The 71,068-nt window shown below is 38.1% G+C and overlaps 5 protein-coding genes across 6 annotated transcripts; 2 read left to right on the top strand and 3 right to left on the bottom strand.

Moving 5' to 3' along the window:
• Positions 1-1,801: 1,801 nt before the first annotated feature.
• Positions 1,802-8,913, bottom strand: LOC120109028 (probable uridine nucleosidase 2). The gene is made up of 9 exons (XM_039122764.1): positions 8,753-8,913; positions 8,517-8,632; positions 6,827-6,886; positions 5,973-6,158; positions 5,771-5,875; positions 4,835-4,931; positions 3,761-3,868; positions 3,540-3,675; positions 1,802-2,148 (listed from the first exon to the last, which is right to left on the bottom strand). Exons 1-9 carry the CDS (start codon positions 8,802-8,804, stop codon positions 2,040-2,042), a joined length of 969 nt encoding a protein of 322 aa, XP_038978692.1. The 5' UTR covers positions 8,805-8,913; the 3' UTR covers positions 1,802-2,039.
• Positions 8,914-18,804: 9,891 nt separating this feature from the next.
• LOC103701706 (diacylglycerol kinase 2) lies at positions 18,805-26,047 on the top strand. Its single transcript, XM_039122763.1, has 8 exons — positions 18,805-19,134; positions 20,044-21,281; positions 21,767-22,142; positions 22,232-22,308; positions 24,065-24,184; positions 24,335-24,499; positions 24,864-25,001; positions 25,502-26,047. Exons 2-8 carry the CDS (start codon positions 20,142-20,144, stop codon positions 25,652-25,654), a joined length of 2,169 nt encoding a protein of 722 aa, XP_038978691.1. The 5' UTR covers positions 18,805-19,134; positions 20,044-20,141; the 3' UTR covers positions 25,655-26,047.
• Positions 26,048-40,537: 14,490 nt separating this feature from the next.
• On the bottom strand, positions 40,538-41,897 carry LOC103701595 (cytochrome B5-like). Its single transcript, XM_008783718.4, has 3 exons — positions 41,690-41,897; positions 41,477-41,543; positions 40,538-41,046 (listed from the first exon to the last, which is right to left on the bottom strand). Exons 1-3 carry the CDS (start codon positions 41,771-41,773, stop codon positions 40,766-40,768), a joined length of 432 nt encoding a protein of 143 aa, XP_008781940.1. The 5' UTR covers positions 41,774-41,897; the 3' UTR covers positions 40,538-40,765.
• Positions 41,898-46,482: 4,585 nt separating this feature from the next.
• On the bottom strand, positions 46,483-58,443 carry LOC103701596 (2-dehydro-3-deoxyphosphooctonate aldolase). Of its 2 annotated transcripts, XR_003384591.2 has the most exons (15): positions 58,277-58,443; positions 57,689-57,746; positions 56,545-56,642; positions 56,349-56,445; positions 55,203-55,268; positions 52,555-52,614; positions 52,355-52,429; positions 51,163-51,247; positions 50,208-50,266; positions 49,412-49,456; positions 48,186-48,284; positions 47,197-47,244; positions 47,069-47,116; positions 46,755-46,968; positions 46,483-46,670 (listed from the first exon to the last, which is right to left on the bottom strand). XR_003384591.2 is itself a non-coding variant. In XM_008783720.3 (14 exons), exons 2-14 carry the CDS (start codon positions 57,722-57,724, stop codon positions 46,912-46,914), a joined length of 873 nt encoding a protein of 290 aa, XP_008781942.1. In that variant the 5' UTR covers positions 57,725-57,746; positions 58,277-58,443; the 3' UTR covers positions 46,516-46,911. The 2 variants fall into 2 exon arrangements, 1 of the variants encoding a protein (XP_008781942.1); XM_008783720.3 differs by having other exon boundaries at positions 46,516-46,968.
• Positions 58,444-63,174: 4,731 nt separating this feature from the next.
• Positions 63,175-70,932, top strand: LOC103701598 (transducin beta-like protein 3). Its single transcript, XM_039122765.1, has 6 exons — positions 63,175-63,641; positions 64,419-64,601; positions 65,474-65,623; positions 69,731-69,948; positions 70,060-70,345; positions 70,617-70,932. Exons 1-6 carry the CDS (start codon positions 63,336-63,338, stop codon positions 70,821-70,823), a joined length of 1,350 nt encoding a protein of 449 aa, XP_038978693.1. The 5' UTR covers positions 63,175-63,335; the 3' UTR covers positions 70,824-70,932.
• Positions 70,933-71,068: the final 136 nt, after the last annotated feature.

The following is a 71,068-nucleotide window of genomic DNA, read 5'->3' as shown; positions in this document are numbered from 1 at the left end:
TAATTGGTTCTTGGTGCCAGTAAATCACTCTGATCCTTTTAGTCGCATATATCGTTTCTTGACACGTGGCTTGTAAGTGAGCGTGTTAACGGTTCCGGCAATGAAATTGGTTAGGATACCATCCCGAACATCGGGTAGGACTGTTCTGTCACAGTCTTAACATTCTGATTAGCACATTTTGAGACATTCCTTATCCTAAATATCGGGACCACGGCTTGTTCTATTCTATAGAAAAATTGGAACAGTCTCATCCTACAAAATATAAAATTTTATTTCACATAGTATACTAAGAAGTAGATAATGAGCAATTTCTTTAATCCTTAAGGTCCCTCTTGATGCTTTACTTCTAATGATGCTCGATATATCCACCATCCAACAAAGTAAAAATATTTTTCAAATTGTTCGATGCTCCTTACTAGCCCTTCTGATGTCTTACCGGCATTGTTGAAACTAGTACAATGGCGGTAGAAGTACAAAATCAAGGTTAAAAAAAATGCTCCTATTTTATGGAGGCTGGGTTGAATGTTGGGTTTAAGGGCAAGTGGAAAGGAAAAAAGAAAAAGATTCGATGCCCGACGCATGCCAAGATTAAGATGCAACTGTTATTACAGAACTTGGCATATCATATGGTATAGAGATGGGTGAAATTTTTTGTTGAATTAGATCCCATCGTTGAGCTAGTGGATCAGTCTAACCGTGAACCAACACACACAAATAAGCTTATATTGCGCCCTTTGGCTTCCGTCTCTTTTTTGTCTACCTTCGTGCATATTGTTTTATGATTGGACTGGTCTATGGCTGAGCTGGTAGATCTGACCCAACTAATAATTTCGCATAGAGATGGTTAGTGTGCAGCGAACCTAGCAGGACTTGCAGGGGAGAGATGCTACCTACGTGGTAAGATTGTGGTAGCTCAGGAGGTGGATGACATGATGCCACCATCCAAAAGAAGCCTACCCAACCATTCCTAGTCCTAGAAGCAAGGCCAGCGGGAGTCATGCGATAGTTAATAACGGGGGTAATCGCTTTCAATAATTAACTAGTATACTCTTATTAGCTATTAACTAGTATACTCTTATGAACTAGTCCACTTCTATTAAGAACACCTGCTGGTTCCTTGTTTGCATCAAAGCCTTGCTTGCATGGGTTCAGATTACTCAAAGAGATGGCAGTCATAGGGTACCTGAAGACCATCTAGAGGTTTGAAGGCAATAAATTAATTTTGGAAATAAGTTTTTTTTTTGGGTGCAAATCCAGTATGTTACTAACAGATCTTTGCAGTTTTCGAACAAATTGATATGCTTGGATTTTTCTTTTACTGCATCACAATTTAATTTGCATGTGTCGTGCATGTAAAACCATGGGCTCTTAAATTTCCAATATTATTGAGTGGATTCTTCAATTATTCATGTTCCCAATTAATCAGATAGCCCTCTATCTTGGTGTTGACTGAAAGATTTTGTTGCTATTGTTGGATTACGTAAAGCTGCAGCATATGTTCATTCCATAGGCTTAAGTTCCTAAAGCAGGATTGCTTGGGAGATCTCTCTTCCCCGTTCAAACTATTGTACTCTTACATGGCAGTAGGAGTGAGATGAATCAAGAATCTACCCTCCATGGGGAAATCTGCCTTCTAGTGTGGCCTGTGCTCATTAAACTTTCCAAAACCCTGTGAAATTTGGATCTTTGCTTTCTTCAAGTAAGTGCTCCATCAATGGACTTACAACCCACCAAACTACAAGGACTTTAGGGCACTATAGTTCCTGAACTGCATATAAGAATCTCATTGCACTAAGAAATCTGTACCAAAAGAGCCTGGTGAGCATTTATAAAAATTCCAAGATGTTCCTCAATATTTGATTGTATGCCATAATTTTAGAGTACAGGGGAGAAATCATATTGGTCCCTTCTTTTGTCACGGAATATGAAGTAAAAGGAAACTGGTACAAATGCAACAACTAATTGATCACTGATGACCAGGCTCTGGCCACTTCTTGTTTCCCTAGCTGCGATATCTTCCAGGCTATGGATCACTGATGCTAAGAGTTCATGAGCCTTTCCATGACCAGCTCAACGATGGCAGGAGCATCGACTGTGACAGCAACTTTCACAGTTGGCTTATCGGACCACTCTGTGATTTCGCCATACCTGGAATGTTTTGGCAGAAAATCATACTGAGTCAGAAGATCTACAATTTAGTAGTACAAGCCTCTTGTATATCCAAAATTTCTTTACAGGACATGAAAACCCTTCTGTTTTTATCAATTTATACGAAGAAAACCATTGTCAACACAATTATCTTTAATTAGAAGTAGCAATGGACGAATTTATCATGACCATACGAACATAAATGCAAGATGCGACTCTCTCTCTCCCCCCTGTGTATGCATTTTATGCCTGCGTGTGTGCGTGTCACACACACATATGCATTAGATGTATGAATCATGACAATATGAGCAAGAATGTAGGACAGAATCTTTGATGCAATGGAAATTATCTGCCTTCCATGGGTGCACAATCTCATGTAGCATTGATTGTATTGATAGGAATTGAACAACCATCATAATGATCAACAAGCCTTGTCCTCTCTTCAGGTCTGTTTTATGAATCTATCTTCAGTATTCTTATGCAAATACACTCATTGGTCTTATTCCATTTATGAAACAAATTTATCTCCATAGAACATGCAGTTTTATGCAAAATTACAGGTGGTTAGACACTCCTTCGAATCTTCAGTTATCTATTTAAGGTGTGCAAATGATTAATGAGTGCTGATGCATTTTAAAGCACCAATGAGTGCCATGGCATGACTAATATTGTTGGATTCTTTTTTTAATGTCCAAGAACAAAACCAATTATAATAGTATTAAGCAATATAAGATTTCTATTTTGCATTAAAATCATTTATACAGTAAAAAAAAACAGATCCTTTCTATAAAGGTGATGTCCAAATTCATATTAAAGTGCAAGGAAGTTCTAAAGTTTTGTATGAAGTGATAATGTGTACTAGGATTTAATCATGTGATATGACACTTATATTGGTACTGTTTATAACTACCTTTTCTGCAGTAGATGGCCAGAATCTCATCATGATCTTTGCAGGGAAATGGACTGTAAATTTTTATTTTGAAAGTCCTTTGCTGTTAATTTTGTAAGTCGCCCTAGCATTATGTGATTATCTGTCTCATCATTACCATTTATCATCTGACATCCAAATGAACAATATAATAATAAAATTTGGAATTTCATACTTGCTTCTGTAGCTTGACCATGAGAAGAACTTAAGAGAATGTCCACTGATCTGGTATATATTGCACTAGTGTTACCTACAGCACAACTATGATCTTTGACATCCAAGTAAACTCCAATAACCATGAGAGTAGTTTTAGGAGAATGGTGATAAATGCATATCAGCATGTGACTGGAAAATACAAATGGATTATACTACAATAAGCTCATCTCTGTTTAAATTTCTTGTTCACCGTCTATTATTGTTAAACATGCATGCGATTAATCTCTAAATAGCAAAATCTGCTGACCTTTTCTTGGTATTATCAAATATTGTAAGGCCTCTTGTGATGCCACTTGTCTGAACCCGTACCACACCTTCAGTATAAGTCAACAGTGATGGATTGACTGCTGCAAGAAGTGCTGTTGGGTCATGAAGGTAGACAGCTGCATCCAAAAGACATCCATAAAAACATTACAATTTGTGCTACCTTTGCATCATTTCTCAATAATTTCTCCTTCCGCAACGAACCTTGTGTTGAATAGGCTTCATGATGATACGAAAAGTAAATCCCTAAGATTTTGCACAGGTATTGAGCATATTTGCCTTTTGATAGTGCAAGCTTGTTTTGATCAGCTTCTGCAATGATGTCAAAATGTTACTTGCTCAATGAGAAAATAGATAATGCAGCACCATCAACTTTACATGTCATTATTATTGCATGAATTTTAATAAAAGGGCCTGTCTTGACTAACTGTTTCTTTAATTGTCGATAATCAATTCATAATGAGTTAACATCAGGAATGACTTTCATGATCCCTAATTACAATCTACAGGGACTAAACAGGTTATGTAAATGATTATGGAACAAGGAGAAGAAATAAGGAAAAACAGCAGGCTATATGAAGGCATGTGCCCTGCGTGCTAGCAAAACAGATTATGACAGTTATTGTCATGTTTAATCAATGCTCTGTGAAAGTAAGAACTCCGAATAAAGGCTTAAGGCCAGACCATCTGCAGCTAACATTATTTTTCTGTGAATCATACTTCAATGAATTTAATTTTGAATATATTTGATCAAAGAATAACTAATGATAAGTAGAATCTTCAAGATGTCAGAGGAAGTAACTTCTCAAATTTGGTTATCATATCCATCAAAGCAATTGAAAGATATAGGATGATCCTTTCTTGCTAGATAGGCCATTTACATATAGTACGCAAATGAGGACAGACCAAATGAGTGAGCAACAGAGATGTGTTAAGAAGCTTATGTAAGTAGATACACATGTTTGTTATTACAGAGGAGCATTGTATGGTGAAACAAAATGAATTCATGATCAGGTCGCCGAAGAGATTTGAAATTACAAGTAAAATAACAAATATTCTTTTGGACACTTTACATTTTATAAAGAGTTATCCTATGATCTTATGGTAAAAATCTACATCCGTGAATAAATTTAATTTTTAAAGTTTTTAACAATTGTTCTCCCGAGAAAAAACAGCAGAATATTTTCCTGACAGGTGAAACAAAATGTTTTTAAGTTTGACAGCTTAAAGACTACGCTATGGATAATAAACAACCAGTTATTTGATTTGAAAGTTTACCTGTCAGAACAATTTGGTGCGTTACATTTATTCCCACAGCCAAAATATCAGCTCCACTAGTGAACACAATATCAGCAGCATCTGGATCACCAAAGATCTGCTTATCCATTCGCAGAGAAAAAGATGAGGGTCTGTCTTTGTTAAAAAAAAAGTCAACTTTTGGTAAAAAAGTAAGAATAGTCAATAGTCATATTTTACTCATAGAACACATGTCCTCGAGATACAGCTCACACTGAGCAGACACTGGTTGGAACAAACAAAACATAAAAGTCCATTTGTTTAAACAAGTTATTTTGACATATACTGCTTCAGTTAAACAAGCAGATAACTCATATAACATAACTTTCTTAGAAGATAATAACAGGATGTTAGCTTATCTTCATAATGATAGAAATGTGCTGTATTGTATATAAAGCAATCATCCTCTTGATTGTATATTGAAAGAAAAATCTGCACTTTAATGGCATTAAAATTGAATTTACAGGCTCAAAACAAATTTCTATGAAAATTTTTGTACAATCACAAAAGCAACTCTAAGGTGGACTAGCGTACTCAGCAAATATATGACTTGGCATGTTGCCTTAGCTTTAAGCTGTCGAAGTTTCAGTCTTCAGTCTCTTCTCTACTAGATCTTATAGTCTAATTTCTTGAAGAAAGCAAAAAGGAAAACTGACAATTTAGTATCTTCCTATGTGCAACTTAGAAAGGATGCCTTGAAATATCCAGAGTGCACGCTAAAATTTCAATGGTATTTTTGAGTTTACTAGAAAAAAGTTGAATAAACTACTATTCTGATCTGCAAATATTATGCAACAAGATGATAATGAAGTGAGGCAATCACATTAAATTATGGAAAATCCAAAGTTACACCAATCATAGATGCATGCATCATATGAATAAATGTACTAAAGCTTCCAGGACAAAGATTAGGCATACATTGGCCTCTGCTGCTGGATTGACATTCCCATTCACTGAAAATGCACCACCGAGAAGAACAATTTGCCCTATCTTTTTAGGAAATGCAGGATCAAGTTGAATGGCCTGATTCAATGCCGAGAAGAGCTAGAAAAAGTTAACTAAAGATAGCATATTCAGAGTAATATGTTCAGAATACAAGTTAACTGAACAACAAACTGACCAAGGCAACATTTGTAAGTGGGCCAAGTGCAACCACAGTAACTTTTCCAGGATAAAGATTCGCCTGTTCAACCAGAAAAGCGGCAGCTGACTGATCAATGGGCTTTCCTTTAGGTGGAGGAAAGTTCTGGTTTCCAAGTCCGTCCGCACCATGTACGAAGTCAGCAATTCTAAGCTTTGTACCTTTCTTTACACATTTTTAGAAAGCAAAGTAAGTAATGCTGTTCAAATATTTAATCGATATCTTGATCAATAATTTTGGAAAAAAAAAGTATCAGTGTGGAAGAAAGGATCTACTGCATGCTCACATGAGTAGGTGCACAGGAAACTAAATACTATTTACGCTGATACATTCACTTTAGGAGACATACCTAGCCTACTGTTTATACTCATTTGCATGCATCAATAAAACCAAAATCCAGCTTGTTCATGAAAATGCAGGTGGAAAAAATAAGTGTCAATAAAGTCTAAATATGCAGCTGAAAAAGCATGCAGGTAACTTCATGCACCCTGAGAAGTCCAAGAACTGCCCCTCGAACTAGTAAAATTAAGAGATTTTGACCAGAACTCAAGAGATATTGACAAACTTTTGCTGCAAGGAGCCCCGCAGAACCTTTTATGTTCAAGAATCTTCAATATAGATAGATTTGAATCTACATAACAACTTGGCATGTAAACATCCTAGTCTGGATGTACAACTGTAAACATTGCTACAGTCAATACTAGTTTCAGCTGTTTTAATAAACATCACTATTTACATACAACAAATTGATCTAGGTCAAGAAAGAAGCAAAAGATCAACAAGTGGTCTTCCAGCAATAGCCACAAAGTAATGATATATTGGTCACTACATACCGTGATTGTCACATGAGATCCCTCAGCCACTGGAATATCTGTCCGCTCTGCGATCTCCAACTAAACCAGTTGCAAAAAAAATGAAGAGAAGCAGACGAAATTTAATTATTACTTTCAAACACACCAATCTAAATGTCCCAAAAAAATACACCAAATAACCAAGAAGAAATGGTTATCCTTAAAATTGACAGATAACACTTCTGAAACAGAATAAATGATCTATATTTAATGTTTATACAAAAACAAAGTAAAATGGTGTAATGATATAGTAGATAGCGCTCCTCTCAAAAGATATACTAGACAGTGGGTTATAATCTCATGTATATAAATATCCAGTGCATAGAATCTTTAATTGCACTAACAGGGCATCAGTCTCTTCAGCAGTACTCTCCATATTGCTAGAGTGATATCTCTTATTTCTCAAGTTTGTAAGTTTGCTACAATCCTTCTTTATGACTATGTCGAGGGTAGATGTGCAATAAGCAATAATTTATATGGTTATGCATATAAATAGTTAATTTGTAAGGGTATATATATAATTTCAATTACTGAAAGCAGAATACATGCAAAAGACCTAATAAAAGGATGAATTTTAGGTAACTACCAACTATATAGTGGAAGCTGAATTTCTATTATAGAGCCTAGTGAAATAAGTAAAGGACTCCGATACTCATGCACCATCCCATGGTCTACAGTAACTATTACTATAGTGCTGTCATAGCAGAACTTCTTATGGTTATCCTATGTTGCTAATTATACAGTACTTATGCAATACACAATCATAGGCACTTGTTACCAAGTGCCCAGGGTTTATACTTGGTTTGATTTGTTCATGAAGACTAGAAAAACAAAGAAGAAATATAGTAATGGGCAATTAATTGCCAAAAACCAACACAGATCATGGGATGGTTTACCAGCTTAAGTACCTATCATCAAGCTAGATCCCCCAGCCCCTACATCACTACATTAGAGATCTTGTAAATCTCAAACTTTCAATTTACAGTACTCATGCAATACGCAATCATAGGCACTTGTTACCAAGTGCCCAGGGTTTATACATGGTTTGATTTGGTTTGGTTTGTTCATGAAGACTAGAAAAACAAAGAAGAAATATAGTAATGGGTAATTAATTGCCAAAAGCCAACACAGATCATGGGATGGTTTACCAGCTTAAGTACCTATCATCAAGCTACATCCCCCAGCCCCTACATCACTACATTAGAGATCTTGTAAATCTCAAACTTTCAATTTATTGTATCAAAATGGAAACCATCTCCATCAGGATTAGAAAAGCTCATATCCAAAATGGCTGAGAAGCTCAGCCCAATAACTATACCATATGGTAGAGCAGTGTTTCTCGAGTGATCATCAGGGATGATGCTTCGGTGGTGATATTTTGGCAGCTTTCACTGCATTTTGAATCAATTACTACATCAACTTCCTCTTTCAAGCTGGCAATTTAGATATTTTTATGAAATTGAATCTGTTTCCATATATAACAGAAGATATTCATACACACTTCTACATTGGTCAACACCCTTTCAGAAGATCGATTCAAAAAGAAGAAGATGATGATGAAGAAGACGAAGAAGAAGAATCTCCACTAACCAGAAGAGCAGTTCATCAATTTTCCAGACCAGATCCAAAAGATCTACAAGAAAAAAGATGATTCATGGGAGCGGTGAATTACCAAATGCAATGCATTTCTTGTGGCCAGCGTCGTATAGACATTCCCATATATTGTTGTCAGCCCAATCACCTCTATCTCCGGCGAGTTCAGAGCCACGAATATCGCCATCGCGTCATCTGAACACAAACTCACATTAAAAACACAAATTTTACCACATAAAACCCCAAAACAATAGATTGGAAGCTAGAAATTATGGTTTTTTTAATCATTTTTGGAGATCAGGGTTAGGGTTTTACCAATTCCGGGATCGGTGTCGATGACGATCTTCTTCCTCCCGGCTTCACCCATGGCTGTGGGCAGAGTACACGAGCAGATAATAATGAAGGTTTTTTCCAGCTGCTTTCTTCTCCTTTCTCCCGTCGTTTATTTAACGACCGAACAACTCCGCACGGCGCTAGGAGAGCGCAATGCATCTTCGCCGTCCATTTCGTGTCCCACCAATCGGTCGGCCGTCCAAAATGGATCAGATCTCCAAATGGACGGCCCAGATCACTGGGATCCACCTTTACCGAACTGGAGAAAAGGGAATGGGGCAACTTCATCGAATCTCGAAGGGCCCCCTCTTTCACCTCAGTTCAGTGGGAAATTTTAAAAGCTTCTTTTTCCTCTCTTCGACGTATTTATCTTTTGATTGGCGGGGAAAGTAGAGAAAATATGGTCAACAGAAAAGTATTGAAATATTTTTTGATTAAATTTTTTTTAAAAATAAAAAAATTATATTTTTATAAAAATATAATTTTTATAGAAATATGATTCATGAAAAAAATTTATTAGGAATATAAAAAGTTACATTTTCATGAACCAAAAATTATTTTATTTTTATTTTTTTAAAAAAATTATTATTAAAAAGATATTAAAAATCTAATTTTTATTAAAAGTATAATAAAAATTATACATAATTATTTTTAAAAAATGAATTATCCATACTCTGAGAATTTATTACTTTTTTATAATTAATTAAATATTTTTAAAAATATTTTGTTAGATATTTTATTTTAGAAATATATTTTTTAGAAATTATATTTTTAGCAGGAAAAAACCTTTTCGGAGAGTAGAGCAAAGGTTAAGATTTGGGAGAGGGAAAAGAGACGCCAGGACCGAGCTTCGAAGTTCGGGAGGAGGAGCTCGGAAGAAACCCTAGCGAAGAAGTCTGAGGTGAAGAAGAAGCCGAGTCCGAGGGATCCATTGAAGGACGTTTCGTCCTTCTTCTGGCTCCGCAGAGGCATCTAGAGGAGCTGCTTCAGCTTTCTTCTGCCAAACTCCTCTTCTTGCTTTCAAGAACTCCCAGAGCGGCCCCTCCGGTCTCTAGAACGCTGGCCTCCAAGAATTCCGTGAAGGCATTCCCGGGCTCTCGGAAGAATGCTTCGAAACCTAGCTTGGAAGCGTCCAAACAGCTTAAATCGAAGTAGCGCCCAGAACCGCTCATCTACTCCAGAGGTGGAATACGCGGAAGCCAAGCTCCGAAGGGTAGGGTTGGAGCTCCGGCGATGCGTCGGATTGTACGAATCCTTGCGCTGAGGTCGGTTTTGAGGGAAAGGTTGAGACTTTGAATCCGTTCAGATCCGGAGATTGTCCGGTTTCCACCCCGGAGAAAACTCTTCCTGCTTTTGCTCTTAAGGTGGTCTGGGACGTGAAGGAAGGAGAGCAGATGCTTTCAAATACACAAACGTCAGCCACGACGCCTTCAATTCGGGCCTCCATATCCCCGGAGGTCCCCGCCGGGTCCTCTGTCACTCCCACGCCTGCCTGCTTTACCACCAGCCAGGTGATCGCTGGAGTCCACGACCGGATGAAATGTAGGCCGAGAGGCATACTCACTGTCGGTGGAGGTGGAATGGAGGTCACCATGAATTCAGAAATTTGGGATTCTTTGATACCAGCTCCCATCGCTGGTGCTTCCATCATCCATTGGCTGTCTTCACCTTCAGAGAATGTGAATTCCGGCATCGGCAGTAGTTTCAGTTCTATTTCTAGAGTTCAGCTGTCGCATTGCAATGCTGAAGCTTCTGTGAACTGGCTTCTATCTCCTTGTGAGGAAGGAGAAGAGGATGTGCTGAAAAATGGCTTGGTGTCCACGAAGGTGTCTACTTTGGGTCTGAGTGTTTACCTGATCTTGGGATTTGGAGGTTTTCTCCTGCTAATTCTAAGCCTATGGAATCGCCTGAGCTTGAAGAGCAGTTGGGTCTCGACTTGCCTGTCCTCAAAACAACGCCATTATCTGGTTATGGCTTTCAAAATACTCCTTCTACCAGGACGGGCATTAGTCCTTTCTCTATGATTTTAGAAAGGGCTGCAACATCTTCCAAATGTAAGTTTCCTAAGCCTTACAAACAAAGAGGAGGATGCCGCTATGGTTCTGCCTTAGACTTCACCCTTTTCTGGGGAAACCTTTTCTAGGTCAAGAAACAAGGTGGTTTGCCTGCATTTCGATGGATTTAATGGTGCCAATTCTTGGGACCAAAAACTTGTCGCCATAGCCGAAAACTGATGAGGTAAATGATCCTATGCCATCACCAGGGCATAGTTTCCAGTTTGGATGCACAGCCGCATCTTCAAACTCTGTAGATTTAATTCATTTTCAGAAGCCCTCGTGCAATAGGACCTCTGCAAAAGAAGCTTGTTTTCAAGAAGGGGTTTGCCATGGGAAGAGATAAGGATATCATGGAGAGAAGGACAAATCCGTACGATTTTTGAGATGGGTGACTTGATTGCTGTCAGTGACTTTCTGATGATGAGGATAATTTCAATGGTCATAGAGAAGATAAAGTGGAGCCAGTGTTTGGTCTTAGAGTTGAGCCAAATATTGGAAGCTCTATATCAAAAGATGGAAATGACTGGCACTTAGCCAGTGGGTTTGGGCCTATTGAATTTGCTTGTGATGAAACTGCAATTCAAAAGAGCATGGCAGAGGCTCCTTCTGGACCAAGTTCATGCACAGAATCCCTTAGTGCAGATTGCATTGAGTTGGTCTCTTCTGGTGATTCTGATTGGAATCTTTTATACAAAAACGATTTGTTCAAATTATGATATTTTGTTTAGTCTTGTATACTTTGACTTGGATTGTACACTAGAATTTTATGTAGAATTTACAGCGTGCAAATCCAGCTGAAAATTTGTATATCTAAAGATCCAAGGGATGATTCTATCTTCTTCTTTTTTGTTCTTATTGTTGGTCCTCTTTACTTTTGTAAGTTCAGCATACTTACAGGTGAATCTGCCTCGACTAAATTTTAGCAACCACAATAGGCTTCACAGATGATCCTAGATCTGTTCCTTATCTTCCATTGAAAACTGTCAGCCAATCTTACTGTTTTGGGATGATAAGCATATGCAAATCATGTTATGTGGATTATTTTGATTAACACAAGTAGCAGCTAGAATTGTTCTGTTTTTATCGACTAACTGGAGGTTCAATATCAGACTGTTTCACAATTTTTAATGTGAGAACTATTGTAAGTTTGTAACTCTTTGGAGTTGATATGAGAGTGTCTGATGCAACATTCCAACTGTTGAAACAAAGCCTTCTTAGAGTGCTTGAAAGAACTTGCTATTGGTGCTTACACAAGATTAAAGTGACAGTTTTGACAATACTACTCTCATATGATAAAGATATCTTATCTTGTTCTAATCTGCTTTGAAAAATTAGTATTGTTTATGTCGAGTCATGGCAACACCTCAGAGATGTATATGGTATTGAGATTATGTAAAATGCATCATGACAAGAAATTTAATTGAAGGCACTGTTGTCACATGCATATGAGTGATTCCATCAAATGCATGCCCACCAATTCACTTTGATAGACATGCAAGCATGCACATCCAAAGCTTGATATGCTGCGCAAATATCATCCCATTTTTCTTTTAACTAGTTCCATTTTACCCCCAACAGCCCCACCCCAGTATCAAACATACACAAATATGTCTACCCATGTTATGTTCTTTATCATGAAATTGATGGCTGCATCACATTTTAGATGCAAAATTGTGCATTAGTTGTTAAAATTCCCTCTAGACTATCTTATCCCAATTGTAATGATTAACATATATGGGTGATGTGGAATATTTTTGTACTTGGCAAAACTAAAAAAGCATGGCTGGAACTCATTATTTTTTCTGTGTAATATCCTTACAGCTAGGCTAGATTCCTTCTAGTGAGTAGTGTATTTCCTGTGTCATGCAAATTTATTTTGTCTGGTCTATCTTTTTTGTTTTTCAATCCTGAAAAATCATTTTTAGGATAATGATCTCATAATTTATTTATAAGGTTGCTTTTATGTCTTCTTTTTATCTTTCAATGAGTACACATTCTAGTTCTCTACATGATTGACAGTTGGAAACTTATGATATACCAATATTTATTTGCATCTAGTTCAGAAATATTTTCATATCAAGTATTTCCTAGTTGCTTTGTCTCCAAGAAACAACATTTGCTTCTTCAAGAGATGCATATAGCTTTATTTTCTCTATCTTTTAAAACATTAGATGGGCACATACAAATACATTTGTTAAAATAGCTTCTCTGTCAATTACACTAGGTGATTTGTTGCTTTGTGAAACTTCTTGCTATTTTGTGTCTACGTTGCATGGATACTGGTGTTTGGTACATATTATTGAGTTCTCTATCTTGAAAAATTCTGAAAGGATAGGACTCAGAATTTTGAATGCATAGGTTGTTATATTATAATTTTGGCTCTATTCTTCTGATCTTGTGCTTATATTATAATATTCCCGAAGGAAGGGAAATAATGTAGAGAACAAGCTCCATTAGTAGATAAGGCCACTGAATGGGAGGAGGAAAATACAAGAGAAGCAAAAAAGGTAAAGAACTGCTACCACGTCCCTAGCTAAGCCATCTGCTATACTATGTTGGCTCCTGTTGTGCATGATCATTGACAATATTCATGTTGCTTAACGGCTTAAATCACCAGTGTCAAAATTGTATACAAATCACCACAGCCAGCATGTGCTCTTATCCAAGATAGTTTTCTTTGTTGTTCAGTCCTATTCAACTAGTATCAAAGAGTTAAACGAGAGCAATTTTAAGTAAAGCATGTCATATGTGCCCTCAAATCCTTTTTCTTCTGAAGTATGGAGAATCTAAATCCCCATTCACTAGCATTCCCAGCAATGGCCACTTAATTGATGTCCAGCTGATATTGATGCCTGTCTTAATTGAAGTATGGAGAATCTTAATTGATGTCTGTCTAGTCGCAATGTTATTGTTTTTGTTTATTGAAGACTACTCTTCTTCTAATTTCCATGACTTTAATTGCAATCTGACTTTCATTCCTAGTTTCTAGTTCAAATTTAGGTTTTTTCATATTTTTTGTTGCAGAATATAAAGCTTTTGTTGGAGGGTGTGCTAAATAAAAAGGAACTCCAGGTATGATGCTAAATTTTCAGAATAAGGTATGATCTTACACAAGATCCTTCTTTTATTCTTCTTCTTTTTTTAACGAAAAGAAGGTTGTGCTATATTTCTTGCTTGGGGTTTTTTCTTCACCTTGTGTCAATATGCCTTTCTATAATAGTTTAAATCATGTGACGAGCATGTGGCATTTGGAATGTACATGATGAATTAGTTGGGCGTTGAATGATCAATAAATACTTTCCTTTTAGATAGTTGTACTCCCCTTTCAGTGTTGTCTCATACCAAAACATTGTTCTATAGAAAGACCTTGAAAGCAGCACCACAAGCACTCTCATTGTAGACAGACTTGAATATATGCAGAAAAGCTAGCAAATCAGAATTCTGTAACACTTGTGTTCTTCATTGTGGATTTGTGAGCCTACGATGCATACTCTATTACTATTGGCAATCTTTCACATGTGATAACCTTCCACATGATCATGATATAATGGTATGGAAATGGTGCAAGGGAATATTTACTTGCCATTACTTTTTCAACTATGTATTTTATACGATATCTGTGTTAATAACCAATAAAGCCAGGCTTCAGCATACCAGAAAATTACAATTACAGTTATTTTAAATGAGTTTCAGAAAGAAAGTTGTAAACTCATAAAATTTCGATAGTTGATATATTAGAATAAATCCCAAATTCATGATATTGGAAACTCAGATTTAAATTTTTAAAACCTTCTCGTCCTCTTTCTATATTCCTTGAGACCAAAGAACTTCCAGGAGACAAATTTGAGAATTCTGACATTTCTTTAACCACAGAAAAGCAATAAAGATGAATTTGGAAGTAAAAACGTAAGCCATTATTATTGAATTTGGACTTTTTTTTTCCTTTTTGATCTGGGGTTGGCATGATATTGGTGGTCATTATTATATCTTTATCCTTAAATTACAGCCTGCAGTGACCATTTCAAGTGAAAATCATCTCGCGAAAAAGGCAAGGCCTTTTTCCTTGCCTTTTTCTGTAGTCTATTGCTTAAGGCATGGCCACTAAAAGGTAAAGGGGATAAGGAATTCAACAATCTAAACGAACTAGTGGTTGTAAAGAAAAAATAAGGTTTGAAGTTGTGCAAGTGTGAAACCTAGTGTAACAACCAAAGAAATGTGATATATACTTGTTGGACCTGCTAATCTGAACTTTGAAAATGAGATCAGTTCTTCCAGTCAAGTTTGATATACAGCATACTGTGCTCCTTGAATTTAAATGGCTATAAGATATATGTATAGTTTCTTGGATTCAAGAAGCTTGTTCTTGATGCTCATAGAAAGATTCAGTAACGGAAGGGAGGTTCTTATCGATAGCTAATAATTATAATTAGGTTGATATACTACTGACCTGACATCAATGATGAAGGTAAACATTTCGTTGTGAGCACATTATTGCAAAAAGAAAAATCTGATTGGAATTTATTTATACCAAGACTGGGAATCCAGCAACTATTGCATTTGGATCTGAATTTTAAATGTAAAGCAGCATCCAATGTTCATATTGGGTAGAACTTCTGTTACAAGACATGGTTGTTTTATCAATAATTGGATTGTGCTTTCTCACTATGATCCTTGAAATTTATGAACAGGATCCAATTTAGCCTCTTCCCAATTCCAATTGCTTGTTTCTGAGGCTTCTTGTTCTGGATTCGAAACAAAAATGTCTGCGGCATACTGCCTTTTACTCTGTCAAAGCTTAGGTTTGTCTAAGACCAATAAATTATGGTAGTTTTCGGTCATTCTCGCGGACTTGCCCATCCCCTGCACCACCTTGAAGAGCAATTAATGCCTCCAACTGAAGTCATCCCAGGCCGAGAATCTGGACCATTTTCAAATAATCTTTTACTTCCCAGTTCTTGATATGCAATACGCAGCCCAATTAATAAAAAACTGAATTTAGTCCTCTTGACCGGTTCGGATATAAAAGTTGGAGTAGAAAATGAAAAAAAAAAAGGATAAAATCTTATTCGACTTGGAATAGAAAATGAAAAAAAAAATAGAGCTCTTTTGACTTAGAGTAAAAGATAGAATTTTATTTAATTTGGAGTAGAAAATAGAACCATATTCGACTTGAAGTAGGAGATGGACTCCTCATCTATCTCGATTTTTTATGAAAGCTAGAAAACCTAGCCTCCAAGAACTATTTAAGAATACTATATCATCTTGTACTGCTCATCAAGATTTCAGTTGAATGCTCACTGAAGTCTGAGATTTTAAGAGAAATTCTCGAAATTGATTGGATCTTTAGTTTGCTTTCGCTGACAAATTATAAAATTATTATATTAATAAATTTGAATTATACTATTCATAATGCATGAATTTGACGTATGGTATTTTATTACTAAATATATTTTATTTTTAAATATTATAATAATGTATGGCTGAAAATATTGAACTCATTCAATTAATTTCGACATATATGAGTTGATATATTTTTTTAAATTAATTATACATATATTAAAAAATATATATTTCTTATTATAAATATAATTTAGTATTTTTGGTATATAAATAAATATACTAATTATTTATAAATATTTTGTTAGGTTCATTGATAATTAAGAAATATTTGTTATTAATAATTAATGCTTATTAATGAATATATATTATATTAATATAATATATATTTGTATAATTAATATTAATTATATGATATAGTTAATATATTATTAATATAATATAAGTAAAAGTATTTTTTTAAGAAATAATATTTTCATATTACCTCCACTCAGTAATCCAATATGAAAAACAAATATCATCCTTCTCGTGATATTTATTATCTTCTCCATCTTTTATTTTATTATTTTTTATCTATTTTTTATACTAAATATGATAATCTAATATTAGATTTATTTTCTCCCAATCAAACCGAACAAAAAGACTTGCAATTCGGCTGCCAAGAACTGATGAATCCCTTGTCTGGTGGGGTAGGCAAGAGTCGAGCTAATGAGCAAGTGTTGTGTGTCTAGTCATTTAAAGCCTCTCTGGGCAATCCAAATATATATTTTTAATTTCTAATTTCATATGCAATTCCAAGAAGTTTCAGTTCGGTCGTATCATTTCCTTTCTACTTGCCTATGTGAACATGACTTTGCTTCACCTTATAGAGAAACCACTGTGTACTCTCTTTATAAAAGCGGTGGAAGGAGATGCGAAGTAGCCTTGTGCCACTTCTTTGGCATGATGTTGTTTCAGACATTTCGAGTACTCTATCTGAAGAAATTTTTTAAAAAAATAAAGTAATAATCTGAGGTTAAGGCAGGAGTGCCACTACTACTATGTAAGTTGAGAATAAGGGCTCGTTTGGTTCGTGGAAAGTATTTTTCCTCCTAGGAATATGATTCCTGGGAATCAGATTCCTAGGAAGAGGATACCTAGGAAAGTACTTTTGGCATGTTTGGTTAACAATGGGAAAGTGACAAATTTTCAAAGTGCTTATGTTTGGTTGACCATCCACTTTCCTAGGAAAGTTATGTATAATTCCTATTATGCCCTTAATAAAAATTAGGTCTTTAATGCTGAAGGGTCTTTTTGGGAAAAAATAAAAAAGAAGTGATTCCCACCTCATGGGAAAGTAACTTTTCCATGTTTCTCATGGGAAAGACTTTTCCATGAAATGTGGGAATCATATTCTCATGGAAATACAACTTTCTCATCTCTCTCCTTTGAAAACTCCAACCAAACAAGAGACATTTCATTACTTTCCCGTTGACCACACTTTCCCCCCTCCTTTTCCTGCGAACCAAACGAGCCCTAATAGGTTTGTGTGTGTAAATAGGCTCAATTAAAGTGGACCTTGAATGTTTCAACTAGAGTAGGTATGGTCAATAAATCTTTATGCATTTGTCAAGTGCGTCACGTCCAAGTCCAACGTATGAGACCAATCTAGCTCAATGTATGCTCCAACTAGCTAAAACTATATTAGCTTTTACCAAAATTCATTAAGTCAACTATTTGTTGAATAGTTAATTAAATCCATTATGAGCAATTAAAAATAGGATTAAATTTGGTCTTCAATTAGTACAGAGTTGTTTTTGTAGAAGAGTGGATTTATGATTTTTGCATGATGCAAAATTAAATTAATACTTAGCTTTAACGGCATACGCTTGCTACCTTGGTTGGTAGAATTTTTAAAATAATAAAAATATCTAAAAAAAAAAGCAGCCTAAATTAGCCAACTTTTGAGCTTCATTTTTGCAGCCTACTCATCCTTCAAGTAGAGCTTTTAGAACCATTTATTTTCATGATCATTGGAAAAAAAAAATCAAAAACTATAAATTTTTCATTATAGAATAATGTGTTCATTTATCTACTATATATAACTCAAAAAAACTATATCAATAGTCGACAAGCATCCTTAGGGCTCGTTTGGTTCGCAGACAAAAAAGGAAAAGTGTGATCAACAAGAAAATAAAGAAATACCTCTTGTTTGATTGGTGGAAAGAAAAATTCATGAAAGACATGAAAATTAAAGTTTTTTTTTTAAAAAATATTCTTAAGCCATCAAAATCTATATAGGTAAGATCTTTCTCTTTATTAAGTATATAATATATATTTTATATAATTTTTTTTAAAAAAGTAGATATTCAACTAAACATACTTACTTCGGACCATTTTTTCATGATCAATCAAATATGCTAAAATTATTTTTAAATACCTCATATTTTTAATATATATATATTGGTTTCACGAATCAAACGAGTAGTTAGAAAAAGCTACCAAGATTTAACCAAGCGTTCTCGGTCACTTTCTTTCCTTTTCGGTAATACCAGGAATCCCTCCTCGTGGGAGCTCCCCTAAAGTCCAAACAGCGTGACGGAGAAGTTAATAAAAAGAGTTCGAACTCCTTCCTTTCCTTTTTATTCTTTTCTTTATTTGAGAAAGACAGGAAAAAAAGCGGAGGGCGAGGAGAGGGGCGGAAAGAAAGAAACGAAAACCACAAAAGAAAAAAAAAAATCGCTGCTTTCGTTCACGGAGTCCCGCCCCCTCCGCCTTTAAACCGGCAACTCCGACGACGACTACGACGACGTTTTCCGCCCCGCCCCTTAAACAAGGTCCCACGATTCCGCGCTTCCTTTCCCTTCAAGATTCCAAGCGAGAGATCGATAAAGGGTGACGAATCTAGAGAGATTTAGGTTTTCGGGCGGTTTCGAATCTCTTGCGCTCTCGCTCTCTCTCTTTGTTTGGCGTTTGGTTTCGATTTCGGAGGTACGTTTTGCTTCGTTTCCGGGATGAATTCTGGTTTTGGGAATGTGGATCGGGGGATGGTTTTGGTTTTTTGGTTGAGGTTTAACTTGGATAGATCTGGTGCCGATCTTTTCTGGGTTTGATTGGATGGTGGGGCGATTGCTTGTAGTTGTTGTTCTTGGCTGTTTTTTTTTGGGTTTATGCAATGTTTTGATTTTTTTTAATTGGATTCTGGATCGATATAACCTTGAATGCGTGCGTGTCATCTGTAAACTCGTATTTCCTTTTCTTCTTCTTTTTTTTTTTGAAATTTCTCTGTGTTTTCTTGTAATGAATTTGATATAAGGTCGGTCTCCTAGTTCTTAATTGCTAATAATGTTTAAATACTGTGGATATGTTTCAATTCTGCGGGAAGAACGGTAATTGATGGTGGGAAGGCAGAGATTTATCTGTGAAGATTTAGATAAAGATTGGGTGGCATGATGTTTGGTATTGATTGGAAAGGGGGGCTGGTTGAAACTTGATTAATGGATTGGACTTCTTATATGTATTGGACTTAAAAGAAGATTGTACTTTCTCTTTTATTGCTGTCCTAAAATCACAATTTTTTTGCGTACCTATTTATGTTGGTATGATGAATTTAGAAGGCTGTGATATGAAATTGTACTTGGGTCAAACCATTTTCTGTTCTAAGAATGCATCTCAGAGCCAAGTTTCTGTTTGATTTCTTTGTTTCTGTTTTGCAAGGTTTGAGCTACAGCTATCATACCATCGGTTGTCATATTAATTTATTTTTTTTCCTTATCGGATGTTTACCATCTAGCTTTTTCAATTTGCATGATTTTTCATGATGTCATTGTTTGCTGCAAACCTAGTGCCATCCAGTGCTGTTTAATTAGAAACTAGATGTTGGTTGCACCTTGGTTCCAGGTTTGCTTCGGAGTCTCTTTGCTGCTAGGGCTTGTGGCGAGTGTTGAGTTCAATAAGAAGCAATAGATATTGGGAAGGTGCAAGTCTGGTCAATAGTGATGGACTTGGGTTCTGCACTCTTGAAACTAGCTGCTGAATCCGATGTGTCTGGTCCGAATATTTTCGGGTGGCTTGTCACCGCTGGATCATTTGGACTGTTGGCCCTCATTTATGCATTCCTTAAGCTGCAGAGACAGGCATCCCTAAACTGGGTGAAAGCTGCTGCTAGGGAAAAGAAGAAGGCACGGAAGACATTAAAATGTCCAACTTCACGCCATACATGGATGGAAGATTATTGTCATAGTGAGCAGCCTTCAACATGTTGTGTCTGTTTATCTTCATTGGTCTCTACACAAACTGTTGGTGCAAAGGGTGCTTGTAACGTTCCTCTTCACCGTTGCTCCATATGTGGTGTTGCAGCTCATTTTCACTGTTCCCACTCTGCCACAAAGGATTGCAAGTGTGTAGCACAAGGTGGTGCATCCCACTTGCTGCACCATTGGTCAGAAAGATGGGTTGAAATGGATGACAATTCTGATACATCTTCCTTTTGCTATTACTGTGATGAACCATGTGGTATACCTTTCCTTGGTGCTTCACCTATATGGCGTTGCTTGTGGTGTCAGCGCCTGATACATGTTGACTGTCATGCCAAGTTATTAAAAGAGACGGGTAATGTCTGTGATTTGGGTCCCTTTAGAAGGCTTGTTCTGTCTCCGCTTTGTGTGAAAGAATTAAACACAGGGCAAGCAACTGGTGGCATGTTAAATTCTATCAAGGAAGAGATTATAGCATCATCAGTTAGGGTTCGGATTAGAAGGCGACGTAACCGGAGCAAGCATGGGTACAATTATGCTTCTTTTTATGGAGATCCTAATGGCAAATTGCAGAACAGTTCAGAAAAAGGATCAGTACTTGAATCCATGCTTAGAGGGGTTGTTGCATTGGTCAGCACGAATGAAAAGAAGAATGGATACTCTATGAAGCAGGATGGCGGGTTAGCAAGTCTTGAATTCACTGAAAATGGCTGCATCCAGAAGAATGGAGGCACCATGATCACAACTGATAAAAAGGAGCACAAATTGGTTGATTTGCCACAGGATGCCAGGCCTCTTCTTGTTTTCATCAATGCCAAGAGTGGAGCTCAATATGGACCTTCTCTTAGAAGGAGACTGAACATGTTGTTGAATCCTCTACAGGTCCGTTTTCCTTAGGTTGCTTTAGCTATGACATTATCTTATTAATACTTTTCCTCATTTCTAGTGTAAGATGTTACATGCATGGAGAAAAATGATTGCAGATGTCTGACTTGATCTGATCTGTGATATATTGAACCCTGGAATGATGGATTTGTGCCTGTTTCCATTTGTCCTTGATAATTGTTTGGCATATTCTGCCTTCGATTGATCTGTTGTGGAAGAGGGGTCCTTCTGTTTCTCTTGAATATGTTGCAGCATTTTTTATGAATTGGCTCAAATTAATGATTAGAAAGTAGAACCCTGATAGCTTTGCATTTTTAAAGTTCTAAAATTTGTACTTCTTAAATGAATGTTTTCAAACCATTTCAGTGTCCTCGGTATTCAGTTGTCATGCAATACCATTTGGAGTGTCATCAGTATTCAGTTCTTGTGCAATATTTATCAGTATTTGGTGATATTACTGATTCTAAGGATTATAATTTCAGGTTTTTGAGCTTAGTGCTTCACAGGGACCAGAGGTAGGACTGGCATTGTTCCGTAACGTGCAATATTTTAGAGTTCTTGTATGTGGTGGAGATGGTACTGTAGCCTGGGTTCTCGATGCCATTGAAAAGGAAAAGTTCGAATCTCCTCCACCTGTTGCTATACTACCTCTTGGAACAGGAAATGACTTGTCCAGGGTTTTGCGATGGGGAGGAGGTTTGTCTTCTGTTGAAGGACAAGGTGGTTTGGGTGCCCTGCTGCATGACATTGACCATGCTGCAATCACAATGCTCGACCGTTGGAATGTTGCTATCCAAGAATATGATAGGGAGCAAAGCTGCAGTACAAAGAAACTTAAGTTTATGACAAATTATCTAGGTGTGCTGGCTTATATTGCTGCCCACTTTGGTCGGTGTGAATTTTCTTAAGTACTTATCCTTTTCCTCCCTTCAACCTATATCGTGTAGGTGTTGGATGTGATGCAAAGGTTGCATACGACTTTCACATGATGCGCGAAGAAAGACCTGATAAGTTCTATAGCCAGGTTACTCCTGCACTCCCTTTTCACTGGAATTTTTTTATCTTGGGTAGTTATATTGCTTTACATATTTCTCATTTAACATGCTGTTTAAATTTCAGTGAACTGCTTTCATAAGTTTTGTTAAATGTTCATTATGAAGTTTCTCAAAAAAAAAGGTTCAATATGAAGCCTTTTCTAAAGACTTAAAGTAATGCTTTATTTCTTTAGGTTTCATGATATCCAACTTTTGTTTTAATTTACATTAATTTTTGTTCCGTGATAGAACCATGGAGGCATGGACTCATTGTACTCATTCATTGTAATATCATAAGGGTTCTTTCAGGACAATGAACTAATCTGACTGGTTTTTAAGGGAAGGAGAAGAAATCTTATTAATGTGTCAATAATATGGATCAGGGAAGCAAATTTATTTGAGGTCTTGATCTTAGACTTGCAATATTTATTCATGGAGTCCTATTTAGCTTCACATCTAGAAGAATTTGGAATGTAGAAATTGTCTTTATGTTCAAAGCCTATCTCATGTTATGATATAATTCCAAGAATTACATAAACATTTTTGATATGGTATGGATCCTGGATATCATGTAACATTAGGTGGGTGATGTAAGAAGGGAAGCAATAGTAAATAGCAGAAGGAAATCAAAGGATCTATTGTTGTGGAACCAATTTTTCCTTGATCAAATAAATCTTCTCATTTATATAGTAGTGGATTTATAAACTAAGGTGGAGCAATCAACATTGGAGTGACCTGCTCTTAATCTGATGGGATTTTTTTGAGTTGTTGCGGACTTCCTCGTGAAACTTCGGACAAGAGTGGGGCATGCAATAAAACCTACAACAACTTTGCAGGTATAGAAACTGATTTCTTTGATCTAGCACTTAAACTCGTATAATTAGAGATCAGCCCTCCTAGGTTCATTATATTTGGAAAGAGCCTAGATATAGGAGCAAGAAAAATGTGTGATATAGGGAATTGCATTATTCATTTTGAGACATTTATTATAGGAGCAGAGAAATAGGAGTCAAGTGTCTGGTCACAAATTAAGTGTCTATTCAACTGTCTAACTAATTCTGACAGAATAATCTATGGTTTTTCTTGACAGAGACATTATCATAAAAGATCTTAAATAGTAGTTTGGATTTGATTTGGTGCAAATTATGAAGTAACATACATCCCTTTTTCCTATGAGCTTTTTCTAACCAGGTCATTGTCAATTCTTAGCCATTGTCAAATGAAAAATAACGAACAATTGTTAACAAATTGAGGGAGATGTTGGTGCTAGTTTAAGTTTAGGTTCTCCAGAGGAAGAATCTTCAAAGTGGACAAGTCAAGAGTCATTTTTGGTTTATTGCAAGGTTATGTATTTGTTGAATAGATGCATTTCTTCAGTTATCATTGTCTTGAGCAATCTGTGCTTCGAAGAAAGCATGAGGTGGTGTTGTATAGGCAGACACCCAGTTTTGTACATGATTCATGCCAAAATGAAATTCGGCCAAGAGTTTATTTGACCGTCATTATTAGTTTAATTTCTTGATTGTAGATGAAACAAGATTCCTATTGTGCAAGAACTACTTAGGCAACTATGAAAATTCAAAGCAACTCATTTTTGTGGAGAACATAATTTTTCAACCGTATTTTATCGAAAAGAATCTTGGTATGCCTTCATGTTTTTTAACAAGATGAGGACAAAAAGGTAATATAAGTTTTTCTACACTATACCTGTGAAACTTTGTGTTTGACTGATGTTGTTATCTACAGTTTGTGAACAAATTGCGATATGCCAAAGAAGGTGCCAAGGATATGGTGGACAGAGCTTGCGCTGATTTACCATGGCAAGTGAGCCTTGAAGTTGATGGTGATGAGATCGAAATCCCAGAGGTGAAATTGTACTCTTTCTCTCTGCTTCTCTCTCTCTCTCTCTCTCTCTCTCTCTCTCTCTCTGGCATGCATGCACTTGATCGATCTGCTGGCTGCTGCTTGCTCTCTTGCATCCCTTGTGCTTCTCTCATTTCACTTTCCTGTTATCAGGATGCTGAAGGTGTGCTTGTGCTAAATATTGGTAGCTATATGGGAGGGGTGGATCTTTGGCAAAATGACTATGAGCATGATGATGATTTTGGTCTCCAATCAATGCATGATAAAACACTTGAAGTTGTGTGCATATCTGGAACATGGCACCTCGGGAAACTTCAGGTTTGATTATTTTCTTTCAAGTTCTACTAGAAATTCAAATTTACCTTGCTGATACTATGACGGGAATAAAAATTTATTGCTATCAGTTAACTTTATTAACACACCGGATTTAGAATGATTGGTTTCAAGCCCTTTTTCTGCATGGTTGTGCGTAATTATGTACATGTCGAGAATGATCAGATACATCAAAACATACAATTTAGAAATACAAGTTTTTGGAGGAAAAGTTAGAAGTACTAGTTATAGACCGAGATGATTGCCAGCAAACATTTTTGAGATCATGAGCTGGAAAAGTATAATCCAAATAACACAGAACTAAACAATATGTTCCTCTCTAATAAGTGGTATGTTCAATGTTTGACAGGTAGGACTTTCGCAAGCCAGAAGGCTGGCCCAAGGAAAAGTGATAAGATTGCACATCCACAGTCCATTTCCTGTCCAGGTCGATGGGGAACCATGGATTCAGCAGCCCGGTTGCCTGGAAATAACTCATCATGGGCAGGTAGTCTGTCTTTTCCTCCGTGCATCATTTGCTTCTAGCTTAGCCTAGTTTTTTGTCTAGAGAAGTTAGATTCATGCATTTTAAAGGACAGAATAGAAGCATATAACTTGGTTGAGTCAATCACCTTCCTTTTTTTTCTGGTTAAAAACAAGTACTCTTGAGATAAGAAGAAAATAAGAAGCCACATGCATCGATGATGCCAGGCCATTTTTGTTTATGTTCTGATGCATGAGGGTTCAGGCCTTTACCTGGATATCTTAAGGCTGCATGTGAAAAACTGTGATGCATACATCTTTTCAATTTGTATTAAAGTGTTGTCTAACTTTCTTTTAATCTTTTATAATTGTTAACCATGTCAGTGATTTTAGTGAAAGCCTTAAACCAGAACTAGATATACCAGATAAATTCAGCTAAAAACGCAGCGGAGTGTTTAATTATTTGTACAGAGAGCATTTTTTTTATGGAAGCAATGTATACAGAGTGATTTGATGTTGGTGCAGGTGTTTATGCTGAGGAGGGCATCTGAGGAGCCCACTGGGCATGCTGCAGCCATCATGACAGAGGTCCTTGTTAATGCAGAGTGCAATGGTGTCATCAATGCTGCTCAAAAGAGACTGCTTCTCCAGCAGATGGCACTCCGGCTTTCTGCCTGACTCCGCATGCAGTCCACCCGCCATCTTTTACCCTTTACAGCTTGCTGTTGCTGATGGTAATTAGAAAGAACTGGTCTTCTTTCAGTGTCAATAGGCAACATCTTTTGCTTCAGGTAGCTCTACACAGTGAAGGAAAGAGGTGAAAACTTCCTTCCCTTTTTAACCCCTTGGGTTTTGCAGCCCTAGTAGATCATGAGTTTTTTTCCGAGAAGGGAAGAGGTTAACTTCCTTTATCTGAAATTTCTTTCATGTCTGGTGTGAATTCATATAGTTACTCAGAGTGGAGAGAAGTGAGGGCGGAACAAGCTCAGTTTTGTAACATCGATACGTATATTGTTGCTACCTACAGAATATAAAGATGGATAATCAATCATACTTGTGGTGTTTCTGGAATTTTTGGTTTGCTTATTTATGAGGGTTGTTGATGCTGTTAGAAAGAACATTGGGAAACCGGTCTTCGAGTGTTACTGATATTTCAATTACTTTGTTCACCGGCAAACTTCACAAATTATATTCTTAATACGTAGATATGTTTCGAATCTTTTGGAACTGGATCATTAGAAGTCCGCAGAACTGGTCATAACTGCATCCAACCATCCATGGCCTCTAAGGCAGGCTTCTAGGTAGGTGGCATTATGTACTTGAAGGTCCTTGATTTCTAGGTACTTTGTCCATAATGGCTTCAACTAGCTCAGATATTCTTTTTTGGGGAATAACTACGGGAGTATCACCAAGTAGCACTATATGGGTCAAGCATCGAGAAAGCTATTGCACCATGATTTAAACTTAGAACCTCCTCTCACATAAAAAAAGTGAAGCAACAACTACTCTACAAGACAGTTTTCAAAGAGTTGAGATATTTATGGGGCTCCTGTAGCAATAAGCAATCATAGGTTTTAGCGACTTAAAAAAAAATTGATTCAAGGAAATGCAACTAATTCAGTTTTCTGATTATATTCTTTTCGAACTGAATATTTTAAAGTTAGGCTAAATATGAATGCATAAGAAAGGTGCTGCATGCACTTTTTAGAAATGTTACAAACAGTAACTTTGGTGAAGTAAAAAGAGGGGGATCGTAATACTAGGTTCTTCCATCGGACTACGGTTATACGGAGACGGAGGAGCATGATTCACTCTCTGCGAGATGGGTCCGGACATCGAGTGGAGAGCGAGCCTGCCATCCGTCAGGTCTTACTCGACTTTTTCTGTACTAGATGGATGGAGGATGAGGAGGCCAGTGATGGGGACCGCCCTCTGAGGGTGGATGTGGGTATTCGTGACGCTGAGAGTGTATCCTTGATCCGGCCGGTGTCGGCGCTGGAGGTACAGGAGGCAGTCTGGGCCTTGACTCCGGACAAGGCCCCTGGACCTGATGGTTTTCCCCCTTTCTTCTTTCGGCAGTACTGGAGTATTATCCGACAAGCGGTGGTGGAGGCTATTCAGTGCTTCTTTACCCAGGCAGCCATGCCTGTGGGTTGGAAGGCTACCTTCATCACGCTTATTCCTAAGCGTCAGAATGCGACCGAGCCCTGTCACTTTCGTCCTATCAGCTTGTGCACAACCTTATACAAGGTTGTGGCAAGAATTATGGTGGGCAGGATGAAGCCCCTCTTACCTGACATCATTAGTCAGGAGCAGGGGGCTTTTGTGGCTGGCAGAAATATTTCTCACAATGTTATGTTGGCCCAGGAAATGATGTGGGATCTTCGGCGAGCTTCGAAGCGGCACAGCCTAATGGCAGTCAAGTTGGATATGGAGCGGGCTTATGATAGGATCAGGCGGAGGTTTCTTCAGCGGGCATTGGAGGCTTACGGTTTTCCGAGGCAGTGGACTGATTGGGTGATGGGGTGTGTCCGTGGGCCAAAATTTTCTATCTTGGTCAACGGCACACCGTCATCCTTCTTTGAGTCCACCTTAGAATTACGACAGGGATGTCCCTTATCCCCTTACTTGTTTATTATCTGTGCTGACATCTTGTCTCGGTCTTTGGAGAGGGTGTGCGCTAGCCGGGAGCTGGAGGCCTATATCCCAGCCCCGGGGGCTCGACCTATCTCCCATTTACTTTTTGCTGATGACTGTCTTCTTTTGACCAGGGCACGGACTTCAGACGCTCGGGTTCTCCGCAGGGTGGTGGCAGACTATTGCGCGGCGTCCGGCCAAAGAGTGAATTTGCTTAAGTCTACCATTTCTTTCAGCCCCAGCACGGAGAGCAGAGTCAGACAGGAGATCAGAGGGATACTGCAGATACCAGAGCAGGAGGGGGCGCTCACCTACCTAGGTGTTCCTATTACTGGCCGGAGGCTACGGGTGGCGGAGTGCTCGGGTTTGGTGCAGCGAGTCCAGAGCAGGTTAGAGGGATGGAGGGCGTCCTCCCTATCCATGATGGGGAGAGTGACACTGGTTAGAGCGGTGCTGGGATCCATACCGGTGTATCTTATGGCCAACACAGTGGTTCCGAAGACGATTCTGTTGAGAATCGAGCGCCTTCTTCAGAGCTTCTTGTGGGGGTCATACGGTGGAGGTCACAGAGTGCACCTGGTGGCATGGGAGCAGGTGTGCCTTCCTACCGACGAGGGTGGCTTGGGGGTGCAGTCCCTCATAGTGAGGCGCGAGGCGTTCCTTGCTCGGCACGCGGCTCGGTTCTTGTTAGAGCCACATGGCCTCTGGAGTCAGGTGATGGCAGCTAGATATGGTCGGGGGGTTTCAGTGGCGGCGGCGGGGGGGGGGGGCGTCGAGTCTCCTTCATGTGGCGCGAGATCAGGAGGTACATGCCATCTGTATTGGCGCATACCAGGTGTTTGATTGGAGACGGCCGGAGTATTGATGTGACCGGCGATTCATGGGTGGACTCCCTTCCCCTGAGTTGCTGGCCGACTATGGTTGACACCGAGGCAGTGGAAGGGCTACGGGTGTGTGACCTCCTAGTCCCAGGAGGGGCAGAGTGGGATGAGGCCAGACTCAGGTTGGTGTTTGGGGCACACCTAGTTGCAAGGATTCGGTCCCTTCCGTTACCCGGATGTGGGGGGCCGGACGTCAAGGTGTGGGGCACCTCGAGCCGGGCCAGTGTCAGATTAGGAGATCTCTCCCGCATTATTCAGGCGGAGCACGAGCCGGGGCCGGACTGCACCTGGTCTTGGAGGTCGGGTCTTCACCCGAGGGTAGCTCTCTTCCTATGGAAGATATGCTGGGACCGCCTTCCGACGAGAGCAGAGCTGAGCAGGCGTGGCTGGGGGGTCCCGGTAGAGTGTGAGACGTGTGGAGCTGAGGAGTCAGTGGACCATGTGCTCTTCCAGTGTACATGGGCGAGGGCGACATGGCAGTGGACTGGGATCCCGCAGGGAGCGCGGAGTGCGCGACTACAGTTTCTCAGGGTGATACGACAGTGGTTAGCCAGTTCACAGACTCGCGAGGAGGGTATCAGAGCGACTTGCACAGCATATCAGATTTGGTTGGCTAGGAACGCTCGTACTCTTGGCGAGCGCAGGATGTCACCGAGGTTTGTGGCAGAGCTTGCTCGGGCACAGGCCACAGAGAGATCAGGCATACCCTACCTATAGACAGATCTTTGACAGCTTGGGACACCTGGGGTTCCCCTCTTGCTTCGGCAGCTCCTCGGATGGTGTTTTTCACCTGAGAGCCCCCACCCCCGAGCTTCCTCAAGGTCAACTTCGATGGGTCGGTTTTGGATAGCGGCACGCGTGGCGGTGCAGGTTTTGTCATACGGAACTCGCACGCTAGGGCGGTAGCCGCAGGTGGCTGCCAGTTGTTTGATACATCGGTCTCCGGAGCAGAGCTGTGGGCAGCCTGGGCAGGCCTTCGTCATGCACGGACTGTGTTGCGGGCCAGCTCGATTATGTTGGAGGGTGACTCGGCCACTGTCATCGGGTGGATTTAGAGGGGGTTGAGGGGTGAGGGCACTGACCACCCCTTGATCCGCGATATCGTGGTGATGATGAGAGATGGGATGGCCATCCAGGCCAAACATGTATTCAGGGAGGCCAACGGGGCAGCCGATTGGGTAGCTGCTTACGTGGCCCACCATTCGGGGTATGCCCTTTGGTCGGGGGAGGGGGAGTTGCCTTTGGCACTTCGTGAGTTACTGTATTTTGATCTTATTGGGTGTATTCACAAACGTACTGTATGATGCACCTATTTTAAGCGAAAAAAAAGAGGGGTTTGTTTACACGTAACGTGGAGGTCATAGGTTCAAAATATGGAGAGAGTTTTTTTTTTGTTTGTTTGTTTTTCTCTTCTCGTGAGGGTAAGGATGTAATGTAACCCTTCCTAGATCATGCAATTACAGAAACTTTGTGCACCGGGCTTTCCCCCTTTTTTTTAACTTGGATGTTCAGGTAAGTAAACACTATTAGAACAATTTAATCCACTGAGCTTCCCTGTCTTCGGATTTGTTTTCCTATCAATTTACCCGATAAACATTCTCAATTCAATTAACGTTAATGCAGGAATCCACTGGGCCCTAAACTGCTCATATGACCATGTCAAGGACTCCAACAGTACTTTGGCTGCAACAATTCTGAAAATCCTAAGACACTGCGATAACATCTGAAGCCATGGACTTGTTTTGAAGCCACAACAATCTCCAGTCAGGGAAGTACCAACAGATTGTCCCTAATCCTCGATTGTTCTACAGCTTTTTTCCCTGATTATTCTTTTGATAGCTTTAAGTTCTACAATTATTAATTTTGGTTTTAGAATGATAGTTAGACTTGTTTTTCTAGTATCAGACTACATTTCACGGCTGAGATAAGTATATCTTGGTTCAACCATTTGTGAGCTTGATAGCATATATATTATGTAACATGGTATATATATTTGTACACCGTCTTCAATGCAACATTGGATCAGGTAATGATGCCAGATACTGGTTGCGCCTTAAATCTAGCATTGAAATATGGATTAATCAAGAAGCTTTGAGTGTTATATAGTTGTGATTAGACATAGGATTTCTCAGATTAACGAAATATTCTTTGCTGATTTGTACCACTTAATAGAGTATGTCCTGCTGGCTTACTGTGCCAGTACATTGGGCTGGGCTAAGGGAGGGTTGTCTCTTGCAATCCGAGGCCACGGCCGGGCTGGACTTATCCAATGTTGCTATGGCACAGTTGGGCCGCAGCCCCTCATAGAGTCCAAGCCCAATTGAGGACTTTCCTAATCCTAGGCCAAGTCTAAGTATCCAAGTAAATTAAACAAGGACTTTCTGAACTAGTGCAACCCATAGTTCTCATTATCTTATGATTCTTATCCTACACAAGGATAGTATATTTTCAGCATATGATCACCAAAGGGGTAAGTAGAAGAGCGAGGAAAACGAGTTGAAAGTATCGACCTAAATTGAACTGTCCCTAGTGAAAAGTTTTTGGTTACATAAAAAGCACCACACAGTCCTATTATCTTATACAAGGATAGAATATTCAGAGAATATGGTCATAAAGTGGGGACAGAGAGGACACCATTCCCACGGCCCTTGTTAATCTGGATGTCATATGTCAAACATTCAAAGCTTCAAGGGTGTTTGGATATAGACGCTGCTAGGATATCCATTTCCTGTTCTGCATAGGCAACAGGCCGGATACATATACCCTGGACAATATGGTTGAGATGCAAGAAACTACTCCAAGCAAAATGATTTTATGCAGAGATGATATTGGTGAGATGTACCTCCAGATATAATTGTTCTAGTATTTGATTAGAATCATCCACAAGAGACTTGAAGAAGAAGGAATCTTCTAATTTATGCCTCCGTAAAGGCCATAAAACTGATGGATATCACAGGCTTATAAATAGACTAGGTTAGGAACTCTTATCAGATAACCAAGACCTTGTTAGTTTTCTTCCATCAAATAAATTATCCTAGGCATTCCTACATTTAGTGGGTAGTTAGCTACCACCCAAAGTCATCCAACAACTAAACCAAGTGGACCTGTGAACCAATCTGGTAGACACATTATTTGATTTAAACTGAGATAGACACATTATTTGATTTAATTTGATTGCGGTTTGTGTGAACCAATCTGGCTTGGGTTTAACAGGAACCATAAGGATCAATGTAACAAATAAAGAAGACAGGGACCTGTGAATAATTTCTGGGGATCTGTTTATAAAGTTTAGTTTACAGTTAAGGATAGTAGGGACCTACATGTAACAGCATGTGTGTTTTGAATGCTACATGATTAATTTGTTTACTTTATTTTATCAACATTTGGATAAGTTGATAATTTATTTAATATAACATTTTGAGACATCATAGGCTTAGGAGTAGCACAACATCTTAAGTCATTATGATGTATAGTGAATTTTAGTCACATACGGACAAGTGATTATTTAATAGCATGGTTACCCGACTCTACAGGAAGGTAGCCATTTTAGTGCATTAATTGGAATAAGATAGTAAACTAGATATCAAAATAGAAATTTTTCTAGGCCTACAGGTATGGAATATTTCGTTTTGATGTTTATGTTTGCTAATCTTATTAATGAAGAATTATGTAAATTCTATGCATGTTTGCAACCACTACCTACAGGAAAGTTTAGAATTTAATATTGATTTTAACAATTGGTTAATTTAAATTAAGTTTATTTTTTATAGCATTAATGTATATTTGTCTTTGGTTATTGCAATTATTTCTACTACTGTTTTCCTTAATGATTCTTCTCGTATTCCAATGTTATTGGATGATAATTATTCTAACCGGAAGAATAAAATATTCTTGACTCTGGGGTGTATGAATTTGGATTTGGCTCTCCTAGAGGATGAACTATATGTTCCCATGGAATCAAGTATGCCAAATGAGAGGGCTACTTATGAGCGGTGAGAGAGATCTAATTGCTTAAGTCTCATACTCATTAAGTCCCATGTGAGTAAGAGTATTAGGGGTTCAATCCTAGAATGCAATAAGGTCAGAGCCTATATGAAAGCAATTGAGGAACAATTTGTAAGCTCTGATAAAGCATTAGCCAACATCCTAAAGAAGAAGCTTTTGGGCATGACACATGACAAAAGCAGAAGTGTGCGAGAGCACATTATGAAAATGAGGGATATTGCTGCTCAATTGAGGTCTCTAGAAGTTGATATTTCTGAATCATTTTTAATGCATTTCATTCTCAACTCTCTCCCTGCAGAATATGGACCGTTTAAAATATTTTATAAACCACATAAGGAAAAATGGTCAATTAATGAACTATTGACCATGTGTGTGTAAGAAGTGGAGAGGTTGAAGCATGAGACACCTGAGAGTGTTCATTATGTAAATCGTGCTAAAGAAAATGCTAAGAAAGGTGAAGGTGTTCCTTGGAAAAAGAAACCAAGTATGCAAATGAAGCGGGATGGCAATAAGGATAAATGCCACTTCTACAAGAAAAAGGCATTTTAAAAAAGACTGTACCAAGTATAAGAAATGGCTCGAAAAGAAAGGTAATCTCACATTTGTATGTTATGAATCTTGTTTTATTGAAGCTCCTGATAATCTATCTAGTGGATTGATTCAGCTACTACAATTTACATTGCTAATAATGTGTAGGATTTTCTAAACCTGAGGAAACTAGTAGGTAGTGAATAAGGCATCTATTTAGAAAACCGGATGCGTTCACATATGAAAGCAGTGGGGACTTATAGATTAATTTTAAAATCTGGTTTTCAGTTAGACCTTGTAAATACCTTTTATATTCTGTCATTTTCTAGAAATATGGTTTATGCTTCAAGACTGACTTGTATTGGTTTTGAATTTAATTTTCATGGTTCACTTGTGGATCTTTTGAAAGACGAGAATATTGTCGATTCTAGAATTTTAGTTGATAATTTATTTAAATTTGAATTAGACCCTACTTATGAGTTTAGTCTTCTAACCCTGCATGACAATAAAGTTGGCATTAAACATGGTATTATTAATGAATCCTCCTCTAAACTTTGGCATATGAGATTGGGACATATCTCTATAATGAAAGTTAAAAAGTTAGCAGACGATAGTGTCCTAAAGGCTCTTGACTTCACGAACTGTGGTACTTGTACAGACTGCATAAAAGAAAAACAGACCAACAAGACCACTAAAGGTGCCCAAAGGAGTATCGAGCTTCTAGAGATCATACACACAAATATCTGTGGATCATTTTCTACCCCATGTCTAAATGGTCAGAAATATTTTATTTCGTTTATTAATGACCATTCCATATACATGTATCTCTATCTTTTATTTGATAGAGCAGAAGCACTTGATGCATTTAAGATTTTCAAAGCAAAGATAGAGAAACAAAAGGAAAAGAAAATAAAAATTGTAAGATCAGATAGCAGTGGAGAATATTATGGAAGGTACATAAAAAAGGGGACAAGTACCGGGTCCATTTGCAAAGTTTCTTGAAGGAGAGGGCATTATTGTCCAATACTCGATGACAGGTACACCACAACAAAATGGTGTAGCTGAAATGAGAAACCACATACTTATGAACATGGTTAGGAGCATGATAAGCAATCCTAGTTTACCTTTATCCTTGTGGAGTGAAGAATTAAAAACTGTTACGTATATCTTAAATAGGGTTTCATCTAAGGTTGTTCCTACCACACCTTTTGAAATATGGAATGGATGAAAACCAAGTTTAAGACATTTACACATATGGGATTGTCCAATTGAAGTGAGGGTTTATAATCCACACATAAAAAAACTAGATGCAAGAACAATAAATGGTTTTTTTTATTGGCTATGCAGTTAATTCCAAAGGATATAGGTTTTATCGTCTTTCACATACTCTAAGAATTATTGAAGCTAGAAATGCAAAATTTCTTAAGGATCATGAATTTATTGGGTAGTTATAACAACTACCCAAAGTCATCTAACAACTAAACCATGTGGGCCATATAGAAACATGCCTAATAGGAGAGTGATACTGGTATACAGCCTATCAAATAACAGGAGAATGATACTGGTATACAGCCTATCAAATGCAGAACAGGTATAACCAATCCTATCCTACTGTCCTTAGCTAAAGTGGAGCATCCAAGCTCCTGCGATCTTAAGTTTGCCTATGCAGTTGCACCAAAAGAATAATCTCTTTTTGGTGGAAAAGAAAGAATTTCTTTCTTATAGAGCTATCTTTACCAACCTTCCTTGCAAGGCACAAGCTTCTACACTAAAAACATTAAATGAAATGAAAAATTCTTCTTTGCTTGCATCAACTACGTAGAGAACACTCTTGACACTTACATCACAAGTCAACACCAAAAGACCAAACTTCTTGGAACATACCATCATCTCCTTCCTCTCATATTCCCCATACGATTCCAAGCTCCAGCCTCCTGCGACGCAAGCGAAAATGCGAAGGCTCGTTACCTGTAACATTTCCTTAAACGAAGTGGTTCGATAGATTTCTCCAGCGACAAGGACTCACAAGGGAATTCCGGAGCCTCTGATGAATGTTATGTCCTTCACTGAACCTCCAAGTTTCTCTGGCAGAGGCGTCATGAACACATGGACACTGGTATTGAATTCAGTGATCATCTCGAACGCTTCAGTGCCCGAAGAGATATATTTGTGGTAATCTGGCGGAGGGGTCATGAACATTTGGCCATTGGCATTGAATTCGGCGTTGTTGGAGAGCGCTGCACCTGAGGAGGGACACTTGTAGTGACGTCCAGACTTCTTCCTCTTGATGGCTCTATAGACCAAGGGGATCAGCCCCTCCATTTTTGCATGCAAGGGGGGAAGAATAGAAGTTTTGGGACGTTGGAAACAGTGGTGCTTAATATGTAAGGTATGGAGAGAGATCTGCAGATATTTTACTGTAGCAAGCTTTGACTTGACTTGGTCAATTGCTTGGATGCCGGCTTGAGATTAATACTTGATTGGTGTGGCTTTTTGAGGAGTAGGTTGCTTGGTCTCCTGATGCGAATTTGAATGACTTCTTGTACATATTTGTGTCAACATCAGCCATGGCAAGTGCTTATAAATTTTAAATCAATATGGGGGGTATTTGGATGGACATTTGTTACACCTAGGATATATTTGGATTGAGGAAAGTGGTGGGAGAAAAGTATAGTCAACAAAAAAAATAAAAAAAATACTTTATATTTAGTTGGAGATTTTAAAAGAAGAAGATACAAAAATAGTTTTTTCATAAAAATAAGTTTACCCGATTTTATAGATTAGAAAAACCTATGGCTCGTCCCATTATAAAAGACGTTTGTCTAGAATGAAAAATGTAGAGAAGACTTTAATATTTGTTATACATATTTATTTCATTCAAAAAGATGCATATTAGTTAAACCATATATGGATGTCTATCACTAGAATTGATACCTCGTTTCCCTACAATAATACAACTTTTCTAGATGAAGGAATTCTGTGATATTTTTCAAGAGAATACGAAACAGAATATCAAAAGGCAACATTAAAATTTTCTATTCTTTTTCTCAATATTGAATCTTTTTCTAGTTTCATTTCTAACATGTTTGTAAGAAGTTCCTTACCTTGGGACCTCCTAAAGGTCATGTTCCCAAGTACTACTCATCTAGAAGAAGACACAGTCTCTAACTTGATTCTCAAATAGGTATTTCCCCTATTTTTAACCAATCTATATCACCCATACGCATGCGATACTATTGTTTATATCACCATCTCCATCTTTTCTTGTTATTTTAATGGGAGGTGGTTTGCTGTGACTTGTGAGCCTGAGGCTTGTATGACGGGCATCTGGGAGAGTACGTAGTGCTTCACCAGCCTTTCTCGGTCACCTAACCCAATCGCACATGAGTTGGTGCCCTCCTCCAGTCCATAACTAACACAAATGTGACTCCATTAGAAAAAAAAGTCACCAAGTAAATGATATCAATGCCTAAACTCCAACAACTTAGCTAATCCCATCTGCCCATCTTCAATCTTTTCAACAATGGTGTGATGACAATCTTCAACGACTTCAACAAAGAAGGGGACATGTTTTCAGATGTTTGTTGGCTGCATTCAACTTTTATGTGTCATAGTCTTTGATCTCAGCAATTAAATTACAAAGAGGCATTGGCAAATGGAAGACTATGACCAAAAAAATGAGGGATATCATTCCATTTGTCTTGGCCGCCTAGCCATCCTCCTGGAGAATGAGATCATGGCAGACTCTTTCATTCCCTTAAATAATTTGATGGCAATCAACTATTATGTGAATAACAAACAAAACAAAGGTGGAGTCTAGAGTTTAGATGCAAGAGTCTGGTATCATAATTGAGCTAATACATAGAGATGGCTAATGGGATACTACTCCTTTTGGAGACCTATTATTGATCGACCACACATTTGTGACACGCCGGATCAGCTTTAGTTGTTGCAGCTACTATCTTAAGATTCACCAGTTCTTTGATTTGTCCAGTACAAATAAAATTATTTATCTGACTAGATTTCCCCACTTTTTTCTTATTTTTTGAGAATAAGGACTCTCAAAAACTTAAATGATACCATAATAAGCACCACTAAACTCAGTTGATACCGTTAAATGGAAAATGATTTCTAAACTTTTAAATATTTCTAAGCTTCGTAAAACAGTTGAGTTGAATTCAGATTTTACTGGTAATGAAAGAACCAAGAGAGTTGAATGGAATTCAGAAGGCTGGTAGTGAAAACACTCAAAAGTCAGTTGAATTGAATTCAGGACGCTGGTAGTGAAAACATGCAACTCTTTTGGAGAAATACATGCATACCACGTAAAGGGAGCAAACTGTTAGTCTAGTGGTTGCACTCTCTTCCATTTGGCGTGGGTTCCATCTTTAAACCATATGAAAAGAATGAGCATGTGTCCCGCCCCAAATCTAGGACATATCACGGTCATACTACTAAAAGGTACAACCAACGATAACACGAGGCCAACTATTTCATTTAGCTTTCAAAGCCAACTCAAACAGTCTAATTTGTTCTAATTTACCACCTTTCCTTCAAAGCATGCAAAATGAACAGAAGATTGCGCACAACTTAACAACTATTTGCACTATAAATTTGTCTTTTTACTGCCCTTAGAAGCAAAAGAAACCTTTTAGGCCTAGAACTTTTGCCTCCTTTGCTTCTTTTGAAGCACAGAGGGTATTACATTGATGGCTCCTTGCTGATGATATAAAAGATTGGACTTCTTAATCAGTACCTTTTATGACCTTAAATTCAGTAACCAACAACGTAAACTTTATGCCATCTAGTCTTCATTGTGTTATGTCAGCCTAGCCAAGATTTGACCATAACTATAGAAACTGAAACTGTGTCAACTTGGCCTAAAATTCAAACAAAAGTGTGCACAAAATAATCTTCAAATTTTTGGATGCTTTGTGTTTAGAATCAAGCATGCCTCTTTTGACTATAATTCTGTCTCACTGAACACGTTTCCTCCAGCTTCCATATCTAAACTTGATATCCTTATCAACATGCTTATCTTGCACATTGATCTTACTCCCTTTAAGTTCGCAACAGTCTACATGAGACACATCGATAGACCGATGTTCAGACAAGATGTAATTTACAATTTAGACTGTGTTGGTATCATAATTTGTTCTAATTTACCACCTTTACTTCAAAGCATGCAAGATGAACAGAAGATTGCACACGACTGAAAAACTATTTGCACTATAAATTTGTCTTCTTACCGCCCTTACAAGCAAAAGAAACCTTTAAGGCCTAGAACTTTTGCCTCCTTTCCTCCTTTTGAAACACAGAAGGTATTACATGCATGATTCCTCGCTGATGATATTAAAGATTGGACTTTGTAACCAGTACCTTTTATGACCTTAAATTTAGCAACCAACAACATAAACTTTATGCCATCTAGTCGTCATTGTGTTATGTCAGCCTAGCCAAGATTTGACCATAACTATAGAAAGTGAAACTGTGTCAACTTGGCCTAAAATTCAAACAAAAGTGTGCACAAAATAATCTTCAAATTTTTGGATGCTTGCTGATGTCTTTTTTGACTATAATTCTATCTCACTGAACACGTTTCCTCTGGCTTCCACATCTAAACTTGATGTCCTTGTCAACATGATTATATTGCACATTGATCTTCCTCCCTTTAAGTTCGCAACAGTCTACATGAGAGACATCGATAGACCGATGTTCAGACAAGATGTAATTTACAATTTAGACTGTGTTGGTATCATATTTTGTTCTAATTTACCACATTTCCTTCAAAGCATGCAAGATGAACAGAAAGCATTTGATTGCACACAACTGAAAAACTATTTGCACTATAAATTTGTCTTCTTACCACCCTTACAAGCAAAAGAAACCTTTTAGACCTAGAACTTTTGCATCCTTTCCTCCTTTTGAAGCACAGAGGGTATTACACGCATGGCTCCTCGCTGATGATATAAAAGATTGGACTTCGTAACCAATACCTTTTATGACCTTAAATTCAGCAGCCAACAACGTAACTTTATGCCATCTAGTCTTCATTGTGTTATGTCAGCCTAGCCAAGACTTGACCATAACTTTAGAAAGTGAAACTGTGTCAACTTGGCCTAAAATTCAAACAGAAGTGTGCACAAAATAATCTTCAAATTTTTGGATGCTTGGTGTTTAGAATCAAGCATGCCTCTTTTGACTATAATTCTATCCCACTGAACACGTTTCCTTTCTTACGTGGACAATGCTCCAATGGACAGAGCTATCTAACAGTAGAACACAATGGCATGGTCCATCTTCAAGCACTACGATCATTGAGCATCCAATTGGAGGTCAATTAATCCACCCTCAAAGCAAAACCTGCAAGGTTTCTGTTTCTGGCTCGATCCTAGCACCAGAAAATGCTAAACTGTGCTCAAGAGGAAGAAGGAGAAGAGAACCAAGTGCAAGTTCAATGGCTCGAACCCGTTTCAGCTCTCTGCACTCCGCTTCCACCGGCTACCACAAGACATTCTGCTGCTCTGGCCTCCATGATGAATTAAATTCTAGATCAGTCCTCACCCGAAGATTTGAATTGAGATAATGAGAGGCAACATGTGATGCATGAGATTGAATTGGTTCATGTTGATGGTGTAATCAAACGAGGTGATTAGTATAAAGTCCTTTAAGTGGAGACTAGTGCACTGGATTCGTTCAATCAATTCACAATTCTGCGTTCCTTCTCTTGTGTTCTTGATGACTTGGCTACATTCTTATAAAAACTCCTCGACAAGGATTCGAAGCAAGATAATAGAGGCAATCTAAGATATGTGACATCGAATTAGTTCATGGCAGCTGGGTAATAAAGAAAAGTGATGTGTATGAACTACTTCCACGAGAGATTAGTATAATGGGTTTACTTGCAAATATGAATTTCCTCAGATAGTTTCTTACTTTTGGCACAAACATGGGTGGAGGTTTGGTAAACCAACAAAGATTACTTGCATCACACTCTCAAAAGACAGCAACGTTTTCCCTAAGAAAATGAAGCAGATACCATCTTATAAACACCTTTCCTTTTTTTTTTGGCCTCCACTGGCTCCCCCTTCCACCAGAAAATGTTCGATGCGGATTGCAAGTTTTTGCGTGCCCTCTCCGACCTGTGGGCTCCCCCCACTGGATCAACATCCGCATGTGAGTACGTCACCCCAATACCACGGAGGCTACCAGCGAACCAATAAACCCTCCCAATCCACGTGTCCGAGCAGAGAGCATCCGGTCTTCTCAATTTAATCGATGTCCGCGCATTTCGAATTCGGAACCACAGGGTTGGAAGGAAGGCCCAATTCTACCGAGCTACCACCTTAGTAGCATCTTATAAACACCTTTAGTTGGAGGCTAGCGTCAACTATGCATTCGTTAGCAGTAAAACTCCTTAACATAGATTTCAATCAGGATAACATGGGGCAATAGAAGAGATGGGACATTTGCAGAAGAAAGGTGATCAGTATAAGCTCTTTCCACAAGAGATTAATGTAATGGGTTCACTTCCAAATTCCAACATGTATTTCTTCAAATTGATTCAAAGTTTCAGCATAAACATGGGCAGAGCCTGACAACAAACATACACTACTAGGAACACTCTGTCCACCAAAAAGATATCATCTTTAAGGCCTTTTTTATTTCATATGACTCTCCATCCACTCAACAACCGAGGAATGAACATCCAACCAAAGCTGAGCCTCTTTGATAGGTATTAGGCCTTGGCCTTGGAGTTAAAGTTGAGGTAATACCAAGCGCCAAAGGCCAGACCAAGGATAAGCACAGGAAGGACGAGATCCAAGAAGCTGGAGGAAGATGGTGGTTTCCTCCCCTGCACGGTCCTGGCCGTGACTGCTTCCTTGCGCTTTGGGCCTCCTCCACCGCCGGCGGTGCCTTCGTAGCCCTCGACGACGCCGATCAAGTAGCCCTCCATCAGGCTCGCGGCTGTGGAGCTGTGTCCCACCTCGTCAAACTTCTGAGATGCATCTCCATTGGCTTCACATTCCCGGCAGCACGCCATGTTCCAATTTCCAATACAAACAAAACAAAGATTAGGAATTGTGCAAGATATTTGGATGTAGTCCTGTTTGTATGAACTTATTGGTCTATCTAATCCAAGTAAGTTGAATATTTTGCCAACTTTTTTTGCTTGGAAAACAACATATAGAAATAAAAGGATAGATCATTGGTTTGGACTGCTGTTCCTAACAAAAATAGAATCTCATCAAAGAAATGATGTGTTGGAAAAAAAAGGAAAGAAAAAGGAAAGAAGAGGTGTATATGCATCAAACCAATAGGATCTTGTCTATTTACATTATAAAGGACATAAAAAAAAGTAAAATTAGGACTAAGGAGTTGAAGATAATAATAATAAGGAAAGAGTAGTCCAAAAAACAAAATAAAAGACAAGAAAAAAGTTAGACACCTGAGGCATGCAGGAGCACATCATCCCCTCCAGGATGATCCTCCAAGAAGTTGGTCACATCATAAACCTGCATGACAAAAATCAGAAAAAAAAAGAAATAAATTAGCTAGAAAACAATAGAAAACCCATATACTCTAAACTCCAAGGGGCTTATAGTAGAGAAAGAACAAGAAAAGGGAAAGAAAAAAAAAAGAAGGGAGAAGAAAAGCAGACCTTGCCATGGATGATCAACCAGCAATCTTTCTTGGTGGTGTGCAGAGAGATCTGAGAAGGAGAGTACTTCTGAGAGACTCGCATCCTTGCCTGTTGCTGTTAGAGAAAGGAGCAAAAAAAAAAACCCAATGGTGGAGAAGAGAGGGGAGGAGAGAGCACAGAAAACAGAGCCTGTGGAGGTTGGTGGCCGAGGAGAAACTGGAAACCAAGATTTATTTATAACTGAAGAGGGACTTTTCCATGACGTGGATTTATGGATCTAGTGCAATGGCTGTTGTAGGATCTCCAAGCCAAATAGGTATTTTGATTGAAATAACTCGTGTACCGACTGAATCTAATTGCTGTTTGCTGCTTTGCTGTACAGGTGTCAGCATGTGAATGGGTTTTTTATGATTCCTTGAAAGGTAGGAATGCATTGGATTTCCTTCTCTCTCTCTCCATGTAAGAAGGTCAGGGCTGTCGGCCTTTGACTCCTGACCATTGACCATATATATATTTAATTTAATTAAAATCGGGATTCCCTATTTACAACGGAGCAGTAAATAATAAAATAATAATAATAATTGCAATGATTAATAGATAGTCTAGAAGGAATAGAATGTAACTCCGTGGGAGAAATGTTTGAGAAGGAAATACTTATTTAATAATTAAAAAAGGAGCAATAATAAATACTAATTACCGAATTTCTTATAATATTTTGATTTATTTAGATATGACTTATCTAAGAGAAATGGGAGAGAGATGCTTATTTAATTGGATTAAAAAGAGAACGATAATAAGCGCTATCAGTAGCCAAAATTTTCAATAATTAATATTTTTATATTTTTTTACATAAATACTTTCCTAAATATCAAATTTAGCATGAATACTCTTCTAAATTTGATATTTGCATAAAATACTTGTTTTGCTTTTCTACTTTTTTTTATTTTTGTTTTTGTAATATACTCACGCCATCTAACATCGTTAAAAAATTAATGGTTTTTTAATTAAAATAACTAAAATACTTTTAATAAGTATAAAAAGAAATATTTATAAGACGATCACGATGGAAGACAAAAAAAAAATAATTTCAAAATTCTATTTTATTTTTAATTAAAATAACTATGGTTTTTACTAATGGCGTTAGAAGAACCATTACATTAGAGGCATTTGTGCAGAAACAATATTTTATGAAGGTACAGAAATAAATATAAATTTTAAAAGTGTATTCATACAAATTTAAATTTTTAAAAGGGTATTAACGTAAAAAAAATCTTATTTTTATTTAGATTAGTTTAGAGTAGTTTGGAGAATTCAATTAGAATGATAAAAATATGAAGCCCACCAAACCTTCTACTATTTGCTTTTAGCTAACAGGGCATGTATTTTTTCATAAACAAAATATTAAATGCTATGTTGATATGTATTCTCTGTTGGCAAGATTGAGGAAATTGACATGAAAAATGCTCCATAAATGATATTAGATAAATTCCTTAAGATATAGCTCATGGAGCAAGTATTTTTCGTTTAATATAATATCAGTTAGATCTTATAAAAATAATTAATATTTTTTTATTTGCTTGATGCAATGTTAATAGAAGATGTATATGATATAAGTTCTCCAGGGGAATGAAATAATCCATCTAATATAGCTCCCATAAACAGATCCAATTGTCTTGTGCCATATGAAACAGTAAGGTGGTGCATGAAAAATATTAATATGAGTGGTGATAGATAACCATTATATTCTTTAAAAAATGAATTAATATGAGTTATTTGGATGGATTTGATATAGACACATGAGCATCATCCAAATAATATTCAACAGATTACATCTCTCTCTTTATTTAATCTGCATTTCATTTTTTTATTTTCCTATTTTGATTCAATCTGTTCGGTTGTAAGACATGACAATTCATAGTTTTCTATACAAAACAATAATAAGGATGATCAATAAAAATAAAATCCAAAGCATGGAACTTGTACTGCTCGGAGGAAGCTTTTTCTGCATAGGAAAAAAAGTTAAATGAACCACTAGGCCATGCGACCCAGCAGCCAGCTCTTTACTACTGATGGACAGGATTGTGATTATCAGATGTATACATGTCCATCATGATGAACAGAAATTAGCCACATCATATGGTCATCCGAGACCCCACTTTAGTGCACATATCTCTTTCAAATATTAGCTTAAACATAAGCTTGATGCCAAGGAGATTTACAGGTGCCAAGAAAACTACTTACTGACCATCTCTGCAAGTTAGATATTGCCTACAATTTCTTCTCTTTTTTTAACGTAGGTGTAGGAGCTGCTTTGCTTGCAAAATCTTTGCTGTAAACTGTAATAGAAAGCAAGGGAGTGGTCATTTTATATCTGGCTGGCTCTTAGTTAATTGCTCTATTTATCTGTATCTTAAAATTCACAAGGAATGGGAAGATTTCAGCAGGGGTTATTCTCTCATATTTAGCTGCTCAAATTAGATAAGAAAATAATATTTCTGATACATTAATTCATTGCTAGGGGAACATCAAAGGAATATCAAAGTAGATCATTTGTCCTTCCAATTCGTAGTAAAGAAAGATGTAGACAACAACTTGTCAAAGGTTAGGGATGGCTTGCTAAAATATTATATTGATATGGATCGTTTTTGTGGACCTTGAAGGTAAAGCTTTTTGCAGTTTCAAGCTGCTAAATGTTGAATAAATACCCGTGTCATCACCACCTGAACTTTTTCAGAGCATGTCAGGCTTCAAGGTTAGTTTCCTTCCGTTTCAGCAACTAAAAGCATTGTACATCCTCTAGTATGGTGGAGTCAGCAAAGATGGCATTTGTCTAAAGTTATTTGGAATCCATCAAAACAAACAAATACTGTACGTATGTCCTTCCAAAGATTGCACTCTTTGGGAAGGTTTTCGCCTCGCTGGTTGACAGTCCGCTAAAGAACAAGATTGAGTCAAAGATATTTATTGAACAATGACATGCTCAGGTTTGATCTAGCAAAATAGTTAAAATGGGCAAATGGTGCAGTTCATCACCACACGCATATGCACACGCATGCACACACAATATTTGAAAGAAAGATGGACCATCCATTAAGATAATGAAAGGAGGTTGAAGAAGGTTTGAACAGGAGGTTGCAGAAGGGGTGAACAGGGCAGAGGCCCCCAAGATTGAAGTGCAAAGCCCCAAACACAACTTAAAGAATAGAAAAAGAGCCTTTTTCTTCTTTTAGTTGTGAATGATTCAAATCCCTTTCTGTTTAACAGGTTGGTATGCTGCTGCAGGACCCAGTGCAGGAAAAAGATGCAAACCATGTGCTTGATCAAAACAAAATCAAACATATAAGGAATAGTGAAGAACTTGTGATTGATGAGTTATATGTTGAGATTTTTGATTTATTGCATCTAAGAAAGATCCTTAACTTTCAGTTGATTTATATCTCCAACCATCTTTTTCTTTAACATACCTCATGTTAAGTTTGTTGCATGTTATTGACGCAATTGAAAATAGCATCTTTTGGGTTTCAAAAGTTAACATACCATGGGAGCTAGGTTTGCTTGAAACTCTGAGTTCAAACCCCCTTTAATTTAATTTTTGTTAATTAATCCTATGATCATCTTGTCCTCCAGTTTGGTAACTCCTCCTTATAATCTATATCTAGTCCCCTGTACCCAATTGCACTAAATCTGCTCCCAGTTGCACCACAGAAACTGTGCTCATTGCACCACCTTCATCATAAAGGTGCCTAAAATTTTCTTGAGAACCAGCTCATATGAAAACAAAGACATGACCTGGTGCTAAACCAATTCAATTTCTTTGCAAATTTAAACCTTCTGGAATTAGGGGACATGTCATTCAACAAGCACAGACCAATGTTATACATTGTCTTGCAAGTATATAATGCTAAATATTAGTTTATTTCCTGAAAGAGCAAAGAATCGACTTCTATTCATAAATTATGAATGCTTATGACGACTTAGAGAAATATGGCACAATCATACTTCAATTTCAAGAAATCTGCAGTTAAACTCATTCCAACTAAAAGATCTAAATTTGAATGATGACATAGCACCATGTGTGAGAACTTCATGAGAGGATGCATAAGAAAAATTACTCTTTGTGATATTAACATCTACCACATCTCACTTCTCCATCTAAATATGAGACAACACTTGACTGCAGCAAAATTTCCAAAATAAAATTTGATGTGTAAGATGACTTGATGATTAAAAGCACTGAAAAGTTTTAAGGAACGGCAATCCTGTTGAGACCAAAGCCCCTTGCAAACTATTTTTATCTGCAATCAACATTGAGACTGCTTCATCTCCTCAGTTGATGAACTTGCAGATATTTTTCAGCAATACCTCTTTTCTCATTGGTTTCACATTCTTCGATCAAAGCTAATGATTTCATGTGAGTTGACATGGCCCCAAGGAAGAAAACCAAAAGATCAATTTCATATGAGTAATCATCTAACTGAATATAGCGTGAACCAGTTAAAATCTGTTTGATTAAGTCGTGTTTGACCAGCTATATTTATTGCTAAATATGGTTCAAATGCTCAAATTGCAATCTATCCTCCGATTGTTGTCCCTTATTTTATCAGTCATGCAATTAAAAATCTTGATTATTTTCCTTCATTACATTTATTTGTGTCATTATGTCCTCTGCAACTGCATGACGCCATATTTGAATCAGAATTATAATACCACCTTTGCACTTTCTTAACTGTGATTATCTATTGATGCCAATTACAACTGTGCATTTTTTGCTTTTTAATTTTCAACTATGTATGTGTACAACTTTCTGAAAGTAACAAGAAAAAAGATGGTCTATTCCCAGATGGTGAAATCCATCAACCTCTTATACTGTCGATATCAAAATGCAGCCAAAGAAGTCTCATTGCAGAATTGCTTTTTGAAAGGCCAGCATTCTGCAATTAGATGCCTAGAATGCAAGCATGGAATAGAAAGCTTTTCAGAATGAGGTTTCCCATCTACTCTGGAAAAGAAAGAATAACAAGATAAGACAATCAGAAAAAACAAATATGCTGCCAAAGCGAGCCACAAGTAGCAGCTTACGTACCAACAACATAAATTTGACAAGAAGTTCATATGGCCTGACCACAAAGGGAAAAAAAGGGATGAAGAAAAATATTCGGATTCTAGTGATAGACCACTAACGCATGAGTAGTGGATAAACTGCAATACAATTGAGGTGCTTTCATCCTGGTAGCTTCAGATTAATCTTGATAGGGTGTGAGATCAATCTTGAATGGCTTTTTCCCCTTGCTGACCCTCTACATACATGAAGCAGAAAGATCTGATATCAACCAATTGACAAAAATATGATTTTGACAACTTTCCAAATCAGTGTTATGGAAGGATGAAAATACTTACCGCTATTGCTATGAGCTCTTCTAGTAGCTCTTCCAAGTGGCGCAAAGGCTACAAAATTCAGAACCTCAAATCAGTAAAGTTGTTTGGTGAAAACTAACTCTGCGAAATGTCATTAAAACAAGACTCACCCATTGTGTTGGGCCATCAACGGGTGCTTTTAGGGGATTGTCATGCACCTACCATGTGAGAAAAAGGGTCAGCAGGAACTTGAGGAATAGACATCTCCTTGAAAAGTTGTGGAACAAATGCAGATCCATCGTAGTGCTCTTTATGTAAGAACAATTCAACTATGACTTCTTTATTTGAATCTTATTCACAAGCTTATACAACTTTCAGTATGCAAATAAAGATTATTGATGCGTTCCCTCTTTCAGCAAGTGAAATAAACCCAGTAAAAACTATCATCATGATGTTCTAAGGGAGAAGATTGAAAGAGATGATCAAGGTTTATGCATAACTCAACATAGTTATAGCATTAATTACTTTACTAATGTAAAAATAGCCCAGCAAGGCTGATGTTAACATCTTATAAGATCTCTTCTAGCAGGAACGTAAATGAAGATCAAGGTTCATTTACTCAAACAGGAATAAAGAAGCTATTGTAAGTGGAGATTGATGTTTGAACTGTCAAACTTGAGCAGGGAATTTATTTTAAAATTCAAATCAAATGAATTGAAATTCTCTCTCTTTCTCTCTCTAACATTATATAATCTCTTCTAGCTTGAACATGAATTGAAATCAAGGTCTAATTGCTCAAGCTTAAGTAGGGAACTTATCTTTTAAAATTCAAATCAAATGAATTGACACTATTATTAATCATATAATCTCTCTTCTGATTAATAAAATTCATAGATCGTAGACTGCAACTTCCATATGCTTCATGAAGGCTACAACAAGCATGTGATGTTATTGATTAGTTTTAAGCCATTTAGAGTTAGAGCATGTTGGAGGTTTTTTAAAAGATAATTAGGAATAGAGTTATTTGAAAAAAAAAAGAGGAATAATCTCTTGATGTTCTTAAAATCTCAGGCATCAAGTCCCGTCAACCAAGAAGCTAAGCAACAGTAATTATAAAAAGAATTAGTCGCAGCAAGAAATGAATGTTATCAAATATTACCTCCATGAATATTCCATCCACTCCAATTGCAACTGCTGTCCTTGCAATACATGGTATTAGTTCACGCAGACCCCCGCTTGCAACACCTCCACCTTCCAGCTAAATGGGAAAAAAGCAAATTTCCTTTCAAGTCAGTAAATTCTGTAACTTCTATGGATTTCAGCTTTGAGGGAAATAATCTTTAAGAATTTCAATCACATTAAAAATATTGTACAAGCCTTGGGAATTACAGTTTGGTCAGACCAGGAAATAAGCCAGTGCAACAGGACAGTAGAGAACAAAATTTCCACGTCATCTGAAGTTGAAGGAAATAAAACAAAGAAGTACAGCAACTAAAGGAATCCCAAATGCACTTGAATCTTTATTTTAAACATTGAAACATGGAGATGTTCACCAAATAGGCCCCCTTTTCTTTATAAACCTGCCTTTGAGGTGTATTGCATGAGTCATACCAAAATCAGGTAACCAAATCCAAAAACAAAATTATGTTGCCTTTTCTTAATAATTTTCCATGTACACAAAACCCATGAATGAAACCTATGGCTTATGCCACAAAGACTTGCCTCTCCTTGTTAAGGATATCTTTGGTGTTGCCTAAGAAAGTACTTCTGTAATTTTTGAAGTTCTTCCCAGAAAAAATAAGTGTTTGGTAACCATATTTGCAAAGTGCTTCTATGAGAAGAAAAATTTAAATAATTGCTTTTAAGAGAAGCTAAAGAGATACTGGCTTCTCCTTTTGTGAGAAAACAACATAAACATGCCCTAAGAATCTGATATCACACCTTATGCCTCCACCATTTTGATCTTTGCATGGAAATTCTAGATTGTCTACCAAGCAAAGATAATTACATTCCCAAGAATTTTAAAACTCCATTCCTATATGTTATTGTCCATGTTTTTACATATTTTCCCTTAACAATTGTATTTTTCCATTTAATATGTCAGAAAAGAGGAATATTATCAAGCGTTAACTGTTGTTTAATATATGACTTTAAGTTCACATGTCAAACAGTCCTTTCTCACCTTTGGTATTAACTCTAGGAATTCTAAAATAAGATGACAAGGTAGTCTCCATCATGGGAAGGAAATTTTCCACACCTCAAGATGTAAATTAGGGGCCAGTGTCAAATATAACAGCAGATACATACGCCAACATGTTATATTTAGCAACTCATTGCTAATCAATTTAGGAGACCAATCACTTAAAAGTTAATACAATTGTGCACCTTTTTCCCAGCAGGTTGTTGTAGTGAATGTGTAATATCTGCAACCTGTAATAAAACAATGACCGCCAGTTAGCTTCTTCAAAGACATAGCAACCACTTACTATAAATGATATGCAGCTACACGGCTACGGTTTTCATATATTATATTCGAATAACAATAATAATAATAATAATAGTACAAGACCATCACTGTAGTGAACTTTTTATAAGCTACAAGTCATATAAGTATTTACAGTTAGCTGGAGTTGCCGCATTGTGATTTTGATGCATTATAGCACTGTAACATAAAACATAGTAGGATTTTTTAAAGCATATATGCAGGAACTTTTGTTTAATTGAAGTTCCGTGCCAAATAAGAATTGGAAAACATTTTAGCACAACAAATAGATAGTTAAGAATCATGTTAGAAAAAATGCTATGATGTGAAAAAGAAGCACATTCCCTAAAAAAATTATAAACTCAATAAATAATCCTTCGACTTTCCTAGAATTTCATAACAAAATTGAGGTAGCCTTCGAAATTAGAATTTTGAGTTTTACAATTTAAAATTATGAAACAGGACAATACTGAAGTGCAAAAAATTCAAATGCAATATGCCTTATAATGTATCCATTATGTGAGGGCATGGGAGTGGTTGGTTGCAGTTAATTTTAATATGATTGTTAGGTGAAGTTGGTGAGGTGACGCATGGTGGGTGAAAGCAGCTCACTAAAGTCATGGTGGGTGAAGATCTCCAACAGAACAACAATTACACTAAAGGAGGCTATGCAGATATTAACAGGAATGGGATACTTACAACAGGGCAATTTGTTTCCCTCATCCACTCCAGATTGCGTGGATCAACAATTAAATCATCTGCAGATTTAAAAAAGTGACAAAATTAAAGCTTACAGGAAGACATACTAAATTCTACATGGTTGACCAGTTGTTGATAAAATTAAAGAGGACATAGTCAATTCCATCGATATGCATGTAATTAAAGGAATGATAACTTGTTGGTGTAGGTCAATGAGTGTCTGTAGAATATTATCTCTAATGGACAAAAATCCAAGGCAACATTGAGATCACCATCCAGCCTTATAGATTTTGGACCATTAAATGATAAAGTTCAGTTTGCAATTTCAAGTTCCGGCCATCTTTAAAAGGTTGAGACAAACTTCACTCAAACAGCATTCTCGCTTTCAAGAACAGAATTTGCTGCACAAAGTCATCTAATTTAAGTTGGAAAAGTTTCCCTTTTCAGCAACTGATGGACCCTAACTTCTGCTACAGTATCCCCGAGTTCAACGATAACGAACCACAATCTCCAAGGTGCATTTCATCTTATAGTCCAAATGACAAAGTTCAATGAGTGTCATTCAGTACAAGATTACTATTGAAAAATGGTTAGCTGCAGAAATCCTGCATATATCGTGTGTTTGGTTGCCTGCTACTGGACTTCCCACAAGTCTAATTACTGCAACATTTCCCTTTCATTCTTTGCTTTGTTGCAACAGCAGATCCACATGCAACCTGGCTTCACAAACAGCCCAAATGCTGCAGATTGACCTTGTTTAGAACAACCACAGGTCAAGCCACAATAGCTGAGCGCTGTTGGGATCCATTGGAGTTACCACCCACATATAACAAGAGGTGAACCCCAGATTGCAACAAAGAAACAGATATATGATATTAAATTGATGATGGGCATAGTGATACAATTACTACGATAAATTAGGAAGTTAGAATAAAAAAAAATAAAGGAAACTTACTGTAGCCAAACATGGTGCCTCGTTCACAAACCATAACATTTTGGTTTCCAGCTAGTCTAACCTTCTCTGCAGAATTTAACATAACCTGCCAAACTCCAAAGTCACTCAAAATGTATACACATGTATGAATGAAACAATGTACATGCATGAATGAATAAAACAATGTAAATGCATGCATGAAATTGCAAACACATGGAGTTAATACTTCTATATATGAGTGGTGAACTTCTTCTCAGGAAAATTCATAACTTGTTCTGCATGATTCATAATGGGGCTCTAGCACACCAAAACTGAGTTCTACAAGAGTTGCTTATAATAAATATGTATCATAATATAAAAAAAATAATTGGTTTGCCTAAGGGGCAGATCATTTACTTTCTTTCTTAATTATGAAAATGAGATTCTTAACTTCTACTGTTTAGATTCTCAAAAGAAATTTTGATATAACGGTTTGTAATTGTCAGATAAAATGACTACAATATGGTAAGATTAGAAAGCAATACGTGTAATCGTCAGATAAAATGACTACAATATAACGGTTTCACTGTAAAAACACCTTCAGCAAGTTTAATAGCCCATCACCTTTATGAAATTACATGATAATAACATCCAGTTTCAGGTTAAAAGAAGGAGCTGTGTTTTTCATGAGAGTTGTTTTTAAGCATTCAGACTGCAATTTTTCTCAAGCAGATTCTAAAAAGAAGCAGCTATGCTGCTCTTTTAAAACTTGCTATTTCTAGAATACATCAATTTCATGAAACTTGTCAAGTTCAAGAAAATAGCCTAACTATAACCATCTGGTCAAAAAATTGAAGAATAGGCTTGTGGAACCAGTCTCGTGTCCTTCTTGAAAAACTTTGAGGAACCATAAAAGCTCTAATTATATCATATCAGATAGAACACCGCATGCAATTCATTAAAGCCAGAATACAGTCCATGAAAATTTCAGTCTACAGTTTTATTTTTATGAAAAAGAAGCTGCTATCACAACTTAATCAATTATATGACAGAAAACATGAGCAAAATGCCACTCCACATTTCCACCTGCTTGTGGAAGTTGGAGAAGTTTTCCTGACAGATCAATGTGTTACGGATGCATCAAATGCTGGATTCTGACTATACATTTTCAAGCACCTAAGAAGTGTCAACAGAGTTCAGAAAACAACAGATCAAAATATCACCAATCACTTACAGAGGGAGCACAAAATTGGCCTTTCTTAATGTTGATTATTTTCCCAGTCTTGGCAGCTGCAATTAGAAGGTCTGTCTGTTACAACAGAATACCTTAAATTAAACAAGGGGAGGAAACACTTAGATTACCAAAATGACCAATTTAAAATTCATCAAGTAATTAGTAAATGGACAGGTAAGAATTCTGCCTGGGAACAATACCTGGCGGCAAAGAAAAGCAGGTATTTGGATAATATCAGCAACTCTTCCAACAGCTTCACACTGGATTCAAGGAATCAGGTTAAAAGCTTTTAGCACTGCTTGTGTTTCATAATGTGATTAAACTTTTCTATTCTACAAAAGGCTACAACCACCAATACATGAAACATAAGAATCAAACCTTTCAATTAACACAACAGGCAAACAAGAAGGGAGTTTGGAAAGAACCGAAATCAATTCTTGGTTGGATTCGTGGACAAAAGTAACAAAGTCAATAAAGATCATGGGTAAAATCAGAAGTGTACCTATAAGCTATTTTACGAAAGACTAGCATGCAGAATTCTCAACAGACAAACATAGGAGATGCAGCAAAACAAAAGTTCAATGAAATAAACAACTATTGCAATGTAAAAAACTTAACTGATAAATTGAAAAGATCCTCTCTGGTTTAGGACACGCTCACAAGTTACAAATGTTAATGGACCTAATAATCATCATGAAAGACTAAACTTTTGGAATGAATATAGATAAAATTCAACATTATTTCAATGTCCAATTGTTTACATTTGAAAAAGAAGAGGAATAACAATATCAATTTGTGTAAAAAAGGCTTCACATTTTGATGAGTATTACGATTTGCCATTTTATCTCTCAGGAAGGGACCTTAAATTTGATCTGATTTCCAAGAGCATCCTTGCTGTAGATTCAATAGGTTTCTTGCAGTTTCCAAATGAACAAGGATCCTCCTAGAAACTATCCCTGGTATCTTTTCAGGACCACTTCCAGGCAAACTTCCAGTGTCTTAGACTCAAGAAAGCATTTCTTTGGTATATATTCCAATCTGATAATATGTAAGTTGAGAAACTGAATTTCAAAAATATAGTCAATTGATGGATGGATCAGGAAGGAAAGGGAGGTGGGGTAGTGATTTTATGCTTAATCTAAAGAATCTAAAAGAAACAATTAAGAGACAGAATAAGAATAAGAAAAGGCATTTTGTGAAATAGAAGAAATCGATTAGTTGAGCAATGTTAAGATAATGGACAGCGAATACAACAAAGTGCACCAAACTAAAAGAAGAACAAAGAAGGGGTTTTGAGATGTCAAAAGATCCATCAGTGCCAAAAGTTAAGAGTGACCTACTACAATAGTTTAACACATAGTAGAAGTATCAACTTTCTGGGGAGGACCAAGGAGTGGAAAGGAGGTAGATTGAGGACATAAGGGAGACCATATTAAAGTTTTATTACAATTAGAGGTAACATACTTGCAATTCTTTGAGATCAAACGTTTAGTATTGCAGATACCTCTTGATTTCAACTCCATGTGAGCTGAACTAGTGATATTTGCACCTGGTTGAGATCTTTGATAATGCTAGAGACAATTGATCTAGTTTTTATGGTTTGCATTTTTATGTAATAAGCTATCAATTAAGTTACAGATTCTATAGGACCTTTAGCCAGAGAAGATTAACAAATCAGAGTAAACTACAAAAGGAAGGGTACATTGGACCTTCTTACTGGTAACAAAGGATCAATTAAAAGACCCTGTTATGGAAAACATTATCAAGATTTAGGCAAAAAGCTTTATTATGTCAAACCTATTTTCCTCCTATGGCATTAAATGAAGAAAGGTTGTTGATTGTATTTTTTTTTTGGTTGATGTGAAGCAAGGAGTGTTATGTGGTACACATGAGTCAGGATCATAGTCAATGCATGCTTGTGTGCTTAATGTGAAGCTATTGGCCAAATCTTGGATCGGCTGTTTCGTACACCTCTATGCAAATGTTCAGCCTAGATTAAAAATTGGAGATTAAGCCTCAGCATCTTATTATATATCCTCGTCCAAAAATAGAAGTGATGCGGGATTTACACCCCGTCACCAGCAGAGCCCACACACCAGCCGAGCAGCAGAAGAGAGAGTGTCCCCCAGAAGGTATTGTCCGCTTTGGGTCCGATTCGGGGGTCGAGCGTACCCGGAGCCCTCCTCACGGCGCCTCACGGTTTTGCCCCACAAAAGGCGCCTCCTTAGGGAAGGGTGATTGAGCCCCCCATTATATGGCATAGACCTTCCCGCTACACGGCCGATGTGGGACTAAATTCGGGGAACCCCCCGTAACACAGCCCCCCCAGCGGGGAGGTCCTGTGCCCGGGTCGGCTCCTTGCTGGATAGGCGGAGAGCCGAGGCCCTCCTTCTAGCGCCATCTGATGCGGGATTTACACCCCGTCACCAGCAGAGCCCACACACCAGCCGAGCAGCAGAAGAGAGAGTGTCCCCCAGAAGGTATTGTCCGCTTTGGGTCCGATTCGGGGGTCGAGCGTACCCGGAGCCCTCCTCACGGCGCCTCACGGTTTTGCCCCACAAAAGGCGCCTCCTTAGGGAAGGGTGATTGAGCCCCCCATTCACAGACCTTCCCGCTACACGGCCGATGTGGGACTAAATTCGGGGAACCCCCCGTAACAAGAAGTATGTTCTCAAATCCATTATGCTGCAAATAGATATTTAGAAAAGAATATCAGGAACAAGTCAGGACAACGAGAATGCAGCTACAGAGGGCATGATACTTCATTTAAAATCAATCTCCATGTTAAACACACAGTCTCATCCCCATTAAAACAATAAATAAAAGAAGCATTGAAGCAATAACTAACCTGGTTACTCTCATGCACATCAGTTACAATTGGAAGATCATATGTTAGTTTCACCTTCTCAAGGATCTGGAATTTAAATCAAAGCATGTCAACCAAGGTGAATTCTGAATAAAACTTGAGCATGCATTGTCAATATTCATGGAGTGGGACAGGCAGAGGACAGTAAACTTAAAAAAAATGTTCTTGAAGGAGAGGGAATCATATCAAATGTAGAAAATAGATCTGTGAGAGATTGGTGGCGTTCAAAAGCTTGCAGAAAAGAAATAAATTTATAAAATACATTAGTCAGAATTTTATTTTTTATCTGAACAAAAATAACTAAATAAGAAGGAAATATATTGAAAACTAACTATATGTCTTTGAGAGATACATGAAGCTTGAGTTTTTTTAAGAAAAGAAAGACTTAAACATTAAATCCATTTATCAGTAGTCTATCCTACGGAACCAAATTCAGTTATAAACACCTCTTAGATTGTTAGAAATACTATATTGAAACAAATATTTTACTCTTGAAACATTTTAATATAACTGAATTGATACATGAATATCCTGTACCTCATAGGTAATATTTTGACTTTCCTGTCTTCTTCAAGCACATCAATTTAAAATAAAACATGCAATGGAGCTTTTACATCATCTGATAGAAATACCACAAAAGTTTGAGTAGCATAGTGCTAATGGAATTCTTTTGGAAAGAGATGCCTTCACATGATTGAGATGTGGAAGCTTGTATCCTCACTCTTACACTCTCCTATGACTGATTTTGCATTACTTGAACTCATTCTTGGAACAATGTGTGGAGAGACCTCAGTGTTTTCTGTTGAATTAACTATTTCGATTACTATTGGAAAGCTATCACAGTTTATAATGAGAAGGAGTGTTTTGGCATGCATTGCAAACAGAATTGGAAATTCTAATTGGAAAAGATGAAAATGATCTTAGTTCCACATTAATCCAGATAATATGAGTTATTTACTTCTTAAAAAATAAAAAAGAAATAGCATGATTGAAACTACATGAAAAAAGATGCCAATTTCAGTAGAAATATTTTTCCTTGACAACAACATCCTTCCTGGTCATCAAGTATATTGATATGTAAGAGGCAAGGTTTTTAATTTAGGTTAACCAGATAAAAGCAGTTGCTACCTTCAAGCCTTCTTCCAACCCTGGACCACGAAATGATTTCAAGGAGGTGCGATTAGCTTTGTCAAAGCTGGACTTGAAAACCAGCGGCAAGCCAAGCCTATCAGTCACTCAAAATGTTAATCAGAAATTAATTATAGTACAGGACTCATATTTCATTTGCGTTGATCAAGTGTTACTTAAATCATCATCTACTTACTTAGATGTGACATTTTTTATATGTTTGGCCATCTTGAGAATATGCTCCTCAGATTCAATTACGTTAGGGCCTGCTAATAAGAAAAACGGCTCTGCAGCCTGTTCAGAGACTACAAAATCAGAACGCATAGCATTGACATGATGTAGCTTACAGACAACATAGACAAAATTAATGACAATTATGGAGATCTTTTTCATATCTCAAAAAGTAAGATATCTCACTTATAATGCAGTACATGTTACATCTCAGATGGGGACATAAATGGAAATTAAACATAGCATCAAATTATATATGAATCATTTAAATTAACTGCTCAAAAAATAGAGGAAACAATTATTAGATCTTTTATCGACCTTGTCATGTTGTGAACAAGAGCAAAAACATTCTGGCACAGCTTCCCCCCCTCTTGTACTTGTATGAAAGGGAATCAAATGCATCTTTTTCTAAAGATCAGGGCCTTTTTCATTTGAAAGGTAGATAATGTTCTTCAAAAGGTTAGTTGCTTTTAATTTTATCCAATTTTTATACAGTAATAGTGCTTTTTCTGGCAATTGACCCTGATCCACTGGCCTCCAAATCCTTTGAACTCCTTGACTTGTCACCTCAATAATGAATGTGCACAAATGCCGGTGCCTTAATATGTGAATAATGATTCACAACTAAATGATACTTTAGCTGCTGCAGTGCTACATGCTAAGACAACATGGCAGCGTTAATGATATAACCAGAATTCAAATGGCATAGTATGTCCTGTTTTCCTTGGCTTTTTTATCTCTACTCCCATGATTAGAGTGCTCACTTCATACATTTAAAGACAAAGAAACTGAAAATCATTAGGACAACTGTGTCATGAAGTAGAGTTACACAAAGTTGGCCTCTTGGACAAATGAACAAATGGCTACAATTCAATAACTGCGGACAAATGGAAAATTCAGGGTGGCGGTTCATATTTACCCGAACCCATACATAGTCGTATTCCACAAGATAATTCTAATCAGAATAGAGAATCTTCCCTCCCCTTGAACAAAGAATAACTAAAAGCAGTTACTCTCCAAAATGCAAGGCTTGCCGAATTATAATCTGTGTGTGGGTGAAGCTTAAAAGCACAATCCTGAAAAAGATGCATGCTGTGAGAGAAAAGAACCTTGAGTTGGTTGTAGAGTGCGACAGAAGACTCCATGTCTTGATGTGATAGGAGAGACCTGTAACTTACACAAACATACCGATGAACGAAAAGGAAATTAAAGAAAGGTGAGAATTTAGCATATTGAGAAAGAAAAAGTTATTCCTTTATAAATTAATGGTTCATTTACCATTTTCTAGAAAACGATAACTCTGACCAGCAGTATAATAAGATGGGAAAAGCGTAGAGAAATATGACATATTTAAAAAAATCGGTAAAATCATAAATTTCAGTCGATAATTAAGCAATGAAGTAATATACATATCAGAAATTTAAGTATTTGATCTGGAATATCAATTGCAAACAACAGTTAGCGAGAGAAAAACAATTTTTCTAAAAAAAATCTGACTTTTCCTGAAAGATGGGCGGATTTTTTCTCAATGAAGGAATCCAGAGAGACTATTAGCCAGAAATTCTTCTCCCGTTCTTCAATCTAATCATAAATTTTTAGTATCTTTACGATGGTAGATCAATTGTGAGACAATGTAAATAAAAATTCTGTGAAAAAAACTCTAATAGATCTGGGAAAAAAGGGGGGGAAACGCATGCCTTAATCGCTTCAGAAGTCGTCTACGAGCTCAGAGATCTCAAAGACTTCCCTGAGAAACGAATCGAACGATCTCTTCAATCCCGGCCCTCTCAATCCTCCGAGAGGACACGCAATCTTGGATTCTCTGGAAAGACGAAGAATAAAAGAGAAAAAGAAGAGCGCTTGCGGTGGCGAGTGACTCCGAGTGCGTGATGTTAGAGGGTATTTTTGGAATTTTATATTTATAATGAAATGGCATATTCTCAGAGTTTTTTTTTTTTCTCGTTCCATTGTCGCGGCCCGCGGGAGGAATCCAACAACAAGCGATCCAACAAAAGTTCTTTTATCAAAGCTTTTTTGTTTTTTCAAAGAGAGCAATTATTATCACCTATCGCCTTCTATTTTTTACTTAACAGTTTCGATTTTCGAGTGTTAACTTTCATGAAGAGATGTTGGCTTCATTATCAGAGAGACTCTAGAGTGGTGATTGTTGCAAGCTATTGGATTTTCGATACCTCAGTTTCTGAAGCAGAGCTAAGAGCAGCATGGGCCGATTTGGGTCATGCTTGATGAATATTGCAAGCTAGCTTAATCATACTTGAGGATAACTTGGCCATTGTGAGTGGATGGATTCAGGATAGCACCATCGGTAGTGGAGAGGGCCACCTCTTGCTTCGAAACATTTAGGCTACGATGAATAGTGGTGTCGCCTTCCTAGTACGTTCGGTCCTCAGCTCGATTCCGATATTTCTACTCTCCAACACCATTGTGCCGTTTGCACCACTGCAGGCGATGGAGCGACTTTTCAGGTCCTTCATCTAGAGACATTAGGGGAAGGGAGAGGTGTGCACCTACTTACCTGGGAGGTGATTTGTCAGCCGACCGATGGAGGTGGCCTCGGGATCCACTTCTTGGTAGAGGAGCAGGAGATACTCGCGACCAGATATACAGCCAGGTTCCTCCTCGAGCCGGACAGTCTGTGGGGATCCTTGATGAGGGCTAAGTACGGAGAACCGATGGGAGCACATGCATTATGTGTTGGTCATCAGAACTCCTTTCTTTGGAGAGAGATCTGTAGTCGAGGCCCGGAGATCTTGGAGGCGATCAGGTGGGGGTTGGAGATGGACGAGCGATTGATGTCCTTGAGGACATCTGGTTGGCAGCACGACCACTGAGTGGGTGGCCTACATTCCTTGACCCGGAGTGCTTGGCTGGGTGTAGAGTCAGCGACCTTGTCGTCCCAAGGGAGTAGAGGTGGGCAGTGGACCTCATTTGCGACACCTTTGGGGAGGCACTAACAAAGTGGATTTTGGCTTTGCCAATCCCCACCGAGGAGAGGGCGAATCATAGAGTTTGGAGCAGCACTGGGAGACCAAGAGTGAGTGCCCGGGAGCTCCGAGGCCTGGCGATGCGGGCCCTAACGCGGCAGATTGAGGGGGCTTGGATTTGGAGGCTGTGCATTCACCCCCAGGCTGCCATGTTAATCTGGAAGGTAGCTTGGGGTGCTTATCGACTTGGGGTGTCCTAGCGAGTAGAGGAGTAAGGGTTTCCCTTGCATGTGAGGCATGTGAGGCGATGGAGGAGACCATCTGCCATGCCCTCTCTGGGTGCCCGCATACGGCCCAATTTTGGTGGTATGGTGGGATATCCCCCATCATCGGACAGGGTGGGTCTCCGGTGGAGGTGTTTCTCACTCGCCGAAGGGCGTTTGAGAGGAGGTTTGATATGGTGGAGTAGGGGGTCCGATGTGCCTATTTGGCCTACCATACTTGGCTAGATAGGAACGCCCAGACTTTTGAGGATAGGCAGCTGCATCCAAGGGTAGTGGCAACTAGAGCCCTGCTTCATGCATTGGAGGTCATCAGCAGTGCACCATCTCAGCCCCCTGAGACGGCTAAGGACATCTGGGTCTCTCATCCAGCTGAGTTAGCGACCAGGTTTATCCTTGTTTCCTGGGAGCTCCCACCTCCTAGTTTTCTTAAGGTGAACTTTGATGGCAGTGCTGCGGAGCAGGGCACGAGGGAAGGTATTAGATTTATGATCAGAGACCACCACTCCAGATTTGTGGCGGCTGGTGGTTGCCGGATCTACGACACCTCGGCTAGTGGAGCAGAGTTGCGGGAAGCATGAGAGGGTGTCGCTTACGTGAGGTGCACTCTAGGTGCAGAGTATATTTATCTAGAGAGTGACTCAGCTTTTGTGATTGAGAGAATCAACGAGCAACATACCGTGGCGAACGGATTGTCTCTGATTCAGGACATACAGAGGATAACCGAGGACTGTGAGACTTTCAGGGCCGCATATGCTTACCGAGAGGCAAACACAGCCGCTGACTGGGTAGCCTCCTATATGGCGCATCACTCTGGGGGCTTCCTCTGGGTGAACTAGGCGGACGTTTCCGACCCGCTTAGATAGCTTTTTTTTTTTTTTTTTTATGGGGTGAGGAACCGGCGTACCCCAAAAAAAAAAAAAAAAAAAAAAAAAAGGCCCCTTCACTCATCAATCACCAACTCATGAAACAAAACCCTCGGTCACAAAAGGAGGCTAATAGTGCACCGAATTGCGTGGCTTCGATTCCCAATCTGGTTCTATCACGTTGAAATTTTTGGATTTTAATAAAAAGAAAAAAAAAAATTTACTCATGGCAACGGCCCACAAAAAAGGCCCCTTCACTCATCAATCACCAACTCATGAAACAAAACCCTCGGTCACAAAACCAAGGCTAATAGTGCACCGGATTGTGTGGCTTTGTAGATTCTCAATCTGGTTCTATCACGTTGAAATTTTTAGATTTTAATAAAAAAAATATTCACTCATGACAACGGCCCACAAAAATGGCCCATTCACTCATCAATTACCAACTCATGAAACAAAACCAAAATCAAGGCTAATGGTGCACCTGATTGCGGGGCTTCATATGTTCCCAATCTGGTTGTCATGTTGGAATTCTTATATTTTAACAAAAAGAAAAAAAAAAACTTTGCTCGAGAGAACGGCCCACAAAAAAGGCCCATTCACTTATCTACCACCAACCTATGAAATTCCTCGGTCACAAAATCAAGGCTAATAGTGCATCAGATTGTGTCGCTTTGTGCGTTTCCAATCCAGTTCCATCGCATTGGAATTCTTACATTTTAACAAAACAAACAAAAAAAAAAGCTTCACTCAAGACGGCGGCCCATAAAAAAGGGGCCATTGGCTCATCAATCAGCAGCCCATGAAACAAAACCCTCGGTCGCAAAATCGAGGCTAATGGTGCACCGGATTATGTGAGTTCCTAATCCGATCCTGTCACGTTGGAATTCTTATATTTTAACAAAAAAAAAAAAGCTTCCCTCAAAAAAAGCCCTCTCACTCATCAACCACCATCCCATAAACAAAACTCTCGATCACAAAATCGAGGCTAGTAGTGCACCAGATTGCATGGCTTTTTTTTTTCTTTTTTTTTTTGCGCTAAAACGGGTAAATCATATCTGACGGGTATAGATACACCCAATAAAATTAAAAAATAAAATATCTCGGAGTGCTAGGAGCAACTCCCTATCTCCGGCCCACATGGTACTACTGGAGTGACTGGCTACATAACCGACCACTCAATCCACAGCCTCATTAGCTTCACGGAAAATATGCTTGGTCTGGAAGGTCTCTCTATCTCTCACCATTGCCTAGATATCTCGGAGCAAAGGATGGACACAGCCATTATCTCTTAGGCCCCCTCCGGATCCAACTAATGACCGTGACCGAGTCCCCCTCGAAGACAATGGAACTAGCCCGTAGAATACACCGAGCGTGATGAAGGCCCGCCTAAGCGGCCCTCAACTCCGCACTTAGAACTGATATGTCAAAGAGTTGACTGACCCCTGCAGCCACGACCCTGGCAGACGGGTCTCGAATAAAAAAATCCGCGCCGCCCCGCGTACCTTCATCCAAGACGAACCCATCGAAGTTTACCTTGAGAAAACTCGGGAGTGGGGGCTCCCAGGTGAAAAATACCGTACGGGATGCTACCGAAACAAAATAAGAACCACAGATATCCCGAGCTGTCAAGGTCTCTTCGACGGAAATGATGTGACTGAGCTCCGCCGCCTACACACGAACACTCTCCACCATAAATCTCGGCGACATACTACGTTCGCCAAAGATACGAGCGTTTATAGCCAGCCAAATTTAGTAAGACATGCAAATTGTTTGGCTCGCCTCCTGGCAAAGTAGTGGGGACTCCGAGCATCGGCTCATGGTCTGTAAAAACCGGTCCCTCCAGCTCCAAACCTCTCGTAGGATCCCTGCCAGTCGTCCTAGCCCATGTGCACTGAAATAAGGCATGGTCCACCGTCTCGTCCATACCAAACTTTCCACATACCGGGAGAATCCACAGTTCTCGTCCGCTAAGAACTGCTCTCGTCAGAAGATAGTCTTAGACCACCTTCTAGAGAAATAGGGCTACCCTCGGGTGGAGTCCTAAGTGTCAGATTTAGGTGCAGTCAGGCCCAGGCTCATACTGCCGCCGGAGAATGCGAAAGAGGTCGCCCACCCTGACGCTAGTCCTGGTAGAGGTGCTCCAAACTCGCATGTCAGGACCTGCACATCCAGATAACGAGAGCGATCGGATCCTCTCCGCCAGGTGCCCCCCAAAAAACTAAACCAACCTAGTCTCGTCTCATGCTTCGTGTGTTCCTAATTCGGTGCATCGTATTGGAATTCTTCTATTTTAACAAAAGAAAAAAAAAAGTTTGCCCAAGACAGCGATCCATAAAAAAGATCTATTCACTCATCAATCACGAACCCATCAAACAAAACCCTCGGTCGCCAAATTAAAGCTAATGGTGCGCCAGATTGCTTGTCTATGCTTCATTCGGCTCCGTCGCCGCGGCCTGTAAAAAAGCATAAAAAAAAACAAATAAAAAAAAGAGAGGCGTATTCCCACATCACCCATGGAACAAAATAAACTTGCACGAACAAAACCCTCGGTCGCAAAACCCTCTCAAACCCGCCGCTCTTGCCTCCCCGGGCTGTTTCTCGGTCTCCCCTGACCCCTCGCCGGGACCTTCCAAACCCTCGCAAGAATCCCAGCCGCCACCGATGGCGACGCCGTCTCCGGTGGGCCTGAAGCAGAGCTACCGGTGCGTGTCCTCGCTGCAGCAGTTCTACAGCGGGGGCGCCTTCGCAGTCGCCTCCGACGGCGCCTTCCTCGCCTGCGCCTGCGGCGACCAGATCAAGGTCGTCGACGCTTCTGACGCCTCTGTTCGGGCGACCCTCGATGGCGACTCCGAGGCCGTCACCGCCCTCGCCCTCAGCCCCGACGACCGCTTCCTCTTTTCCGCCAGCCACAGCCGTCTGATCCGCGTCTGGGACCTTTCCTCCCTCAAGTGCATCCGTTCTTGGAAGGTATACTTAACGAGATCAAGTAAACAGAGAAAATTGCAAGAAGACTTATCGCCACTGTTGTCTTTGTTTCTCGTATCGTGCCTTCTTTTTATTTTTGTTTTGTTTTACTCTTTCAATTGAAATGAAGTAGTATTTGGTTTTCCATTGAGGTGAATTCAGCACTCAGAAACAGGATAAACGTGACAGTTAGGTTCTTGGAATATAGAAGTCTCAGTTTGGTTTTTTGTAGCAGTATAAGTATACGTACCTATGGTAATTAAGTTATCACGAAGAATTTAAAGTTCATTGTTTTATTAGTCAATATTAACCTATACAATCTAATTGGTGCTCGTCTATTTATTCTTTTAAAATGAATTGATTCGACTTTGGTAAATACTATGTAATACTTAGATTGTTTAATATGAAGAAAAATCAGCTTTTGTAGCTACTGTTTGAGATTTTCGGAGAGAAAACATTGTATTCTAATATTACTTGGTTTGTATGTCTTAAAGAAGCTCTAATCGTAACAGGACAAAATGGTTCTAGTGCCTCTCAAATTATCTTTCTTGCTGGAGGTTATATAAGGCTCAGCATAAAGTAAACATAGGTGAGTGAACAAGAAGATAGCAGAGGGAAGAGAATCATGTGGCACCCATACTGATCTGATTTCTTTCACTGCTGGAAATTAAAAAAGAAAGTTAAAGTTCACATCATTGTTCCATTATGGAGTTTGATGAATATTCTGTATACTCTGTACATACAGGAACAAGATTTACATATTGACTTATTTTTGACTAGGGACATGATGGGCCAGTGATGGGCATGGCATGCCATTCTTCTGGCGGATTGATTGCTACAGCAGGGGCAGATAAAAGGGTCTGTGTCTGGGATGTGGATGGTGGCTTTTGCACACATTTCTTCAAAGGTCACCAGGATGTTGTGACGAGCATTGCATTCCATAGTGATCCAAACCGCTTACTTGTAAGTGCAAATCATGCTAATATTATTTCCATACGATTTCACAAAAATGTTATTTATTATAGCATAATTATTATGCCATTTGTTTGTGGCCTATCCTTTTGGTCTTTCTGCATGCGCCTTTATATGTGCATACTGATTCTTTACTGTAGTTGCGAAACAAAGGCTGTAGTAAATGCAAAAACGGAAGAGGTGGCAAGTTCACTAAACTCGGAGGAAACTATATATATTCACTCATGTAATGTAGGATCTTTTAGATTATGTAATTGGAGCTGGACCATATAATGGATATTCATATGTTAATGTTGTCGCACTATGCTTTTTTAATGCTTTTAGGCATGCGAACTCAGAGATATTAATATAACAACCCAAGACAAAAGAAAAATGCCATTACTTACTGATGATGACAATGTTGTTCAAATGTGATAGAGGTGCCATCCATCAAGATGTCCAAGACTTTCTTAGCCTATGAATTCCATGTATGATGGTGGCATGCGCTTGATAAAAATGACTGCGTTGTTTTCTCAATCTTTCATGCATGCCTCTACCTTAAAATAAAATGAAGATCGGTTCTTTTCGAGCATCTAGACTGACACAATGGACCGCTTATTTCCTGGCATAATTCTATACACATGCATTGATATTTGACAAATAACCCTTGCGTGTAACATTTTGTAGGCGTTACAATTGTTTTGAGCTGTGAAGCTTTTTTTCTCTCTTTGTGCCACTGCTAGTCAATTAATTTATCCTTTTCCTTAGCAAGAGAAACTTGAATATGGCAACAGAACATATAAATGTGATGATTTTCACTCTTTTGCCTTCCAGCTTTTAGATCTCTGCAATTTGTATTTGATCAGATGTGATGAATGTCCCAGCTTTTCTCAGGAAGCAATGATGCAAGCATACGAGTTTGGAATCTTGAAAGTAAAAAGTGTGTTGCAGTGCTGGAAAAACACTTCTCACCGGTGACTTCCTTGGCACTATCAGAAGATGGACAGACTTTGCTCAGTGCTGGAAGAGATAAGGTACGGATGAAATTTTTAATCTTGCTTAACCATGTATCTATTGTAGATATCTAAGTGTGGGTTGCTTTTTCGAATAAGGTTTGATGTTTATGCTCTGATTCGAATGGTGGATATATGCTAAAAACATGAAGTTTGGTATGTTTCGAGCTTTCATGATGACTTATGTTATGAATTTCCATAATTTATTTTTAATGGGGGATGACATTTTGCCAATGATGGTGAAACTATTTACTTTTTTCTACATGGTACATGATATTGGAATTAAATTACATATTTGATTTTCTCCTTATCAATGCCTTTCATCTTCCTTTCTTTCTTCCTTATACTGAAGAGAGTACAAAACACCACCACTAGTGTTCTGAGGCTTGATGGAGGGTGGATGGTTTGACATCTGATTATCACTTTGCAATTAGAAAGAAGCTCAAAATATGAAAGAAATTAAAGAACCAGTTGCTCCAACTATAATATAAATTAGATAATTATATAAATCAGATAGTTAATTTTTATTAATGCTAGGAGGTTAAACCATGGTGATGATATTTGAAGAGAAGAGATGATTTTTCTTCTCATCTTAGTTGACATGAGGGAACTATGTTAATGTGCTGTGAGAGGTAATATCCAGGTTTTAAGAACTGTAACATTCAGGTACAATAGAGCAATGACAAGTGATATAGCTATGGCAACAGAAGTGAATTCTGCCCCAAGGGGCCAAGAGCTGGCAGCAAATCCATATCACTGCACAATTTACAATTATCATAGATAAGATGACAACTAATATTTTAGGAAATTTCCCATAATTATGCAATTTTTAGATGATATAGTTAATTGCTAAGACTAAGGTGGCATTAAGTGCTACGTAAAAATTATTGGAAGGGTGTGAAGGGATTGAAAGCTAGAACTAAAACAAAGCATAGGGGTTTATTTAGTAGAAAGAAAGGCGATCATGGCATCTTGGGACTTTAGACAGAAGAATGATAAAACAAAAAAGATCTAATAAAAGTAGAGCATGCAAGATACAATAAAATCTGATATTGACGATAATAAGTCTTATAAAACTGTGTCTTACAGCATGCTTTGGAATAAAAGTGATGCATGCAGATATCATGGGAGAGGAAAACATTCATGTGGGCATTTAGTAAAAATAAGATCAACTGATTGAGGAATGGATGCACTAGAAAAAATAGAGTTACATTAATTGTGGGCAAAAGGGTGGATTGCTCGTTGACATGGTTTGGGTATGTCTAGCAAAGAACTAAGCAGTCCTTGGAAAGAGTGGATCTTAGCTTTGTGTTGAAGGGATGACAGAGAAAACTTTAGAAAAGAACGTATATGGTTTGTGAAAATGTTTTTCAAAAAGCTTAGAATAACAACTGATGCAATCCTTAGTCTGATGGGCTAAGAAGCCTCCACAAAGCTAAAATGAAATATCCATTACAAGTTGATAGTTATTGCCATGATCATGCGGGAAAATGTCACTTGATTGTATACTTCTGTTCACTTACTCTTAGGTCATAATGTTGTGATAAATGTAATAAAATGTATTATGGCATATCATTTTCTAAGTATTGAAACATAATATTATTGGATCTTGGTTTTTCTCTTCGTTACATAGCATGAGTTGCAGCAAATCGTTGCATAGAGTTTGCTGTTATGTGCATATATTAAGTAGATCACGTTATGCAATAATCTTATTTATATGGACTTGTTCTTGTTTGTTATTTTTTAGAAAATAACTGATACATGTTACATTACTTTCTGAAAAAGTGATAGCATCATCCTTGTCCATCATCTCATGAAGGTCTAGCAACAAGATTTCACTCCAAACCATTTTAGTTTCCCTATTCTCTGCATTAGATTTTGTGTTAGTGGCTTGCGTAGCATTTCTAAATGGTGGTTAATCTATAGTTCCATTTTCAAATTGTTTAATCTCTTAGACTAATTGTCACTAATAATCTAGTATATGTAAGGTGACCAAGGATTCAAGTTCCGGCGGGATGTCCCATGGGACATCGGGATAGGGTACTATTTTATGTGTCAGGATAAGACCATCCCATCCAAGGTACGCCATACCGGCCCGAACCTGACGGTATGGGGCGTATTGTACCGTATTGGTTCGGTGCCGGTATTCAGTACGGATGGCATATCGATCCTCAGTACGCCAAAAAAATTCTGTACCGTACTGTACCGTACCGATACTGTGCTAGTATGGTATTGGTATAGGATCTGATACTGAGACGGCGAACTTTGGTCTCGCCATTATCCCAGCTTTTCGATCGGCACGTCTTGGGACATCCTTTGTCCCAAGTGTCGGGATAGGGAAGGATGGTGGCGCGTCCTGTTCCATGGAAAAACTTGGATATCCCCATCCCACAAGATTTGAAATCTTGATAATGACACATTTGTGTTTTTTATTGACAATATCTACTAGAGCAGTGCAATCAACTTGTCCCCTTACATTTAGCTATAATTTTTTAGGCGCTCGCTCTTAATAGGAGCTTGTTGCTGATGCTGTACTAATTTAAGGATCAACACTTTTAAACTTACAACTTGAGGTGGAAGTACATTCTTTGAGAATGTGGGTAGATTATTTTGTGCTAATCTTTCTGAGGATGGGCAAGGATGGGCTGAAGGAATGCTCTCAAATCATCGTTCATGCTGGGAGGATTCATTTCACATAAAGGAAGAGAATTTCAACATGAATCTCCATCCAATTTTAATAATTATCCCTTTAATGATATTTAGGGAAATAAACTGGGTGACTAACAATGGATAGATATTCTGACTAATGGGAATAGATAGTATGATTGGCATAAATATTCGGAATTAGACAGGACTATCTATGCATCTGGTTTTTCCAAATAAATATGGGATCAATGTCGAACTTTCTTTTTTCTTCTCTATTCACTTTTATTTTTCAGTATCTCTCCAGTCATGGTTTGATTACAATCCCTTCAACTTTTTCTTCCCATTAATGTGAGGGATGAAGACCCTTCTTTTGGTAAATAATCTTCTTATCTCTTGTGCTTTTCTCCTTCCTTTTTTTATCACTTTCTTGATTACTTTCTCTACCTACCTACTAAATTGCTGCTTTTCTTGCACCCCATTTTGGTCCAGTTTTGCTTTCCTGTATACCATTTCTTCTTGCTATTTATTTATTGTTTTGACCATAGCTATCTGTCAGCAGTCCTATCTTTTTGGATCATGTCAAATCAGATCAATCTCCTTTGGGCCACCAGAAAATCTAGATTACTATGGTTTGACTGCCAGAGATGGTGTTATTCTATGGGAGATAATCATGCTTATTAGTTAGTTATCTTCTGTGCTAGAGGTGAAAATGCTTGGTTTTTTCTTTGTTGTGTTGGCTGTTTTGACTTAAATTTACTGGTCTTGATGTTGTCTGCTGAATTGTTCAGTTACAAACATTAACATGTATCCCTATGTTCTCTTCATGGATCTGCAAAAGCATTCAGACCTGATTAAGCAACCTCAGTCTCCATTAGCAACATTGTTTGCATTCTGTATGACATGCTATGATACATAAACCTCCGTAATTCAATTTATTGTCCAGATCCTTTTCTTAGTCTATTACACCAATTATTTGAATTTAGTATGCACTAGAAACCTCCTTTTATGAACACTTAAATGCATGAGTCGACAATATGAGCTTTCTCAAAATAATCTTTCTGAAATTTCACTTGAACTTTTGACTTCTTACTCTCAATCCCTAATCAGCCTATTCAATAGAACAACGTAAAGTTTATATTGAAAAATTAGTAATCTAATTTGATTGGCTGAACTGGCTTGGCTTTGCTCTGCTGCTGCATGAATAGTGATTGGCCTTATAATTTGTTCTTCAGAACTTGATGTTGGATAGGATCCGACTATTTTGTTGTTTGGTTTACCTCTATTTGCTTATAGATGACATAACTTGTTGTTCCTTTCTTTATTTTTTGTTTGTTGATTTTGCTTCTGTTTGGTTAAAAGGATGCCTGAAACATCTCCAATTTGCATGTAATTGCCATTCCTCATAAACATATCTTATATCATGCAACCTATTCTTGTTATTTTAAGTTAGCAGCAAGAAACTAAATGAGAAAGCTACCCCAGGTCGTGAATATATGGGACCTGCGTAATTATAGCTTTAAGATCACAGTACCAGCATATGAGATGGTGGAAACTGTTTCCGTTATTCAATTGGGGACTAGCTTGTCAGCTTGTTTGGGCCTATCTGAATTGCCAAGTGGGAAGAGAAAAGCGAGTAGTTCACCGATTTATTTTTTGACAGTCGGTGAGCGTGGAATTGTACGCATATGGAACTCAGAAGGGTATATGATTTTTCTACAAACTTTGGATTGGACACTACTAGTTCTTTCATTGCTTCAATTTCTTCTGTATATTGCTTATGGAACTAATCCTAGTTTTTACTTTTCCAACAGTGCAGTTTGTATATATGAGCAGCAATCTTCGGATGCTACTATTAGCTCAGATAAGGAAGACTCCAGAAGAGGATTTACATCAGCTGTTATATTACCGTCGGATCAAGGATTGCTCTGTGTTACTGCTGACCAGCAGTTTCTGTTTTATTCCCCTATCAAATCAGTTGAACGGGCATTTGAGTTGAACCTGCACAAACGTCTTGTTGGTTATAATGAAGAGATTCTTGATATGAGGTTCTTGGGTGAAGATGAAGAATATCTTGCCGTGGCTACAAATTTGGAACAGGTAAGCTATTGTTTTATCTGGTTTTCTAATTTAACTTTATTTCATTCATCCTGTTGATCATGGTAATTTTGATGATGTTGGTGACAGATTTATTACCAATGGATTTTATTTTGGTTGCAATCATCTATATTGGTTTCTTTTCTTATCCTCACATTTTATGCATCTTATTTGTATAAAATTGTTTTCTTTTGATGCTTGTTAGACTTCTTAAATTCTATTTGAGGTGGAACTTCCAATCAATTCTGAGTATTTAATCTTGTCTCATGTGCAGGTGCGAGTTTATGATGTTGCATCCATGTCATGTGCTTATGTATTGTCAGGGCACACAGACATTGTTGTATGCCTTGACACATGCATTTCAAGTTCAGGGAGGCCACTTGTGGTAACTGGAAGCAAGGACAATAGTGTAAGTAACCTTCCTTCTAAGACACAATGCTTCAATGGAGTGACCAGCTACTTTTATATGAGGCCTATTTGAGAATGGCTCAGTTATATGGTCATGTAGATGGCTGGAAACTTAGAGCTGGCCTGGAGTTTAGCACTAGGGCCATTTACATACTGTAGCTTGAATAATGGCTTTTACCTGGTATTTAGTTGAAAAATTACCTGCACCTTTTATAGCAGTTGCCATTTAGTATCTCTGAAAAATGATCATTTCTCATTGAGCATTCAGTTGCGCTGGTTCTTCCCTATATTTGTTATGAGCTCAAGTGTTATTCTTAT

Source organism: Phoenix dactylifera, unplaced genomic scaffold (genome assembly GCF_009389715.1).
Source record: "Phoenix dactylifera cultivar Barhee BC4 unplaced genomic scaffold, palm_55x_up_171113_PBpolish2nd_filt_p 001731F, whole genome shotgun sequence".
Lineage (NCBI taxonomy): Eukaryota > Viridiplantae > Streptophyta > Magnoliopsida > Arecales > Arecaceae > Phoenix > Phoenix dactylifera.
This window is presented reverse-complemented; position numbering and strand designations above follow the sequence as displayed.

Bases quoted from the DNA above. Each gene is read 5' to 3' on its own strand.
- LOC120109028 (XM_039122764.1), bottom strand. From the start codon at position 8,804: ATGGGTGAAGCCGGGAGGAAGAAGATCGTCATCGACACCGATCCCGGA. The intron at 6,159-6,826 runs GTATGTAGTGAC...AAATGTGTAAAG, and splicing joins GATCTCATGTGACAATCACG to AAAGGTACAAAGCTTAGAAT. The intron at 3,869-4,834 runs GTAAACTTTCAA...ACATCATTGCAG, and splicing joins GCACCAAATTGTTCTGACAG to AAGCTGATCAAAACAAGCTT.
- LOC103701706 (XM_039122763.1), top strand. From the start codon at position 20,142: ATGGACTTGGGTTCTGCACTCTTGAAACTAGCTGCTGAATCCGATGTG. The intron at 21,282-21,766 runs GTCCGTTTTCCT...TTATAATTTCAG, and splicing joins TGTTGTTGAATCCTCTACAG to GTTTTTGAGCTTAGTGCTTC. The intron at 22,309-24,064 runs GTTACTCCTGCA...TGTTATCTACAG, and splicing joins CTGATAAGTTCTATAGCCAG to TTTGTGAACAAATTGCGATA.
- LOC103701595 (XM_008783718.4), bottom strand. From the start codon at position 41,773: ATGCGAGTCTCTCAGAAGTACTCTCCTTCTCAGATCTCTCTGCACACC. The intron at 41,544-41,689 runs GTCTGCTTTTCT...TTTGTCATGCAG, and splicing joins GGTTGATCATCCATGGCAAG to GTTTATGATGTGACCAACTT. The intron at 41,047-41,476 runs GTGTCTAACTTT...GGGAATGTGAAG, and splicing joins TGTGCTCCTGCATGCCTCAG to CCAATGGAGATGCATCTCAG.
- LOC103701596 (XM_008783720.3), bottom strand. From the start codon at position 57,724: ATGGAGTCTTCTGTCGCACTCTACAACCAACTCAAG. The intron at 51,248-52,354 runs GTAAGTGATTGG...GGAGTTTGGCAG, and splicing joins GCCAATTTTGTGCTCCCTCT to GTTATGTTAAATTCTGCAGA. The intron at 47,117-47,196 runs GTGAGTCTTGTT...TGAATTTTGTAG, and splicing joins TTGATGGCCCAACACAATGG to CCTTTGCGCCACTTGGAAGA.
- LOC103701598 (XM_039122765.1), top strand. From the start codon at position 63,336: ATGGCGACGCCGTCTCCGGTGGGCCTGAAGCAGAGCTACCGGTGCGTG. The intron at 64,602-65,473 runs GTAAGTGCAAAT...TGAATGTCCCAG, and splicing joins GTGATCCAAACCGCTTACTT to CTTTTCTCAGGAAGCAATGA. The intron at 70,346-70,616 runs GTAAGCTATTGT...TCTCATGTGCAG, and splicing joins TGGCTACAAATTTGGAACAG to GTGCGAGTTTATGATGTTGC.